Genomic DNA, 72,089 nt, shown 5'->3' with positions numbered 1-72,089 from the left:
GGTTTCCACTTACTAGCTATTTGATCTTGGATATGTCAGTTACTTTCTCTGAGCCCCAGTTTCCTAAGAAGTGGCATGTGTCTGCTTCACAGGGCAATTATAGGAAAAAACACACTAACTTCTTCAGTTACTCAACTTTTTAAGGCCTTGCTGAGGATAAAATGAAATATCTGGCCACTGTGACATTTTATACCCTCTCCCTGGAAATGGCCAGTTGCTATCTGCTATTATATGCTTCAGTCACGTCCTACTCTTTGTGACCCCACGGACTATAGCCTGCCAGAGGCTCCTCTGTCCATGGGATTCTCCAGGCAAGAATACTAGAGTGGGTTGCCATCTCCTTTTCCAGGGAATTTTCCCAACCCAGGCATTGAACCCACATCTCCTGCACTGCAGACAGATTCTTAACCCCCTGAGCCACCTGGGAAGCCCATCTGCTATTATTGTTATTATTATTTATGTTCCTATTATTAAGGTCATGAGTTCAGCCTCTGTTCTCATACAATCAACTTCACCTAGAGACAAGGAGGTTTACCCCAAAGCTATAGACACTGCCATTCCTTTGCACTGTTTGATAAATATTCACTTGCCTGTTCTACCCTCAAAATAAACTCCTCAGAGATGAAGAATCTGCCTTTCTCAACTATTTCCAGGAACTGGTACAGTACCTAGCACACTGTAAACATTTAATAATCATAGCTACTGTTAACTGTACACTGTGTTAGTCACTTTCTTACGTATCAACTCTACAAGGTAAAAATATCATCATTCCCATTTTACAGATGTAGAAACTGAGGCTCAGAGAGCAAAATAACTTGTCCAGGGTAAGAAAGCTAGGAAATATCAGAGTCAGGATTGGGTAGAGGCTGGCTAGCTTCAGAGTCTGTCTTCTTGCCATTCTTGTAATTGACTCACTGCCATCCACCTCCACTGCTGGAAACTCCTTCCTTCATAGAGCCGTTTCTCTAGCTGAGAGGCAGAGGCTGGCTCTGATTCTCTTTCCTGTAATATCTGGGGATCTTACTCCTGGTTTTCCCAATAGCTGACCACTTTTCCTTTTTCTTTCCTTATACCTGATGTCTGCAATGGTGGGGGCAAGGATTTCTTATCACAGGGGCATGAAGGCTGATGGAAAAGAAAAGCTTCATCGTGATTAAAATGATGAGGAAGTCAAGGGACACTTCAGGCTCCCGTCTGTCCTCAGGGAGGCCTTGCATCCTAATCTGGACCAAGTCACTGACTCCCTCCCCAGGGGGACTGATGTGACTGTCTGTAAAATGATGACAATCACACTGACCCTTCTGGGAAGAAGGAGAGGGGGTAGGTGGGAGGAATTAAAGCTTGGACATGAGGAGGTTAGAGATGAAAAAGCAAAGAGTTTCAGGCTGAATTTAGAGCATGATATCATTCTTTTTAGAAGTCAAGAGGCTCTTTTAACTCATGTTTATGAAACTGCTTTTTGGAGTTTCTTGAATTTCTCATTTTGTTGATTTCTATCTCTTATAACAAGAGTCAAAAGGGGGGAGACTTAAGTACAGAGGGTACTTATGATGTAAGCCTTTGCAGGAGAAACAAGAGATTCAAAAGGCTCACAAAGCCCTCCTACTGCCACCAAGGAGTGAAAGATGGTGGCCATAGAAAGAGGAAGTGGTGGCAGCTTGGAAGGCGGCTTTGGCTAGCTGCAGGTACAGGAGAGTTTTCAGTGAGAGACAAACAGGTCTTGGGTACTTAACAGAAGAGAGAAAAATGCATTGAACACTCAACCCAGTTATGATTTAGATGCAGCCGTGGGCAGAATAGCAATGAGCCCCTTATTTTAAGCAAGTGATAAAGAGATGAAAATAGATCAAGTGTGTTGAATCAACCCAGGTTTTTGCAGTCAGTGAACCGGATGGACCACACCCTTCTCAGAGAGAGAAGAGAGAAATATGAGGAGTCTTTCTTGAAAAGGAAGAGCCTCTCTTTTCAGAGTGGAGTGTTCCAATTGCTGCCGAGTGACTTTCACCTAAATCATCACTGGAGAAGGTGTAGACCCCATCCTGGTGCTGAACTCAGAAAGGGAAGGAGATTCTAGTCCCTTCCCTTGGGCCTCTGGATCCAAGTAACACAGTCCAAAAATAAGAGAATCCTGGACTGGAAGGACCCTCCAGGTCATGTAGCAAAAGCTAGGACAGTGTTTCCCTTGTATGGTTTTGATGCCAGATGCTTTATATATATTATCACATTCCAACATCCTTGTAAAGTAGGCATTTTACTTGCATTGCTGTAAATGGAGAGACTGAAGCTCAGGGTAAGGGTCTAGCCCAAGCTCACACAGCTGAAAGTACAGAGCCAAGATCTGAACTTAGGCCTGTCTGACTCCCCAAACCCCTGTTTTCTCTGCTCCACCACAGAGATCTCTATTCAACGGACACTTCTCAGTGAGACCGTCCCTGACTCCTGAGGTAAACATGCTCTGCCTTCTCCCTGGCGCTCTTTATGCCCCGCCCCCATTTTATTTCTCATCTTAGCACTTAAAAGCCTCTGGCTTGTGTTAGTCATTCAGTCGTGTCCAGCTCTTTGCGACCCCGTGAACTTTAGCCTGCCAGGGGCCTGTGTCCATGGGATTCTCCAAGCAAGAAAAGTGGAGTGGGTTGCCTTTTCCTTCTCTAGGGGATCTTCCCAAACCAGGGATGGAACCCAGGTCTTCTGCATTGCAGGCAGATTCTTTACCGTCTGAGCCATCAGCACTTAAAAGCATCTGGTTTACTATAACTTTACTTGTTTATTTGTTTGTTGTCTGTGTTCTTCCCCTTACAACCTAGGCTCTATGAAGGCAAAGACTTTTATCCATAGTCCCAGTGTGTCAAGGAACAGTGTCTGGAAAATGAATGAATGATTCAGTGAATAAGTGAATGTGGAATGACCTCTTGCCTGACTTTCTGCTGGAATGCTGGCACCAATGCCCTCCGCTTTTGATAAAGAGCAACCCCAATGGTCCTTTAGAAAACCTGAAGGTTCTAGATTCTGACAGACTAAAAGGGAGAATAAACAGACAGCAGGCCTGCATTTTAAAAGAAAGGGCATTTATATGAGGAGCTGACATCCAAGCTGTCAAAGTGGGTGAGACGCAGATACGAGGTGCTAGTTCACAAGTTAATTTGAGCGCACACAGGGATCTGTGTATGAGAAAATAAAACAGGTAATTAGAGATGCTGGGCAGACAACGGAGCTCAGTCTCTAGGAAGAATTAACAAAGCCATTCCACAGCTTTGTTTGGCTGGATCATGTGTATGCTCATTCGTTGCCAATAACTTTTTTCTTCATTTAGGAAGATAAAATGGTGGTGGTTGGGGGGGGGGGGTTGCATATAAGACTTCCCTGCAGCACAGACATTGACTGTAACAGAGAAGAGATTTACAAAGTCACTTTTTTTTTTCCGTCATGCCGCATGGCTTACAGGATCTTAGCTCCCCAGCCAGGAATCTAAGCCAGGCCACAGCAATGAAAGCTCTGAGTCCTAACTACTGGACCACCAGGGCAATTCAGTGAAGTCACTTTAAAGCAGTAGTTCTTTAACTTGCCAAAACTGATAGCTTGGGGAAAAGTTTCTTAACCTCAGGAGGGATTATATGAAATAATGTATGTAAAACCCTCAGTACAAAGCCTGGACCCTGGGGGCCACCTGATATTTACTATTGAATTAATATCATTTCTTAATAATCTAATAAACACAGCAAACTCTCCCTCCAGAAAAATGTACATTTGACCATACACTCAAAACTTTGCATATACTTTCAGAGGGGATGGACGCCTTCCAGAGGACCACTGAATCAGGAGTTAAGGACAAGTGCTTTAAAGAAACAGATGGACTCCCAGGCCAGCAACATTTGGCTGTAACTTGCTAGAATATATTCACACACATAAAGAGACAATGTAGTATATAGAACAGGGTTAGTAAACCTCAGGAGCACAGAAATGGAGAGTTACAGAGGCAAATAGAGGCTGGCCCCATTCAAGCTACTACCCCACTACTAAGTGAAGGTGCCCTGGTCCAAAAACCCATTTGTGGGACTTCCCTGGTGGTCCAGGGGTTAAGAATCTGTGCTTCCACTGTAGGGGGCATGGGTTCAATCCCTAGTTGGGAAACTAAGATCCTGCCTGTCACATGGTACAGCAAAAAAAAAAAAAAAAGTTTGTTTGTCCCCAGGCAATGGTTTAGCCCTTACTATGGAGATGTGTGCAGCAGTCCTTACGCCTGATATCTTTAACATTTGCATCATGTCACCTAATTTCCCTTGCTCTAACTGCATCCAATCACCAATCAATCTTCTGACTAGAACATGGCTTTACCTCTGGAGGGCCTACAGGGAGAAAGAGGGAGGGCCTGGTCCTTTCCGCTCACGTTTCTCACTGTAAATAAGTGAACAGGCATTCAGGATTTGTAGAGCAGTCTATGAGTATGGCTAACCCACTCCTCCTCTGCTAACATAAAGATCAATTTTCTATGCCCACAAGGCTTCTTGGGTGATAGCCAATAAACCCCAGGGTGCTGTGATTGAGAGCTCTGAATTTTCTTAAGAGTAATTTCTCTCTTAGGAATCTACCCTAAGGAAATAACTAGGAGTTGTGATGTATACATGTACATACAAAAGAGGTCCACCATAGTGGATTTACAGAAACTTTTTATTTCAAGTTAATTTTTTAATTGACATGCAGTTTTAAGAAATAATATTCAGTTCAGTTCAGTTCAGTTCAGTCACTCGGTTGTGTCCGACTCTGCGACCCCATGAATCACAGCACGCCAGGCTTCCCTGTCCATCACCATCTCCCGGCGTTCACTCAGACTCACGTCCATCGAGTCAGTGATGCCATCCAGCCATCTCATCCTCTGTCATCCCCTTTTCCTCCTGCCCCCAATCCCTCCCAGCATCAGTCTTTTTCAATGAGTCAACTCTTCGCATGAGGTGGTCAAAGTACTGGAGTTTCAGCTTTAGCATCATTCCTTCCAAAGAACACCCAGGGCTGATCTCCTTTAGAATGGACTGGTTGGATCTCCTTGCAGTCCAAGGGACTCTCATTAAGAGATTCCATATACCCCTATGTGTAACTGTGTCAGTCTGTTTGGGCTGCTAGAACAAAAATACCGTAGACTTGGGTGGTTTAAAAAATGAACACTTGAGACTTCCCTGGTGGTACAGTGGCTAAGATGCTGAACTATACACATGGATATCACCAAATGGCCAATACCAAAATCAAATTGATTACATTCTTTGTAGCTGAAGATGGAGAAACTGTGGTGGTAGTTTAGCCGCTCAGTCATGTCCAACTCTTGCGACTCCATGGACTGTACCTGCCAGGCTCCTTTGTCCATGGGATTCTCCAGGCAAGAATACTGGAGTGGATGGCCATTTCCTTCTCCAGAGGACCTTCCTGGTCCAGGGATCGAACCCAGGCCTCCTGCATTGCAGGCAGATTCTTTACTGACTGAGCTACAAGGGAAGCCTGAGGAGAAGCTGTATACAGTCAGCAAAAACAAGACCTGGAGCTGACTGTGGTTCAGATCATCAGCTTCACTAGCAAAATTCAGGCTTAAAGAAAGAGGAGAAAGCCACTAGGCCAGTCTGGTATGGCTTAAACCAAATCCCCTATGAATATGCAGTGGAGGTAACAAATAGATTCAAGGAATTCGATCTGGTAGACAGAGTGCCTGAAGAGCTATGGATGGAGCTCCATAATATTGTACCGGAGGCCACAAACAAAACCATCCCAAAGAAAAAGAAAAGCAAGAAGGCACATGGTCATCTGAGGAGGCCTTACAGATAGCTAAAGAAAGAAGAGAAGGGAAAGGCAAGGGAGAAAGGGAAAGGTATATCCAACTAAATGCAGGTTTCCGGAGAACAGCACGGAGATACAAGAAGGCCTTCTTCAATGAACAGTGTGTAAAACTAGAAGGAGTCAACAGAAGGTGAAAGACTAGAGGTCTCTTCAGGAAAACTGGAGATATCAAGGGAACATATTGCCCAAGGATGGGCACAATAAAGGACATAAACGGTAGAGACCTAGTAGATGCTGAAGAGATCAAGAAGAGATGGAAAGAATAGACAGAGAAACTGTACAAAAGAGATCCAAATAAGCCGGATTGCTATGATGGTGTGGTCAGTCATCCAGAGCCAGACCTTCTAGAGAGCAAAGTCAAATGGGCCTTAGGAAGTACTGCTGTTAATAAAGCTAGTGGGTGCAACGGAATTCCAGTAGAACTATTCAAAACCCTAAAGGATGATGCCATCAAGGTGTTGTATCCAATATGTCAGCACATCTGGAAGACCCAGCAGTGGCCACAGGACTGGAGAAGGTCAATCCTCATCCCAGTTCCCAAGAAGGGTAGTACTGAAGAATGTGCTAGCCATCAGACAATCACACTCCTCTCCCACGGTAGTAAGGTCATGCTTAAAATCTTGCATGCGTGGCTTCAGCATTATGCAACCAAGAACTTCCAGATGTCAAAGCTGGGTTTAGAAAAGGAAGAGAAACAAGAGATCAAATTGCCAACATTTGCTAGGTCACAGGGAAAGCTAGGGAATTCCAGAAAAACATCTACCTCTGTTTCATCAATTACGCTAAAGCCTTTGATGTGTGGATCATGACAAACTGTGGAAAGCTGTTAGTGATGGGAATACCAGACCATTTTACCTGTCTCCTGAGAAACCTGTACATGGGTCAAGAAACAACAGTTAGAACACTGTATGGAACACTGATTGGTTCAAGATTGAGAAAGGGGTATGACAGGGCTGTCTGCTGTCACCCTGTCTGTTTTTGTGTACCCTAGTGTATTTGCATCTATACACTGAGCACATCATGAGATATGCTGGGCTAGATGAGTTACAACCTGGAATCAAGATAGGCGGGAGAAACCTCAGATATGTTTGGATATTAGAATGGATGAATACCATTCAAATGGCAGAAAGTGAAGAGCTAAAGAGCCTCTTGATGAGGGTGAAGGAGAGTGAAAGAGCTGGCTTAAAACTAAACATTAAAAAAACTAAGATCATGGCATCCAGCCCCATGGCAAATATTTATTTACTGCATGGCAAATAGAAGGGGGAAAGGTGGAAGCAGTGACAGATTTCTTCTTCTTGGGCTCTGAGATCACTGTGGAAGGTGACTGCTGCCATGAAATCAGAAGGCGTTTGCTTCTTGGCAGGAAAGTGATGACATACCTAGACAGTGTGTTGGAAAGCAGAGACATTACTCTGCCAACAAAGGTCTGTAAAATCAAGGCTATGGTCTTCCCAGTGGTCATATATGGTTGTGAGAGCTGAATCGTAAAGAAGGTGGACAGCCAAAAAATCGGTGCCTTTAAACTGTGATGCTGGAAAAGACTTCTGAGAGTCTCTTGGACAGCAAGGAGATCAAATCAATCAATCTTAAAGGAAATCAACCCTGAATATTCATCAGAAGGACTATGCTGAAGCTGAAACTCCAGTAATTTGGTCATCGGATGTGAACAACTGACTCACTGGAAAAGTCCCTGATGCTGGGAAAGACTGAGGGCAGGAGGAGAAGAGGGTGTCAGAGGCTGACATGTCTGGATGGCATCACCGATGCAATGGACATGAACTTCAGCAAACTTCAGGAGGTGGTGAGGGACAGGGAGGCCTGGTGTGCTGCAGTGCACAGGGTCACAAAGAGTTGGACATGACTGGGTGACTGAACAACAACTGTGTCAGTCTGTTCAGGCCGCTAGAATAAAAATACCATAGACTTGGATCATTTAAAAAACAAACACTTGGGACTTCCCTTGTGGTCCAGTGGCTAAGACACTGCACTCCCAATGCAGGGGACCAGGGTTCGATCCCTGATCAGGGAACTAGATCCCACATGCTGTAACTAAAGAACCTGCATGTCACAGTGAAGATCAAAGATCCCGCATGCTGCAACTAAGACCTGGTGTAGTGAAATAAATAAATATTTTTTTAAAACCACATTTCTCACAGTTCTGGAGACTGGGAAGTCCAAGATCAAGCCCATTTTTCTTGATTCATAGACAGCTGTTTTCTCACTGTGCTCTCACACAGTGGAAGAGGGGGAAGACCTCTCTGGTATCCTTTTTATAAGGGCACTAATCCCCATCATGAGGGCCCCACCCTCCTGAATATCCTCTTAATCATCTCCCAAAAGCCCCACCTCCAAACACCATCATATTGGGGATTAGATTCAATATATGAATTTTGAGGAGACACAAACATCCTGTCTATGGCAATAATATCTTGTGTAACCACAATCAAGGAATTATTCAAACAATCCACACACTTTATTCAGATTTCACTATTTTGTGTGCACTCATTTGTGTTTATGGAATTTTATCACATGTAGATCTGCGGGATCACCACCATAGTCAGACATAAAATAGTTGCATCATAAGAAATTACATTAATTTTTACAGTAAAAAAGTAAAAACAACTTCAGCATCCAGCATTAAGAGATAGCTTACACAAATTGTGGTACAGTTATAAACTACTATTCAGTCATTTAAGGTGGTGAGTACATAAATATTATAAAATGTTTGTAAAGATTATTTAGTATGGGAAAATGCTTATAGGGCTTCCCAGGTGGCGCTAGTGGTAAAGAACCCATCTGCCAATGCAGGAGACTTAAGCGACGTGGATTGGATCCCTGGGTCAGGGAAGATCCCTTGGAGGAGGGCATGGCAACCTACTCCAGTATTCTTGCCTGCTATGGACAGAGGAGCCTGCTGGGCTACAGTCCAAAGAGTTGGACATGACTGAAGCAACTTAGCACTTAACACAAAGTTATAAGATGCAAAGTTTTATGTATGATATATATGTATATTTTCAACTAAGTGTTGAGGAATACTTGATGGAAATATATCATAAGTTTTCAACACTATTTGCCTTTTGATGGTAGACTAGGTTATGCTTTTCTTTTTTATTTTTGTGTATTTTTCAAATATTTCTATAATAAGCTCTATTGTGGGTTGAATGTGCTGTTCAGTCGTTAAGTCATGAGCGATTCTTCGTAACCCCATGGACTGCAGCACACCAGGCTCCTCTGTCCTTCACTATTTCCCAGAGCTTGCTCAAATTCATGTCCATTGAATAGGGTGGGATGTTAGGAAACCCATAGAGGAAAATGAAAAAAAGGAAAATCAAAGCAAAAAAAAAAAAAAAAACTTGATAAAATAGTGACTCAAGGTTGAGACTCTATCATGAAGGTGGACTGCTCCCAGGGGAGGCAATTGCTCTGTTTATACCAGGGGTCCAGGGATCCAGGGGGCTGCAGCCTCATTTCCCAGCCACCCAGCGCAGTTTAGAGGAAGTCTTACAGGCTTTGCAGCTAAACTGGGTCCAACATTGGTGATGCTATCTAACCATCTCATTCTCTGTCGCCCTCTTCTCCTTTTGCCTTCAATCTCTCCTAGCATTAGGGTGTTTTTTAATGAGTTGGTTCTTCGTATCACGTGGCCAAAGTATTGTAGCTTCAGCTCTAGCATCTGTCCGTCCAATGAATATTCAAGGTTGATTTCCTTTAGGATTGACTGGATTGAATGTATCCTCCCTCCAAATTCACATGGCGAAGCCTCAACTCCCAGCGTGCCAGTAGTTGGAAGTACTACCTTTGGGAGGTAATCAGGTTTACATGGGGCCCTGAGTGTGGGGTCCTCATGATGAGATTAGTGGCTTTATAGGAAGAAGAAGAAGACAGAGGGAACACAGTGAGAAACCAACTGTCTGCAAGACAGGAAGGGTCCCTCATCCAGAATCAAAACCACCTTTATCTTGGACTTCCAGCCTCCAGAACTATGAGAAACACATTTGTTGTTTAAGCCTTTCAGTCTATAATACTTTACAGCAGCCTGAGCTAAGACAGCATCATTTAATCAGGAATAGGGTATGGGGTGGAGTGGGATGTGGGAAAAAAAACATGGGGGGAAAAACAAAGGAAAATCAAAGCAAAAAAATAACCGGATAAAAATAGCAACTCAAGGTTGAGACTCTATGGTGAAGAGGGACTGCTCCCAGGGGAGGTAACTGCTCTGTTTACATCAGGGGTTCGGGGATCCAGGGGGCTGTGGCCTCTTTTCCCAGCCACCCAGTGCAGTTTAGAGGAAGTCTTACAGGCTCTGCAGGTCCCAAGCCTAAACTGGGTCCAGCATGAAAACGAGAAAGTGAGGGCATCCTCATATCTTATGAGGATATGGTTGTTTATCAAAGACAAAAGAGGCCAAGAGACTGAGTGGTAGGGCTGAGACTTGGGGCTGGGGGTGGAAGCAGCCCAGTCCACACTCACCTTCCAGATCTGGAACCCTGGAGGGAGAGGAAGGGAGTGTGGAAAGTGAGACAAAGGATGGGTAGAGCCTCTGCTCTAGCCAACTGCTTAGGCAGTGACCTGCGGGAGACAAATGAGGGCAGAGCCTGGAATCTGTCCGGCCCTGGCCCACACCCAATTGGCCAGGACACCGTGCCCTATCTGATAAGAGTATTGGCCTGGGAGTCAGCCATCTGAGTCTCAGGCCAACTGTGCTTCAAAGCAGAGCAGTTTGGCAAAGCCAATTTGATATGGGAGATATTCTGATAGAACTGAGTCAAAATATAAAATTACCATTTAGAAAGTTATCAGGTAGCTTATAAAAGACAAATCCAATCCTTTCTTTCTCTCTGATGCTCACCCTACCCCTGACTTTCATACCTTCATTAACCTTGACTCCATTCCTAATTCCTATCATGTCACTGAGCCCGTTACCATCCCGGATTTCCAGAGGCAAAGGCTGGCACTGGGTGGGGCTCAGAGTGGAATTGAGGATGTCTGCTTAGCATGTACCACTTGAAAGTAAAATACACATATAAATTTAATGGTTTAATTTTAGGGTAAATTTCCTCATATGAATATAGGGCTGCATCAAAGCATCCACAGTTGAATGGCTGCTGGAAAATCTGTGAAAGGGACTGGAAGTACTTTCTAAATAAAGTGAGAGATCTTAGGGAGGATTTCCAGGTAAAAAAGCCAGAGATCCTGGAAGAGAAAGAGATGATGCCATCTGGGAATGAAACACCCTGGAATTCTTATGAGGATATGGGTGGTCTGTCTGCCTGGAACTTTGCCCTTAGAGGGTTCCTGGCCCTTCTGCCATCCCACATGGTTCTGTAAACAGTCAGTCACAGTGCCATGCTTGCCCCAGGCATCAGAGTGGGCCATGGCTCAGGCCTGGCCAATTTCAGTACCTAACTCCTGCCCACAGTGACTGGTCCAAGAAGAGGTTACAGAATCCAAGCAGAGGCAACCTCCTCCCATGGGGTCTAACAGTAAGGTGCCTGGAGAGGACATCTCCAGGGTCTCCCTCTGGGATCATGGACTATGAAGATGAGGAGATTCTGGGCTGCTGGCAGCCACCTTGCCACCATGCAGTCGGCAACCCCACTTCAAACTTCCTAAGTCAAGAAATTCTTTTTGCTTAAACTGGATCAAGTCTGTTTTCTGTCAGTGGCAACCAACAGACCCCTAACACTTTCCCCTCTTTATTTTGGCACTTATGGAGATCCCAAGACTGCTAAAGAGAAGCCTGCTTATTGACAAGCCCAGGCCCCTTATCAGAGCCCACAATCAGGAAAAAGAGCGTTTGTGAAAGGAAAACTTAGATGCCTCAGGAGAAACCTAAACCAAGGCTTAGGTTTGATGAGGGTTGATTAACCAAGTCCTTCATTCATAAATGTCTTTCGATCAAAAAGAGATGCATATCTAGATATGTATTAGTGAAGCATCTGACTTTGGAGGATAAAGGTCAGCCTCCAAAGGTTCTAGAAATAAAGGATCAAGAGACAGATTGACATCAGATCTCTTAGCCACAAGACTAAATGCTGGAAGACAAAAAAAGGGTGAGGTCTTCAAAGTTCTGAGGGAAAAAATGAATTTGAACCTAGAATTCAAATTCATTTAGCATACATAAGACTGAGGTCCTAGAAGTTTCCCTCTCATGCTTCATTTCAAAAAAGTATTCATACTCTAGCAAAATGAAAAGGGAATTCCCAAACAAAATGGACTTGAGTGGGAGGCAGGAAACAGGGGAACTAGCCTGAGAGACCTATGAAGGTGGCATTTCATAAACAGCATGAAGAAGAGCCTCCAAATTATTAAACCCAGGTGGTGAATTTGCAGGTGTCCTTGTATTATTATTTTAACTTTTCCCTCCATTTTAATTTTTTTCATAATTTAAAAGTTGGAAAAAAGGTTAGAGAGAAAAAATGATACATATCTATTATGTCAACAGGAAAAAAGAGGCAGCTAAATGCTAAGATGAATTAAAATATTAGTTACTTAATGTTTCCTAACTTATAAGTTTCTGCCATCTAGATATTTAAACATATGCTCATCAAAAAACGTGATTTTAGGGTTGTACAACAACCTGAAAGTACTTAATAGCATAGAACTGTACACATAACAATGGTTAAAATGGTTAAATTTTATGTCACATATATTTTACCAAAAGAAAAATTTCACGGAGTGTGATTTTAAACCATTCGATATTTTCATTATTCTTAAAAACTCTAGCTGGAACTTTCTGGGAAACAATAGCTTTAGCTGTGAGCTACAGGAACCATTTTTGTGTGTGCTTCCTTTCACATGTGCATGAGTGAGCAAGGGTTTCTTTAGGCGTATGCCTAGGGGTAGACTTGTTGGTTGAAGGATATGACCATTTGGGGCTCTGTATTCCAACTCACCAGCTCACGGCTGTCCCACAGCAGGGTGTGAGTGGTCCAGTGCTCCGGCACTCATGTTTTCAGACTTGTACACTTGTACACTGAAATCTGAGTCCCATTTTTCTTCAGTCTCTCATTTATTTATTTACTTACTTACGGCTGTGCTGGGTCCTCCTTGTAGCACAAGGGCTTTCTCCAGCTGTGGGACACGGGCTTCCTGGTGGCTTCTCTTGTTGCGGAGCACAGGCTCTAGGGCACGTGGGCTTCAGTAGTTGTGGCGCAGTTGAGATTAGATGTCCCACAAAATGTGGGATCTTAGTTCCCAGACCAGGGATCGAACTCAAGTCCCCTGCATTGGCAGGTGGATTCCTAACCATTGGGTCACCAGGGAAGTCCCCTGAGTCTCATTTTTATGGAGCAGGAGTTAACTGGTGTGTGATTGGTCAGCCTGGCTTAAAGGGTCAGGATAGCACCCAGCACCTGGTCCAGGAGGGACACAAGCAGGTATGATGTTGGTTGACTTGCATTTGTCAGGGATACTTGTCCCCTGGGAAGTGTTTTGTGTTAAGGAGGAACCAGAGTGCACCCCAAGCTCCTGGATGGGAGGTACACACCAAGAAAAGTGAAACTAACAAACGAGGGAAACTGATCTAGAGCTGCCAGCAGACAGGAGAGAGAAGGTGCTGGGCTGGCTGATGTGAGGTTTGCAGGGTCGGATTCTTGGAGGAGGAGAGCCTGTAGCAATGCTAGAAAGAGAGGAGGAACAGAACGCAGCGAAGAGAAGGGGGAAAGGGTTATTTCAGAGATTAAAGCCTGTTACAAGGCTCAAAAGCAGGAGAAAATCCTTAGGCACTGAGGAAGAGAAGAGGGGTATGTTTGGCAGAAAAGAATTCAAACTAGAGAATAATCAGAAAATAAATTGATTCATGCCTCAGTATCTTCATTCATAAAATCTGGATATTGATGTTACCTTTCTCAAAAAATTGTTGGGAAAGTTACATGAAATAATATATCTAAGGCATTTGGCATATTGCCTGGAACAAGAAAATTCAGTAAGTACTAGAGCTTGTTAATTAAGATCTTGTTAGGACTTCCCGGTGGTCCAGTGGTTAAGAATTCATCTGCCAGTGCAGGGGACATGGGTTCGATCCCTAGTCTGGGAAAATCCACAACAGGAGAGGCCACTACAATGAGAAGCCAACGCACCACAAAACAGAGGTGCCTCTACTTGCGGCGATTAGAGAAAGCCTTAGCACAGCAACAAAGACCAAAAGCCAAAAGTAAATTAATTTTAAAAAGATCTCATTAAACTATGTCATCCAAGATCACACCGCTTATAAGTGTGTGTCTAGGATGTGAATCAGTTCAATTCAGTTCAGTCGCTGAGTCGTGTCCTACTCTTTGCGACCCCATGGACTGCAGCATGCCGGGCTTCCCTGTCCATCACAGAGATTCTCTGATTCCAAAGCCCAAACTCTAAACCACTCTCTACCTAATACCTACCATTTACTGAGCACAGTGCTCTATACTCGGCATTTCTTATCTCATTTAAACTTCGTAACATCCCCAAGCTGGGTGTGGCTATTTTACAGAAAAGGAAATTGAGGATCATTTAACCCACTTGCCCAAGCTCACACAGTTGGGACTCACACCCAGGCCCACCCAGCTCCAGTACCCTCTCCCCAGCACCACACTGGGAGTCAGGAGGCTCCGGTCGCAGCCCCAGATCTGCCACTGATCAACCTGGTATCACCGAGCCTGTTCCTCATTTTTTTTTTTTTTTAAATAACAGAAGCTAGGTTAGAGAACGGTCCCTCTGGTCCCTTTAAGCTCTGCTGTTCTGGGAAGCTGGATTTAATGAAGTCAGAGAGCGGTCCAGGAAGGAGGGAGGGGTGTGTCTGAGCCAGACAGGATCCCCATCCCCAGCCGACAGCACATCCACTAAGAGAGATCCAGAGGCGCCAAGGGGCAAGCCCAGGTCTCCAAAGCATCAGTCATTGTCTGCTCCCATGGCCCAGGGGGCCAGCTGGGAAGCTGCTCCAATTATACTGGGATGATGAGGGATCTCTTGGATGATGAAAGGGTAGGAGACGAGATGTCAAAATACACAATGGGAGAGCTGACTTATTCCGCATGGAGAAGGGAAGCCAAGAGGGGCCAGTTTTCAAGTCTCCAGTGATTATGGAGGCTGGGTGGAAAGGTTAAGACTTGGGGTGTCTGAGACCTGGGCCCTAGTCCTGGCTCAGCCACCAACAAGCAGTATGACTTCCGTTTGACAAGTTACTTCACCACCCAATCTTCAATTTCCATACTAATAAGTTAGGGAAATAACTTTAAAAAACACTCCACCAATTTATACCAAAAAAAAAAAAAAAAGTATAACATTACAGCCAAAAACAACTAGAAATGCTCAAATACCCTGGCAACGGAGAACACTTGTTAAGCAGGCCTGGGGGTGGGAGAGGTGTTGATGCAACAGAATGTTAAAATGCCATTTGAGACACTGAATAATAATAAACATTGATTGAACACTATTTGCTAGGTGCTAGGCAAAGGCCCTGACACACATGACCTCATCTAACATCCTCAAGCATCTTCTGAGGCAGGCGTTATCACCATCTTTCAGATGAGTTAGCTGAAGCCCTGAGAGGTTAAGTCACTCAACAAGTTAATAAATGAAGTCCGTAGGACTTCAGTCCAGAGGCCCACCTGATTCAGAGGGCCGAGACCCTAACCTTTACATTCACTGCCTCAGACTTGGGTATGAGAACCATGCAGAAATAGAGAAATGTATATATAAGGGTTAAGCGAAGGGGAAAAAAACCCTCCAGAGTGATTATGTTAATACAAGAACGTTGTCATCAATGTTAGGTTTGGAAGTTTATAAAAGTGGGCAATTTAGGATGCTGAGAACTTATTTAGGGCTGCTCAAGTTTAGCTATTTCTGCTTAATTTTTGGTCATAGAGATGATGAAACATATAATACCGGACTGAGGGGGCAAGCACTGATGATAGGGTCTTTCTAGTTTTAATATTTCATTTCCGAGGTGATCAGAGGAGGAAGGTACAGCTACATTTCCTCATCACTGAGAAGATACTGGAAATCTGAGAACATGACTCTTCACATTGCCTACCTCACTGCTTCTCGGCCTTGACTGAATATTGGAATCACATGAAAAATTTTAGGGACTGCTGGTGTCCAGGTCCATTCCCAGAGATTCTTACTGAATTGATATGGGTACAGCTTGGGCATTGGAAGTTTTAAAATTTCCTCACAATATTCCAGTATGCAGGAATATGTGAAAACCCCTGGCCCACCCAATAAAGGCCTAACTCCTTCACTTGGCATAGAAGGCCTTCTCTGATTTCTTCAGTAAGCTTCCCTATATCCCTATATCGCCTGTTTTCTCCAAGCCAATGAGAATGACCTGAGCATGCTCTGTTCTACTATTTACATTTTTGTGCCTTTACGTGTTACTTCCTCTGACCGAAATAATTTCCTCTGTTTCTTCCCCCTTGTCTATCTGGAAAAGTCCATTCATCTTCAATAGCAGGGCAGTCAGCCTCCAAGATGGCCCCCAATTATCCCCACCTTGTATTCCTGCCCTTGTGTGGCTCCCCTCCCACGATGAATAGTCCTGACCTGTGTGATAATGATATTGTGGACAATGATGGAGTATGACTTCCAAGGATGGGTCATCCAAGACATCACAACTTCCCCCTACCCTTCTCTTGGATCACTTGCTCTCAGAGAGGCCAGCTATCATGTCTTCAGCAGCGCTATGGAAAGCTCCACGGGGTAAGGAACTGAAGCCTCCTGCCAACAGCCATGTGAGTGAGCCAGCTTGGATTCTTTGATCCCAGTCAAGCCTTCAGATGATGGAAATCCCAGCTGACATCTTGACTACAGCCTCATGAAAGATCTTAAGCTCGAGCCACCCAGCTAAGCCATTCCGGAATCCCTGAGTCCTAAATTGTGAGATGTTTGTTGTTCTAAGCTGCTAAATTTGGGGATAACTTATTATACAGCAATAGATAACTTATTCAAACACCAAGCTCAGGTATATGACATTCTGTGAAGTCTTTTTAGCTTCTCTGCTGAAGTTGAATTGAATCCCGTGTGCCGCTGCTGAGTCTGACACCCTCTCCCTCCCCAGCCACATCATAGCACTCAGCACACAGGGCCTACCTGTGACTTGCCTTTTTCCCCCACTGTATTCCATCCCAGGAGGAAAGGGGCAGCCACAGTGCAGGCTCCAGTAAGCACGTACAGAATGAAAGAACATACATGAGAATTGCTACCCAAGTTTAGCCCAGGATTCTTCCCTACAGAAACTCCAAGGTATGCTGACTGGAAATCATGGATGTCATGGCGGATGGGTCCTGATGATTTTCTGAAAAATTCAACAAAACTCTGGCACCCATGGGTATATCTAAAGCGCTAGACTGGAAGTCAGAAAATCTGGATTTTAATTCTAGTCTGTCAACTACCTGCTGAACTTCTCTGAGCTTCAGTTTCCTTTTGGACCCAGGACTCTTCCAATTCTAAAATTTAACAATGCTTATTTTCAGTACTCCTGATCCACAAAAGAAGATAAAATAGGCTAATAGTGTTAAACCATAGCCAGGGTTTTCAAAACTCTTGTGTATCAGAAATAACCCTGAACTTACTTTCTCTCTCTAACACACACACACACATACACACCCCTGGTTCCCACCTTGCTGCTGCTAAGTCACTTTAGTCATGTCCGACTCTGTGTGACCCCATAGACAGCAGCCGACCAGGCTCCCCCGTCCCTGGGATTCTCCAGGCAAGAACACTGGAGTGGGTTGCCATTTCCTTCTCCAATGCATGAAAGTGAAAAGTGAAGTCACTGAGTCGTGTCCAACTCTCAGCGACCCCATGGACTGCAGCCCACCAGGCTCCTCCGTCCATGGGATTTTCCAGGCAAGAGTACTGGAGTGGGGTGCCATTGCCTTCTCCGGGTTCCCACCTTAGACCTTCTGAATCAGCTTCTCTGGGTCTCTGGACCAGGGCATCAGTATTTTTATATAGTTCCAAGTGATTCTGATACGCACCGACAGCTGAAAATCATGAATCTACAAAGTGAGGGTGAGAGACTTAAAAATTTTTTTCTGCCAGCTGGTTGGCTCCATTGTTTACAGAGCACAGTGCTAATGAATTTGTTCCCTGAGCTGTCAACTTTATATGAGGTGGGTGGATGGATGGATGGATAGAACCAGGCTACTGCTACTGCTAGAAGAGCAATTCAAGATGTGTTGTTAGGACTCAGCTAGGTCTTCAACAGAAATGACTCTTTGTACGACCCAACTGCTTAAGATATTTACTGGAGATCAAGTTATGGGGTATTTTAGCTTCCACAGGGTAAAGAACTGCTTTCTTTTTGCTAGATAGGAATGAACAGATATTAAGAGCCTGGACTTTGGAAACAAAGGGTTTAGGTTCCTAGCTCTTGCACTTAACTTACAGGCTGGGTGACTGTGCCTGGGTTAGCAAATTTTTCTGAACTTCACTTTCCTGATTTGTTGTATGGGGTGACATGCACTTCATTATAGGAATGCTGCTAGGATTAAATGATACAATGTATGTAAAACACTTAGCACAATCCGGCACAAAACAAGTGCTCATTAAATAGTGGCCCTTTTATTATTAATGGCAACATACACTTGTGCTTTATAAGTTACAAAGTGCTCTTACACCAAAACCCTCTCAGCCCCTCAAGTCCTGAGGTGGGCAAGGCAGACACTAGTGACCCCATTTTACAGAAAAAGAAAGGCTCTGAAGGGTTCCCTGGCTCTAGATCATATGGCAAAAAAACGTGTCAGTGTCTGAATTCAGACTTGGGTGTGATTCCATGAAAATGAATAATTATATATGCACACTTGGCAGGCTGAGCATCTAGGGACCATCTGGCTTAGCAGGCTGAGGAGGGCTGCATTTCTGAGCAGCTTCTTTTTTTAGATGAAAGCGAGATGGAAAAATAAGCTGTCAAACTACTTTCCCTCATTTTCCACATTGGTGAGATGTGTGCTCAGTTTTGCCCTCTTTTTTAACTCTCAAATGCTACATGTCCATGTATCTCAGTTCACTCCACCTGTCTTTGGCTACTCCGTCACTGACTCTGCCCTGGGCCCCACAGCTGGGATCTGGGAAACCCCTTTCCCCCTCAAAAAAGGAAGCAAGGGCAGCTGGAGACATCTGAGGGTGGGCGCGTGCCAGCTGTTCCCGTCTGGATGGGGAACAGGAAGCCTGCCGATGGGGGGATTCTGAGGGGGGGGACAGTGATCCCTGCTCCCCGTGTCAGTCAACAGGCAGATGCTTTTCCATCCAACAGATGGGTCCTGCTCCGGGAATAATGTAGTAAAGTGTAACACTAACTATGGCCCAGAATCTGTGTCTTCCAGGGAGCAGGAGGCCAAGAGATCAGATGTTGACCGAATCTAATCAAGAAGGCTCTTGCAGGCAAAGTGGAACTCAAAATGAGCCTCAAGGAAGAGCAGGTGTTTGGATATACAGATGGGAGACTGGGAAGGCCCTGCAAGCAAGAAAACATTGTGAGAAGGGGCACATGTTTGTTTGGGGGATGGGTAGGCATATTAAGGGAACCGAGGAAAAAGGCGGCACAGCAAGAAGCAGAGAACCGAAGAGGTGGGGCAAGAAAGTGAGGGGAGGAGACGCAATTCTACAGAGAAAAAGGAGTCCCAAAGATTCTTGGCAACTCAAGTGATGGAGACTCGACCACCAGCCCATATTCCAACTGACAGGGAAACTGAAGTCATGAAACGAAAGCACGCACATGGGTCAGAGTAAGGGAGAGAGGGGGACAGGAACCTGGGGCTCTGGGCAATCAGTTTCATCATCATCCATCAGACCACCCTTGCAGGCTGCTGTTGTTACACAGTGGTGTTTCAGGCAGATCTGGCAGCAGAATGCAAAGGAAGAGAGAGAGGTTTGAGTCCGGGAGACTGTAAAGATGATTCCAGGGTGAGTTGATGGAGGGGCTAGACTCAAGTGAAGCGGGGAAGACGTGCTGGGTGTGAGGATCATGGCAAAGGGAGAAACAAGAGGCTGTCAGGGCGAGAGCTGTGGACAGGTCATTTGCAGGACATCCTCAGGCCTGGAGTTTCTCCTGGGGAGGTCACAGGACACTTTAACTCCCTGACCTCAGTCTCAAGGGCAGCAGACAAAAATTCACCAGCTAGCCTCTACAACCAACTGCCTATCCCCAGGCCCTTTTCCCTTTCCCACCATTTACACAGACCTTCTCTCTGAGTCTCCCAGACCTTCGGCTTACATCTGCTGCTTAGGTGTCTGTGTTTGGATGATCAGGTATGAAACTAAAACTTAAACCAGAACCTAAGAGTGTAGACTCTCCTTAGTGGTGAAGAAAACCGCAAAACTGTGGTGTGAAGTTTTATTTTTGAGGTGAGGAGCAGGGAGATCAGAGTGGAGAGAATGGGAAAACTCTCTTCATCTAGTTCTACCCTCCCATGACAGTGGGGCAGGCAGCAGGGAGCTCACTGAAACTGAAGCTGGAATGAGAATTAGACCAGGACCATCTTGGGCCCTTCAGCACAAGGATAGATGCTCCCTAAACTTACAGGTACGTAAGAAGGACCAAATAAACAATAGTTATGACAGCTAACTTAAAAAAAGTATTTATTTGGCTGGGCAGGGTCTTAGCTGCGCCATGTGGGGTCTAGTTCCCTGGCCAGGGATCAAACCTTGGGCCCCTGCTTTGGGAGCGTGGAGTCTTAGCCACTGGACCATCAGGGAAGTCCTCATGGCTAATGTTATTAAGCCCTTAATATAGACACTGTGCTAAGCACTTAACATACATTATTTAACTATTACAACAACCCTAAAATACTATTGGAATTCCCATTTTACAAATGAGGAAGTTGAAGCTTGTAAAAGTTAACAAATTAGCATAAAGTCACAGGACTAATAGTGTTGGTGCTGTCAGATTTCAAATCATGCTCTTCGACCCTGAACTGCTTTCCTCATCTTGCAAATCAACAGAGCACCTGGCCCACAGTTCTTGGCAAAGCTCAGTTCTCTCCCAAATCTGCTTCTCAGTAACACTAAGGATGTTATTAAATCTCAATGCAAGTCACATAGAAATTGCTAGGGAGTTTAACCTTCTTGATTCAATCTCATTAAATTACATTCCTTATAACCTGAGAGTTTAAGGTGTGTGTGTGTGGTTAGTTATGTCTGTCTCTATGCAACCCCATGGACTGTAGCCTGCCAAGCTTCTCTGTCCATGGAATTTTCCAGGCACGAATATTGGAATGGGTTGCGATTTCCTACTCCAGAGGATCTTCCCGACCCAGGGAATCAACTCTGTGTCTCCTGCTTCTCCTGCATTGGCAGGCAGATTCTTTACCACTGCCCTGCTGGGAAGTCCTTTTAAAGAGAAGGGTTATCTATGAGGCAAAACCAAGGTTACCTATTAGGCCATGGGGCCTGGTGATTAAAAGTTTGGATTTTGATGCCTGAATTCCAGTTTTGTCAAATTCTTTCTGGGAGAGCTGGATCAAATAATTTCTCTACAACCCTGTTTCCTCATACATAAACTGAGGCTAATACCATCTGACCTCATGGGCTTACTGTGAACAGCAAATGAGATGCTCCATGTAAAGCCCTGGTCACAGCCTGGGACACACAGTAAGGGCCCAGTGAGCGCTGGCTATTATGATGATGATCGTCAGCATCGGTGCCATCAGTTTCCACACAGTTATGGCCAGCGACACTTGGCTTTTGCATCCTGCTGTGATGGGACAGAAAGCGAGCTTCCTACTGAGGCTAGGTCCCAAGTACAGAGTAGGGCCTCTCCTGTCTCTCTGTCACTTTGCAGGCCCAGGGGCAAGTGGTGACCCAGAAGGAAAAGGGAACAGACAAAGGTTCCCACAAGGCCATGACACAGAGTTGGAGTCCATCGATTGACATTACAAGAGCCCAGTGGTCTTCTTGAAGAAGGGCAAGCAGGACACACACTGGAAAAGGGCTTGGGGACCGCTGAGAGCGTAACAAGAACCTGGTCAATCTTAGTCTGACACGTCCAGGAATTGGGAGGGATGGGGAGTCCCATTCCATCCAATATTTACTTACTGTCCTTCCTGATGCACTGCTCTTCGCACAGCAATGTCACAATATACCTTACCACTAGGGTGCCTCCACAGGCATGGTCCAACGACGGGACGGGGGATAAGAATATGCAGAAGAAGCCCAGGACATCTGTGCTTTTGGAAAGGATTCACTAGAATGCAATTTATGAGCACATACCAGTTACTTAGCAGGATTTCTTTACCTTATCTAAAAGGCCATTTAACTGGTGCCCTTCAATTTGCTGGAAGCTAACAAAAAACTAGGACAAAAGACCAAAGACCTGTGGCACACACTCCGAGCAGTTAAACGAATGATTACAAAGTCCAAGCACTAAAGGCTGTGCATTCCAGTTGCAGGAGCGTCCCTAAAGCATTCTCTCAGTGACTACTTAGTTATACTTTGTTGTTATTGCTGTCCAGTCGCTAAGTCACGTCCGACTGACTCTTTGGGACCCCAGGGACCGCAGCACGCCAGGCTCCTCTGTCCCCCACTCTCTCAGGGAGCTTGCTCAAACTCATGTCCATTGAATCATGCCACTCAACAACCTCATCTTCTGTCACCCCCTTCTCCTCCTGCCTTCAATCTTTCCCAGCATCAGGGTCTTTTCAAATGAGTCGGCTCTTCACATCAGGTGGCCAAAGTATTGGAGCTTCAGCAACAGTCGTTCCAGTGAATAGTCAGGGTTGATTTCCTTGGACTGACTGGTTTGACCTTCCTGCACTCCAAGGGACTCTCAAGTCTTCCCCACCATCACAGTTCAAAAGCATCAATTCTTCAGCACTCAGCCTTCTTTATGCACCGACTCTCACGTTTACTTTAGGTGGAAATGTGCAAACAGCTCTCCACATCTTCGCAGACCAGAGGGCGCCACTGCGCTGATAATACATCTGGACACAAGTGGCTTTGTTCTCTGGGGGCTGAACGTTAGCTACAGCTGAATGTTCTCTAGCTACAGCCAGATGACTGCTGCTGCTGCTGCTACGTCGCTTCAGTCCTGTCCGACTCTGTGCGACCCCACGATGGCGAGCTTTGACCAATGAGCTGTGAGTGGAAATGATGATGGCCACTTGTGGGCAGGAGCTTTAAGGACTTAGGGAGTGCTTCTCCACTCTCTTCCTGCTCCACCACAGCCAGTGGGGACACCTCCAGAGAGTGGCAGCTCGGCTGGCCTGGGTCCCCAGGTGAGGATAAAAATGACACCAAGGAGAGCCTTGAGCCAACACACAGGACAAGTAGTGTGGGCAAGAAGTAAGCTTCTATCCCTTTGGGGTCTGTTGGTTACTACCATGCCATCTAGTCTATCCTGATGGAAACATCCTAAGAAGAGGTCAGATCACAGTAAGAAGTATGTGCGTTATCTTTTTGGCAAATTACTGTTCAAAATGGTCAATACGACATTTTATGAATTAAAGGATCATTTTCAGTGGGGAAGATTCCTCTTCTCCAGTGACACCGGACCAATGAGTCATTGCCAGAACACAAACTGAATGGAGGAGATGGGTCCAGTTTCTAAACAACTTCCTTCTTTAGGAAGTTTCAGGTCTTCACGTGATATACCCATTATTATTACGGGTCTAAGGTAGACGCTGGGTCTCAGGTGCTCGTGCTGTTGGCACTGACTTCTCAGCATCTGCACCACCATGCCCAGGCACAAGGGATGACTTCTGCTGGTTCTGTGAGTGCACATGGGCTCTGATCCCTGTCTGGGGCTTGGAAGGCACTTGTATGCGCTCTCACAGAAGGAAATCCATAATGTATGCTTGAGTAAAACAGCAAGCCGAAAAACCTCAGAATGTACAGTGTTACTAAGCAGACATGGAACATTTACAAAATTGACCTCACGCTGGGTCAACAAGCAAGACTCAGGATAAAAAAGCCATGTGGGTCATTTTCTCTGACCAAAGGCAGTTGAGGTAGAAAACAGCTATAGGGTAACGATATAAATCTCCCAAGTTTGGAAAGTAGGAAACATACTTAAAATAACACATGGGTTACACATCCTTTCACTAATCCTAAGTATGCGTAATGCAGATCCTCATTTTAGAAATGCAGGAACCGAGACTAAAAAGACACTGTAATTTGCTCAAATGTACGCAGTGAGCAGTGGTGGAGCCTGGCTATAGGAAACCAGGTTATAGAACTCTAGAGCCTGGGGCTTTCGTGACATCCTCCTCGCGCTACGTCTCACTGGAATCCACAGCTGCTTCCCAGGTAGGTCCACAGCCTCACTGGATGTGGTGCTTCACCTCTGAGAAAGAACAGCTACTGACAGACGGGACACAGTCCCAGCTTGCTCCGGTGACCCTGACCTCCGACCTGTCGTATAGAGTCGCATTTCCCTCTTTCTCTTGCCTCCTCTGGGGTCTCCCGCTTGGACTGAAATGAGAAGTCTAGAGTAGTAGAGAGGGGTGTCTGAGGTTGATATTCCCAGACAGCTTTGAACTAGATCCCTAGGAAGACTTCCTTTCCTTTTAAAGATCGTTTTCCACACTGGCATACGCGGTAAGCAATCAAAGAAAGACAGAAGGAAAAGTTACTTCCAGATGGCTCCCCATCTTGCTGTAATGAAGATTAAATATAGAAAATACTCCAACATATCATTAGGCAAACATGAGTATTAATATCATTCACATTACAAATGGGACAAAACGGAAATCCAGTCTATAGCTTGACTTAACTCTGAGGCTAGGCCCTCAGAGCCAGGAGACAGGCCACTAGAGCACCCTGATCCTGAACAAGTTGGAGGCTCACGACACCTGAGGTAAGAGGCGAAACTGAAGTGTTTCTAGACTTCTCTCTAGAGATGGCTTCCTGCATTCGAACTGACCAAACTCTCTCCCTTTTGTGGTGAGGGCCTGTTCAAATGGCTACTTACCAGTGTATTCTACTTTCTCCATCAACCTACTTGTGTTGTTTCCTGTCAAGTGAGATTTTCAGCAAAACTCTTAAGACATGCAGAGCTTTGGGGTACCCCTTGTCCCTCAGCCTCTTTCCCTGCGCTATCATGACAAGGCTATCTGCCCCTTCTATAGGCTAACAAGTATACCTTCTCCTGAAGACCAGGACTATGCTTCATGAGATGAGAAGGCTTGAAAATAAACAGAAAAATCTGATGGTGGTCCAGATCCTAGAAAGCCACCTAAGGTGCTCAGAACTCACCAAGCAGCCCTGGGGAGGAGGGAAAGGCAGAGAAGGAGGAAGAGACAGTGCCAAGTTGGGCTGGAGGTCCGGATGGTGGGAATTTTCCCTCCGTCTTTTGGCTTCATTTCTTCCACTGCAGAAGCCACATTGGCCCAAGGTGAGGGGGTTGGCTGGCTAGGTTAATAGGGCTCATAGTGCTCAGCTTAGGGCTTAGGTCTTCCCCAGCCCGATCCCACTGCTTGTACCCCATACCATTAAGGCTCAGTCCTCAGAATGTCCGTTCGCCCATCAGTAAGTGACCCAAGTCCCAACATGAGTTTAAGATCGACAAGTCTGAGATTCAAGTACCCCGTTACCAATCAGCAGTGTGATTATATCCTCTCAATCACCACAGAAGGGTCATGGCAATCACTTCCTGATAGGAGGCCAAGGGTATCCCTGGGCAGGCCCCACACGGGAACTCAGCTCAGGGACCTTCCACAAATGACCAGTTGTGCCTACAGGCTGGACAGATGGCGTGGGGCCCCTGGGGTTAGTGATGGTCCAATGCCTTCAATGAAGTTGTTCCATTGGTCATAGTCCTCTTTCAGGCCTGAATGGAGGAGAAAAAAACACAGAAGGGCTAGGTAAACTTGTAAAGGTAGATCAAAGAGTAGCTTCCATGGATTTAGTGGCTCATCAAAGAGACAGGAGCATCTGGGATACTACAACGACTGGTTATAGTGGTTGCGATGGTGGAAGCAACAATGGTAACTCCTGTTCTTTCAGTGCGTTTTTACATGCTCTTCTTAAACAACTTGCTTAACCCATAACAACTCAGTAACGACAATAATAACAGAAGGGAGCATTGACTGAAGGGCAATTCATTCCAGGAACTTTGCTAAACATGCATTGTTTCATTTAATTTTCATAATATCGCTATGTGTCAAGTACTGCGTGCATGCTAAGTTGCTTCAGTTGTGTCCAACTCTTTGTGACCCCATCGACTGTAGCCTACCAGACTCCTCTGTCCATGGGATTCTCCAGGCAAGAGTAATGGAATGGGTTGCCATGCCCTTCTCCAGGGGATCTTCCCGACCCAGGGATGGAACTTGTGTCTCTTAAGTCTCCCACATTGTAGGCAGGTCCTTTACCACTAGCGCCACCTGGGGAGCCCTGTATCGGCCCAATTTTACAGCTGAGGAAACAGGCTCAGCGAAGCTACCAGATTCATCCTATGTCAATACAACTGGTTAAGTGGCAGAGACAGAATTCAAACCCCGGTGAGATAGGGTGAGAAAGTGGAAAACCCACTTCCAGCCTCATGGATGTTGCTGAGCAAGAAGAGATCCTCCACAAGCCAGCCAGTAAATATGAATCCATGGCCGCCTCAGTGAAGGGCAGAAGGAACGGGACAGTAACAGCACGAAGCAGCATAAAGTAGGTATGATTCCAGAGAGGTCCCTGGGACCACAGGCAGATGGAGCTAATGACATGGTGAGAACAGTCAGGCAGGGCCCAAGGCCCAGGCTGAGGGAGCAGGACACAGCTAAGCAGGCAAATGGTGTTTCTGTACAAAACAAAAACCTGGGACGTGGGCAGCAACCACTCTCCTTCATCTTCAGATCCCCAAGGCCCTGCCAAGGCCCTGGCAGGGAATAGGTCCTCGACAAACAGTGCGCCATATTCATCACTTAAAAAAATGCGGAGCACACTGCTGTGTGCCACAGTGTGTTCCTGATGCCAGAAATACAGCCACGGACAAATAGAAACCCTCATCCTCATAGAGCTCACAATCTAGAGATAACAATAAACAAAACAACCTACATAGGCTATGAAAAGGTGAGCAGCGCTGTGGCTAAAAACCGAGCCAGACAGAGGCAGTGCTGGTGGCCGGGACCAGGGGTGAGCGGAGGAAGGGATGGTACGATGCTTTTTAAAGAGGGCTGTCAACGTAAGCCTCCCTGGGAAGGTGACATGTGAGTGAAAAAGTGAAGGAGGTGAGAGTGAGCCACGAGATTACACAGGAAGAATGTTCGAGGCAGCAGGAACAGCAGCGCAAAGGCCTGAAGCAGGACTGCGCCTGGGACGTGGAGGCTTGTGGAGCGAGAGGGGAAGCAGGCCTGGGGAAGAGCCACAGGAGGGACACTAGGCATTGACTTTGCCTCTCAGAGAAATAGGAGCCACGTTAGGATCCTGAGCAGCGGAGTGACAAGATATGGCTTCCTTTCTAAAAGGGGGCTTCCCTGGTGGCTCAGCTGGTCAAGAATCCGCCTGTAACGTGGGAGACCTGGGTTCGATCCCTGGGTGGGGAAGATCCCCTGGAAAAGGAAACGGCTACCCACTCCAGTGTTCTGGCCTGGAGAATTCCATGGCCTATATAGTTCAGGGATTGCAAAGTGTCGGACACTACCAAGTGACTTTCACTTTCTTTCTAAAAGGATCACTCTGAAGGCTTGATAAAGAAAGGAGTGTGGAGACTTCCCTGGTGGTCTAGTGGCTAGGAATCTCCCTTCCAGGCTTCCTTGGTGGCTCAGCGGTAAAGAATCCACCTGCCAAGGTAGGAGGCACGGGTTTGATCCCTGATCTAGGAAAACCCCACATGCCGTGGAGCAACTAAGCCTGTGCACCACAACTACTGAGCCTGTGCTCTCAGAGCCCACGTACCACAGCTATGAAGCCCGCGAGCCCTAGACTCCAGGCTCTGCAGCAAGAGAAGCCACCGCAAGGAGAAGCCCATACATGCAACTCGAGAGTAGCCTGCAGAGCAAAGAAGACCCGGCACAGTCAAAAATAAATTTTAAACATTTTTTAAATGTGCAGGACTTCCCTGGTGGTACAGTGAACAAGAATCCACCTGGCAAGGCAGGGGCATGGGTTCGATCCCTGGTCCAGGAAGATTCTACATGCCTCAGGGTCACTAAGCCCGTGCACCACAGCTACTGAGTCCATGCTCTAGAGCCTGCAACCACTGAGCCTGCAGGCCACAGCTCCCGAAGCCCACGCACCTAGAGCCCAAGCTCTGCAACAAGCGAAGCCACCATGAGAAGCCCCAGCAACCAAGGAGCCCCGCTCACTGAACTAGAGAAAGCCTGCACGCGGCAATGAGGACCAAGGGCAGCCCGGAATAAAATCAATGATCTTTTTAAGGTGCAAAATTTCAAGGCACAAAATACAAAATATTATTAGAGGAAAAAAAAAAATGAACCCACATTCCAATGCAGAGGACATGGGTTCGATTCCTGGTTAGGAACTAGGGTCCCACATACCATGGGGCAACTAAGCCAGAGTAGCACAGCTCAGAAGCCCATGCACTGCAGTGAAGACCCCACATACCACAGCTAAGACCCGACACAGCCAGATAAATTAAAAAAAAGAGTTTAAAAAAGAAAGAAAGGACTGTGTGGGGACGCAGGGGTGGCAATAGGGAGTGGGTAGCCTATCCCTTCTCCAGCAGATCTTCCAGACCCAGGAATCAAACTGAGGTCTCTTGCATTGCAGGCAGATTCTTTACCAGCTGAGCTAACAGGGAAGCCCTTAAAAAAGAAAGGACTGTGTGGGGAGGCAGGGGTGGCAATAGGGAGACCGGTTAGGAAACTCTTAAGTGAGAGACGAGTTGGACAGGATGGTAGCTGTGGGGGTGGTGACAAATGACTTTCTATTTGTATTCTGAAGGTAGGGCCAATAGGATTTTCTGAGGGACTAGATGGGAGGTGTAAGAGAGGAGACAAGAATGGGACTTTGGCTTGAGTAACTCGAAGGATGGAGTTACTATTAACTGAGAAAGGAAAGACTGCAGTTGAAAGCTGTTATTATGTGTGATTCCCCTTCGAAGGCCAAGTAGAGATGTTGAGTTAATAAATCTGATGCTCATGGGCAAGACGGAACTGGAGACAAACTGGAGAGTTTTCAGCATGGAGATGGCACTTAAAGCCAGAAGACCAGATGGCATTGGGGGATACAGGTAGAGAAGAGGTCCAAGCACTGAGCCCTGGAGGCAGCAAGGCAGACGGAGGGGAGCAGACACTGAGAAGGAGAAAATTTGCAAGGAGGCATCCTGGAAGCAAAGACTGGGCTGCACAGAAGACGGCCTCACCAACTCTCCCAGAAGCTGCCGAGAGTTCCACTGACATGAGGCACGAGAGGTGACTGCTGGATTTAGTACTGTGAAGGTTTCACGGAGGAGTGGGATGCAAAAGCCTGGTAGGCGTAGGTTCAAGAGAGAAAGTGCAGGGAACGATCAGAGAAAGTGAAGCCACTCGTGTGAGGAGTTCTGCTATTATGAGGGAGAGGGAAACAGGGTGGTAACTGGGGACCAAAGTGTGGGGTCAAGACAGAATTTTTAAAAAAGAAATTTCAGCATGAAATGAGCCACAGACAGGGAAAAATTGATGATCTAATGTAAAGAGAAAGAACACTGTTGACACAGTCCTCTTGAGCAGACCAGAGGGTGAAATCCAGTGCGCAAGTGGAGGGGTTGGCCTAGTAAGACGACTGAGTAGGAACCTCTGGGAACCAGATGGAAGGCTGAGTCTCTGCAAGAAGGTAGGGAGATGCAGTGGTGGGATTCGAAGACGGACTGATGGCTTCCATTTTCTGAGTGAAGTGGAAGACAGAGTTAATCAGCTGAGAGACCACATAGGGGAGGAAGGTAACCGAGGTTTCAAGAGAAAGAAGAAGGTGTGAAATTGTCTTCCAGGAGCGAGGCAGGGAGGATAAGCAGGTGGAAACAGGAGCTGCATGACGCACCAAACCTTCCTAACAGAAGGTAACACAAGCCCTGTGTCAGCAGAACGCTGCTCTCAGAGGTAATTTTTAGGATCAAAGGTAATTTTAAGTTTTCTATTTTATTTTTTTAATTTAAGCATAATTGCTTCACAATTTTGTGTTGGTTTCTGCTGTACAACAATGTAAATCAGCTCTAAGTATATATATACTCCCTCCTTCTTGAGACTCCCTCCCACCCACCACCCCTCTGGTTTATCACAGAGCACCAAGCTGAGCTCCCAGGATCAGAGAGATTTTTTAGGAATGGTGAGAGGTTCAGCTGAGCCACTTACAACCTATTTTAGTTTCCCACATCACACATACTGTATGGCCACCATACAGTGGTGGCCTTTCAGAGCAGGCTTTTCTCTCTTTGAAAAACTAAGTACCCCAAGCTCAGAGTCTTCACCTTTTTTCACTGTCTTATCTCTTCTCAAGTGGATACTGCAAGAGCTTCCTACCTGGGCTCTTTCCCTCTCAACCCATCCCATCTCACCCATCCTCCATGACATAGTCAGACTACAAACATAAGTCTAATGATGACAATCCCCTGCTTATCCACGAAAGGCACTCACAGTCCATGGAATAAAATTCAAACTTATTTCAGGCATACATGGGTTTCTATATCTGGCTTCTGCCCACTTCTCTACCTTTATTTTCCAACAGTTCCACTATCCTGAATGCCAGATACACTAAACACAGCTTCGCAAAACTGACCAGCCCACACCAGCCTTTGTGCCTTCTGTCTAGAAGACTCTTGCCTGCTGAGCCTTACTCTTCTCTGACATTAAAGACAAGTATCACAGTGCAACCATGGAGCACCGGGGCTTTCCAATCAGACAGTCTAGTGGGCATTCTGGCTTTGTTGTTTAGTTGCTCAGTCGTGTCCAACTCTTTTGCAACCCCATGGCCCAGCCTCCTCTGTCCATGGGATTTTCCAGGCAAGAATCCTTAAGTGGGTTGCCATTTCTTTCTCCAGGGGAATCTTCCTGGCCCAGGGATCAACACCCCCTGAATTGGCAAGCAGATTCTTTACCGCTGAGCCACCTGGAAAGTCCCAATTCTTGCTTTGCCACTTACTAACCAGATAACTGGGACAAAATTACTTAAATTCTCTAAGCTTTAGTATCCTCATCTGTAAAACGGAGTTAATAACACAAATACTCATTGGGAAGGGCCATCTTCAGGATTATACATGCTGAAGTAACTATAGTAGTTTAGCAGAAGGACTGGCATCAAGCCTGTCCTCAACGATCTTCCTCAGTCTAAGACTCTCCTAATCATCTGATGATCTCCAGTAATGAGTATCTTAGTTCAGAGGACACGGCTACTCAGCGGAATCCAATCATGCCGTGGAGAGGGCCCCTGTCACCTTTAATTTTTTTTTTTTTAATTTTTATTGGTCTCAGCATGAGTCATGCAGGATCTTAGTTTCCAGACCAGAGATTGAAAGCAGGCCGCCTGCACTGGAAGCACAGCGTCGTAAGCTCTGGACCACCAGGGAAATCCCTCCTCTGTCATCTTTAGCTCTTCCCGAATGATACGATTTTCAGTCTGTCTGCCCTCTGATGGACAAGGATCATTTCCAGTAGTCATATATGGATGTGACAGTTGGACTATAAAGAAAGCTGAGTGCCAAAGAATTGATGCTTTTGAATGATGGTGTTGGAGAAGACTCCTGAGAGTCCCTTGGACTGCAAGGAGATCCAACCAGTCCATCCTAAAGGAGATCAGTCCTGAGTGTTCATTGGAAGGACTGATGTTCAAGCTGAAACTCCAATACTTTGGCCACCTGATAAGAAGAGCTGACTCATCTGAAAAGACCCTGATGCTGGGAAAAATTGAAGGTGGGAGGAGAAGGGGATGACAGAGGATAAGATGGTTGGATGGCATCACCGACTCAATGGATGTGAGTTTGGGTAAACTCCGGGAGTTGGTGATGGACAGGGAGGCCTAGCGTGCTGTAGTCCATGGCGTTGCAAACAGTCAGACACGACTGAGCGACTGCACTGAACTGAATGATATGGTGCCTAAGAGGAAACAGGGAAAGTGAGTAGCAGACCACGTCGTCAGGGCCCATTAAAGTCTTGAGACAGATCCATTCTTCTCTTCCCAGGTGATAAGAATGATGCTCTAAGGTCTCTACTAACCCTAAAGGCTCACGATGAGCAAGATGAAACAAACAGGCATAAACACTGAAACACAAGTCTAGATTTAAAAAGTCAATACATTCAAAACAGGACAGATTCAGAGACTTCTCTGGTGGTCCAGTGGCTCAGACTCTACACTCCCAATGCAGGGGGCCTGGGTTCGACCCTTGGTCAGAGAACTAGATACCACATGCTGCAACTAAGGTTCAGCACAGCCAAACAAAGAAATAACAAAATAAGATAGATGCATTTTTAAAGGAAACTCAATCCAAATCAAACTTTTTCAGCATTTGGTGGAAAGGTTAATACACTCAGGCCATCCAGCTGGAAGTCTAGTGTCCAGAACACAGAGGCAACAGTCCCACTGTGCCAGGCACTGGCCAGACCATATCTGGCATGTTGTATTCAAGTCAGGGCAGCACACATTCAAAGGCACACCAACGAACAGCCCATTCAAAGGGGGAAATTTCACAGGCAACGGGGGGAGGTACCAGGAACATTTAGCTTAATGAACAGAGAAGTCAGAGAGGACACCAGCGGTGACTTCAAATATCTTAAGAGCGGTCATGTGCAAGGGGGCTGCAGCGTCTCAGGGTGGGTCTTGAGGGGATACCCAGGGCAAGTGGGGCGGATTTACAAAGACTTGGCCGTAGATTAGAGTTAGGTCAAGCCTTAGAACCCCAGGCCAGCATGGCTCCCTTCTGAAGGACGCTGCCCTCTGCATAGCACCTGCTGAGGGGTCAGCCTGGCATAGTAGGGTAGCCTCCTCCATTCTGACTGGATCAAAAAGAGACATCTGATCGAGAGAGCTCCGGGCCCAGGCTGGGCAGGAACCTACAATATGTTTTGGCAGGTAAAGATGGGCTGGTACCACCAAGCTGTCTCTCTTGGGAATCTGGTCTAAGAAATTCCCGAAAATGTGGCGGTGACCAGTAGGAGCTGAAGATGAAAGGGATGCCATGAGGGAGAGAACAAGATGCAACTGGTTCAAGCCGACCAAAGTGATGAGGAAGTAGAAACTACGAATAAGCAGATGTTCTCAGCAGGAGAAAAAAGCACAGCGGAGAAGGTACAGAGGAAACTGGAGTAAAGAGAAACAGAAATATCATGGGAGGAAGAGACAGAGAGACTGAGCCTGAGAGACAGAAGTCAGTCCCACAAGCTACCTCCGCTCCTGTAAACCTTCCCTTCCCACCTGGCCAGGGGTACTCTCATAACAAACTCCCCTTTTTCCTCAAGGAAAATTAGTGAATCTCCAGTCCTTGTAATCAAAAAGCACCTAACTAGAATATCAGTTCTTCAAACTATTAAAAGTCTCTAGGGATGGAGCAGGCTGACCCTTGAAGCAGTGTACTCCCCACGCTGCGCGACCACGTGGCAGAGAAGATATGAGACGATGCCTCCCTTGGGTAGGAGGCTGGACCAAAGACCCCTAGAGGCCTGGCCATTTGCTGGCCAGTGATTTATGACATCAGTCATCATCCTAACCCACAAATGTAGCCCATCTATCATCATAACCTCCTCCACAACACAGATAAGGTGAGTGATAATGAGTTAGAACAGAGAGGGTGGAGTACAGTGAGGTGAATGTTCCACTGACAATGAGGAAACCGAGGCTCAGAGGAGTTAAATGACTAGGCTAAGGTTACTTAGGTGGTAAGAGACACAATCAGGATCTCCAAAATTTCAGCTAAGTGTTCTTTCTAGAATCCTATGCCATTCCTTCACTCAGGTTTTGCCATAAATCTCCCTGATCCGAGACATGTCAGAATAGACCACCGTGCAGGGATATCTAAGAGATCCCTCCCCGCCAGCTGCCCCATAAGCTCCAGTTCTCTGCTTACCAAGATGCTTCTGCAGGAAGGCCAACATGGCCCGCACCACGGTCTCCTGACCTTCATAGGGGTCCAAGCTTCCACGGGTGTGACTGGAGAAGAATTTACTAATCCAGTTACCAGCCGCAAAAACAAAGTCGGTTAGACCCCGATGAACAGAACCCCTAGAGGAAAAGAAAAACAAGTGTCTGGTAGGGGTCTGGAAGCCAAGGCACACAAATATTCAAGCACCCACAATGTGCAAGGTGCTTTCCATGCATTATCTCCCTTAATTTTCACAACAATCTAGTAAGGCAAGTATTTTCCTCTTTGAAAGAACCAAAGGAGAGAAATGATCTACCCAAGTTCACACAGTTAGTAAGAGACAGAGCTGAGGTTTGAAAGCAGGTGAGCCTGGCTTCAAAGCTGCCTCAACTCTGAGACCACAAGGCCTGACTGTGCAGGGAAAAGGCAGAGTCGGCTGGAGAGGGGTCAGGGCAAGGAGGTAAGGTCTGGAACCCCTGCCCTCCCACGTTGTTGTGAACTATCACCCCATGGCTTTTACCCCATGACTTCTGAACATTCACAAAACATATCAGCTCTTTCTTTAGCTCAGAACTGCACCACAAAGTAAGCCAGAAAAACAATAAGAACTTGCCTTTAAATAATCAGGAAAGTTAGGGCAAGTGCTTATACAGGAGGGTTTCTGGATTACAATTTGTCATTTGACGTCAAATGCACTTAATTTGAAGGTGAAATTCTCACGAGGTTCATTTCGAGCTAAATTACTCAGAACTAATTTACTAGTCAATTCAATGAGGGAAGGAAGATCTAAATGTCAAACTCTGTTTGATATGGTGAAGAAAAGCTGACTTTAAAATGTATTATTTAAGGCACATGGGAGAGTATAAAGAAAAATATAATGGATACTTTAAGTATCCAGCACTCAGTTTAAGAAATAATACATTGTCAAGAGTTAAATCCACAGTCTCTGCGTACCTTTTTCCAACTGCTCTCACCCCCGCTTCCCTCTAGAGATCACAATTATCCTGAATCTCATTGACTTGGGGAGACTCTCCAGCAGTTCTCTGCTGCCATGAAATCAAAATCAAAGGGGAGAGGCTGGCCCCATGGAAGACGGCACGGGCCAACATGGGCAAGGGAAGAAGCCATGGCCTACTGGGCAGACCCCTAGCAGTCCAGCCCTCGGATCTGGCATTTCAACCACCTGAATGAGTACAGAGGTCCATGACACGTAGTTACTTGTTTTGCTAGTTTGGGCTCCTTGAAGCACGTGTGTTATTTGGCTCAAGACAGGGCAGGATAACATCGGAGACTTATCAGTGAGACTTTAGCCCTTCAACTGTAGCTGTAAACCACTTCCTAGGTAAAGTTCATTTCTCAAAGTCACTCAAAATCTTCTGTCTGTGAAAAATGGCTCCTAAAATCAATCCATCTGATGGTGCTAATGATGGACATGAAAAGAATGTGGTTTTTCTAAGGCAGAAAATAGACGGTTTATGGAAGATACCTGAATTCAGGTACGCATGAAGGTCTCTAAAAATCTGTCCTGTGAATGTCATAGGTCTGCTACTCCACACTCTCCAAAAGACTCAACAAAATTCCCAAAGGAGATTAGAGATTCCTGGAGTCCACCCAGACCCACACCTCTTCCTCTGCAATGCACAATCCCATGATTTCCTTTTCCAGAAAGCAAAAGGTAAATCCTGCCATAAAGTCATACCAACGAGCGAAGAAATCACTGCAGGTAGAGCTAAGTGGAGAAGGGCAGATATGAAATTTGAAAGGCATTAAGATTTTGAGATTCAGGAGGTATTTAGACATTCTACCCATGGGTACGACTTCCAGATAATTTAGAGGGAGCCACACAACTGAGAAGAAAATGGAGCAGACCCTGGAGATCAGGCATGACCGTGGGGCTTACTCACAGGACAGTTATGATCCTGGATTGGTCGTGCTGGTCACAAATCTTCTTCATCAAGTTGATAGTCTCCACTGTCTGGAACTTCTCAGCGTTGATAAAGAAGATAGGGCCTCGGGCCGTGGGGTAAAAGTCATGCTCCAGAGGAAACATCCAAGCATCCAAAGCCACAGCACACCTGGAACAAGACCAGACGTGGGACTGCCATGGAGAAACCCAGCCAAGGGCAGTTAGGATAGTGAGGGGAGAACAGAGCTCCCCCTTTAGTGAGGCAAAGGCTCAGAAAGCCTGGAAGGGGAACCAGGGCCCACATCCTTCGGTTAGGATCTTTTTTAGAGATCACTTTTCAGTTCAGTCACTCGGTCGTGTCTGACTCTTTGCGACCCCATGGACTGCAGCATGCCAGGCTTCCCTGTCCATCACCAACCCCTGGAGCTTACTCAACCTCATGTCCAGCGAGTTGGCGATGCCATCCAACCATCTCATCCTCTGTCGTCCCCTTCTCCTCCCGCCTTCAATCTTTCCCAGCATCAGGGTCTTTTCAAATGAGTCAGTTCTTTGCATCAAGTGGCCAAATTATTGGAGTACTTCAGCATCAGTCCTTCCAAAGAATATTCAAGACTGATTTCCTTAAGGATGGATTGGTTGGATCTCCTTGCTTTCAAGGGATTCTCAAGAGTCTTCTCCAACACTACAGTTCAAAAGCATCAATTCTTCTTTAGCGCTCAGCTTTCTTTATAGGCCACCAAAAATCCTTCTAGATTTTTAAACTCTCTGAAAGCAAGGATCTGATCTCCTTCTTCTCTTGGCTCTACTTTCAGGCAGCAGACTTGCATCACACAGAATGACACATTATTCATTATTCATTCATTCCACTCATCCGGTACCTACTCTGTGCTTAAGCCTTGTGTTGTGGATCCAGAGATAAATGACACAGTTCTGGGAGGTCTGGGAGCAGTGGAGACAGAACACACAAGGCAACAAAATATAGCTTAGCGCCCTGAAAATACAAGCAGCCCAGAGCATACACGGCAGGGTGGTCAGGGAAAGCCGCCCTGGGGCCACAGCTCGAAGTCACAGCCAGTTTATCAAGCATCAATCTCTGTCACCAAGGGCAAAACTAAGGTCCTAAGATTAGCATCCTACCCCCCCAGCCCTGAAGCTCCTCCAGTCTCTTCCATCTCAATAAAGGACGATCATCTTCCCTTCAAATGATGGGCGCACAAATGAAAAACCTCGATTCCTCTCTCTTTCTCTCATACATCACTAAGTCTGGAAAATTCTAAAACCGATCCTGACTCCATCACTTCTCTCCAGCCCACCTCCTCCATCCCAATGCAAATCCCTCAGCTTTCACCTTGACTCTGAAATCAGCTCACTCTAACCAGACTGCTTGTTTCCAGTCTTGTCCTACAGCCGACTCTTCACATGTATGCGTGCGTGCTAAGTTGATTCAGTTGTGTCAGACTCTTTGAGGCCCCATGGACTGCAGCCTGCCAGTCTCCTCTGTCCATGGTATTTTCCAGGCAAGAATACTGGAGTGGATTGCCATGCCCTCCTCCATAGGATCTTCCCAACCCAGGAATCGAACCTGCATCTCCTGCATAACAGGCTCTTTCTTTACTGCTGAACCACTAGAGAAACCCCCATTCACAGAGTGGTTTTTACATGTAAATAAGATTTTTCTATACTTAAAATTTTTCAGTGGTTTCCCATCACACTTAGAACAAAATCTAACTTCCTTACTCTGGCCAAAAGGCCCTGTGATCTGGCCAGTTTATCTCCCTAATCACATAGTTCCCCATCCTGCTCGGCTCCCCCCATACTCCCCGCCCCTGCCCCCACTATGCTCTTCCTACACTAACACAGCAGGCTTCTTTCTACCTCAGGGCCTTTAGCTGTTCCTTCTGCCTAGATTGATATTCTAGACCTTTATGTAGGTTGACTTCTTTTCCTTAAAGTCTCAGCTTTTGTCACTTTCTCAAGGAAGCCTCCAGAAAAGGCAATGGCAACCCACTCCAGTACTCTTGCCTGGAAAATCCCATGGAGGAGGAGCCTGGTAGGCTACAGTCCATGGAGTCACTAAGAGTCGGACACGACTGAGCGACTTCACTTTCACTTTTCACTTTCATGCATTGGAGAAGGAAATGGCAACCCACTCCAGTGTTCTTGCCTGGAGAATCCCAGGGACTGGGGAGCCTGGCGGGCTGCTATCTCTGGGGTCGCAGAGTCGGACACAACTGAAGCGACTTAGCAGCAGCAGCAAGGAAGCCTACAGATACTTTAGCTTATCAGCCTGTTTCCTTCTCTTCCTTGCACTTGCCTGCTGGGGATCTGATTACTTGTTACTTTGTTTACCTTGCTTTCTTCTTCACCACTGAACCCCCACCTCCCAAAACAGTGCCGGATACATAATACTTGCTGAATGAACGTGTGGCATGTGGAGCTAACAGCAGCATCACTGGGAAACTCACCTAAATTGCGTCTCCTTGGCCAAGGCCAGAATAGCTGTGGCCCCTCCAAACGAATGTCCCATTACAGCCACGCGGCTCACGTCAATGCTGCCCTGAAGGAAGCCAAGTCGGAAAGGCAGGGGTGCTTTTTTAGGGACTCTTTGGGGCAAGAGGAAGAAACAGGGAGACGATGATATGGAAGCACAATACAGAGGCGAGCCCTCCAAAATCATGTTATTAAGCACCTCTCGCCCACTGGAGAGCAGCCACTCAGGCCAGCCCTGGACTGAACAGCCTTCTCTAGGCAGGAATTCTGAAAACCACGTCTTTCACCTTTATTTTTATAATCTTACCACCTGTAATATCTGGACCAGGAAGATACTCAAATATCTATAAATAAATGAATAAACTGAAATTATGTGACCAATCAGTGGAAGAACACATTAAGGATGAGAACTCTCAGGAATTCCCTGACAGTCGAGTGGTTAGGACTCAGCGCTTGCACTGCAGGGGCCTGGGTTCAAACCCTGGTCAGGGACCTAAGATCTTGGAAGCCACAGAGCGCAGCCAAGAAAAAAAGAATAAGAATTCTCTTCATCTAGATCCTTGCCTTACAACAGGAGGGATGATATGCACCAAATCAAGGGCAGAATGGGGGCGCTCCTGCTGCCCTTCCACATCACTCTGAAGCAAGGACTGCTTGTACTGAAACCATCTCAGGTCCTACTTCCTCTGATATCTGTCCTGACTTTTATCCAGCAGAGTGAGTCTGCTCGCTCTAACAAGCTCTGCACGCATCAATTTCTGGTTGTCCCCAGAAGCCTTCAGGACATGGTTATATAAACAGCCACTGCAGCTGCCTGCTAAAGGGCTCAGGAAATCTCTCTAGGATTCACTGTGCAGCCTCTGCCCAGAACCTGTGCCTTCCTTTGCTCTCAGTAAAATCTAGCTCAAGATTTTGTATCTAAATTCTCCCCTTCATGGGACTTCCTTGGCGATCCAGTGGTTAAGACTGCCTTCCAAGGCCTGGGGTGCAGAATCCTGGTGGGGGAGCTAAGATTCCTACATGCTTCCAGGTCAAAAAACCAAAACATAAAACAGAAACAATGCTGTAACAAATTCAACAGAGACTCTGAAAGTGGTCCACATTAAAAAAAATTTTTTTTTCCTCCCCACTTTGCTAAGTTCCTTCAGATTGGTTCAGGCCTCTTCAGCTTTTTTAATGGTAATATATTCACATAACTCTAAAATCAGGAGCATAAAGAAGTCTTCCCTTTCCACACAGTTGCCCACTCCCTACCCAGACAGGTGAGTTTCTTGTGTCTTTGGAGAGCTTACTTATCCTATACAGGTAAACATGAATATATACGTTCTCGTTTTTACATAAGGAATATTGTACCTTACTTTTTAATACACGAATATTACTCCATTAAGAGCTTCCTTATCCTGTTTTACAGCCACATTTGATTTCACCATGCTACAGACCACTAGTGATCACCAAAACTATTCTTCTTCCTGGACACACAGCTAGACTGTATTTCCAGCAGTCAGATGTGGCCTTGTGATTGGATGCGAGTGGTAGTGGTTTTGTGATAGACTGTGAAAGTGATTATCTCCATTTCCAGTCCTGGATACTATAAACACTCTTCCATAACAACCTCCACACTCTTTCCCATTCCTGGGTTAATGTATATGGTGAAGGTGGGTTTCACAAGTGGAAGAGAGTAGAGCAATTAGAGGAAGGTAGCCTAGTTCCCTGAGTTAGCCCTTGCATAGAAGCACCCATTTTGGACTTCATGTGGGAGAGAAATAAATCTCTCCTCACTAACCACTGAGATTTGGGGCTTACATGTTATAGCAATTGCTTCCAAGTGGCTCAGTGGTAGAGAACCCGCCTGCCAATGCAGGAGCTGTAGGAAACTCGGGTTTGATCTCTGGGACAGGAAAATCCCCTGGAGGTGGAAATGTCAACCCACTCCAGTATTCTTGCCTGAAAAAAATCTCATGGGTAGAGGAGCCTGGCAGGATACAGTCCATGGGGTCACAAAGACTTGGACACAACTGAGCAACTGGGCACGGATGTTATAGCAATTAGCATTATCCAAAATAATATATCCATTGTTCCATAATCTATTAAACCAGTTGTGCTCACTTACGGGTGAACATTTAGGATACTATCAATCTTCTGTTACAACAAACAACACTGGGATGAGTAACCTTGCACATACATCATGTTGCAAGTATGCAGGGATATGTAAAATAAATTCCCAGCGTTGGAAATGGCAGGGTCCAACACAATGTGTATCTGTCCTGTTGACTGCTATTGCCAGACTGCCCTGCAAGGGACAAGCTGCACTCACACCAGTCACAGAGCAGCGCTTATTTCCCCACAGCTTTGCCAACAGGGTAAGTAATCAATTTTTGGGTCTTGCCCAATCTGAAAGATGAAAATGTACTTAGCTTTTTTTTAAAATATTTATTTTATTTACTTGGCTGCACCGGGTCTCAGCTGCAACATGCAGGACGTTCCAGTTGGGGCATGTGACTCTCAGCTGCGACACATGGGCTTTAGTTTCTGGACCAGGGATCGAACCTGGGTCCCTTGCATTGGGAGTATGCAGTCACAGTCACTGAACTATTAGGGAATCCCCTTCTTTACTTTTTTTTTTTAAATTCTCTATTTCTCCAAAAGGCTGCCTCTGGAACTAATCGAGCTATATGTAGCCTGCCATCCCCTGATGCCTGTTTCAGGCCCAGAGGCCTGCACTGCAGTGCCTGGGCCCTGCTTCTCCAGTGGGAATTGACAACACAAGCTAGTAAAGTTCTCTGGATTTCAGGTCCTGCCTGATGCTGATGCTTCTTCCTGGAAAACTTTACCAGAGCCTTTAAAAGATATCGTCTAAAGAGACTCTGGGGCACAGAGCACAGGTTTTGGAGTCAAAAAGCCCCAGCATAAAGTTTGACTCTACCACTTACTTAGCTGTGTAACCTGGGGCAGTTACTTGGACTATTGGATCGTTGGTTTCTATGTAAAGAGATAACAATGCGTATGTATGTATCAAAAGAGCTCTTACCATAGAAAGTACTCATAAAGGACTCACTGTTATTTTATATATATATACATACCATCTTATAAATTTAACATTCTCATTCATACAATGGAATGTTACGTGGCTATTAAAAAAAAATCACACCACAGGAAAATATTAACTCATTCATACTGTTTTGCTAAATGAAAAAAAGGCCACAAAATAGCTTCTATTAAATAATAACATTATTGTTTTTTTAAATGCATTTTTAAAAGACCTAGAAGGACAAACATCAAAAAATTTTGTTTCGTTTTCTTTCATGCTTTTATGTGCTTTCTTAGTTCTCTAAATAAAGGTTGAGCTACTTTTCAGATTATGGGGAAAAGGATAGGATAGGGGAGGAAAATATGCTTTTATAGGCACCAAATTTCATAGTGGGGACAGTTTCTCTCCTCCCAGGGGTTCTTAGGATTCCCTTAAAAGAAGGAACAAGCCTGCTGTAGACAACAGAGCTTGTTTGCAGCTCCACAGCCCTTCCTTTGTGAATGAACTATCTCTCCCTCATCCATGTGGCCCTGAGGGGCTGTCAGTCCTGGTGCTCAGGTTCCCCTAATGCAGAAGTGGGTGTATATCCTAGGCAGGCCAACCAGAATACTCTAGCCCTCTGACACAGTGACTGGCTCAGAATGTGAATATGACCCAAGTAGAGCCAAGGCCTTTCCAGACATTGGAAGCTAAAAAGTCTCTTTTCCTTTTAAATCTACAGCTGAGTTGAAATGCAGGCTTGGAATGCCAGCAACCACCTTTCTTGCCTGATGGTGAGAATACAGCCCATATACACAGAATAGAGCTGAGCCAGGAGAATGGAGACAGAGCCAAGAGTTTTGATGACAATGCTGGAGACCCAGCTTTGTCTGGCTCTAGCTACACTGGCCTAAAGCCAGTCTGCCTCTGGTCTTGCTACTTATTTGAGCCAATAAATTATCTTTTGGTTGAAGCTAATGAGTTAGGTTTCTGTTATTTGTAACCAAGAAAGTCTTGATGAATAAAATATGTTCCCGGTCATACCAAGTGCTGCCATACCTTCAAGGTCATCAGATCCAACCCGCCAGGCAAGATGTTGATAACAGTCTGCCCAGCAGTGACCTCCTGTAGGATCTTCAACACCCTCACACACTCGCTCACCCTCTGGTGCACCTGCAACAGAGATAGTCCCGGGGGGAGTGGAATACCGTACAACCATCCAGTGGGAATCTCAGTCCCCCTCAGAGCCAAGGAAGAATGTGCCCACCACATCTCAGCAAGCACTGTGGGCCCCACATCCTGAGAAAGCCTCAGCTCCCTCACAGCCACTCACATCAGCCCCACCTAACAGCACAATGGAGTCAACCCAGCTGTTCAGACTCTACCTACCTACCCATGGCAAAGAGAGGTATAATATGGCTATACTGTGTGGCATATGAAAGCATCTCGCAAACAAAAGGACATAAAAGTGTTCCTATTATCAACCCTGTACTGGATTCTGCTTGCCCATTTATAGCGTATGTCTACTGCTTTTGTCTGCTAGCACTCATCCATCCCTACTTCTATTAACCTTGACTTCTGAGGATTGTCCTTCAACAAAATATCTAGCAATGCATTTCTGATGGGAACTTCATATTTTGGTACTTCTTCCCAGCCTAAGAGTCTCTATCCAGGATTTTTTATATTATTACATCTTGGGGAAGAAATTGGCGACAACCCCCAAACAGCCCTATTGTCTTAGATGGTGAGGGCGGACATGCGCAACCTCGTAAGGTAAGCCAGTTAGTAGATGAGACCAGCTAGCAAGGAGACAGAAATGACAGTGATCCCAGTGGTCCTGTCCTTCCTACAGTCTGCTATGTAAACCAACCAATTCTCCTTTTTTGCGAAACAAGCTTGAGTTGGGTTTCTGTCACTTGCAATCGTTAAAGAGTTTTGATCAAGATCTCATTTCTTGGCTGTGACAAGCTCAGGACCACTTTGAATGAGACTTCAAAAGAAGTTAGTGCAAAGTCTTCTCAGTGAGTGTCTTACACAAAAGACAAGCTTAGTAACTCTCCTTCCCTACTGGCATAAGCCTACCTGGCAGTTCCGAACATAGAATTCCTTCTCCCCTTCCTCAATTTGACGGTGGGGGATCCATTCCTCCTCCAGGGCCTCATCAGGCTGATTCTCCTCTGGGGTCTGCTTGCAGAAACAGGTGGCCGCAGCTGACCCATCCCTGCAATACATGTGCCCCCAGGGACTTACTTCTCCCCTTTATCAAATCCCCTTTTCAGCCAAGCCATTCTAGCTTATCCTCTAGCTAAATGGGAAAAATATAGAGGGCATACATAGAAGAGTAGAAAAAATGGGGATTTGGGGGACGGACCTCAGTTTGAACCCCAATTCAGCTGTGTCACTTTCAGCAATGTTAGTCAATATCTTTAAACCCTGGTGTCCTCACGTTTTAAAACAAATACAATCCCTACCTTGCCTAACACTAGGACTGGAAATAATACATCCACAGGAAACTAGCCTATACCCAAGCCCAGGACGGCAGGCACCTGACCCATGATGGTTTGTTGTGACTGTCATCCTCACCTGTGCTCTGGTACAGCAACCACAAAGCCACGAGAAGCCAGCTCCATGCAGAAGGCTGAATAGAGTGTCCTAGAGATCCAGGAAGGAACCGAGAGAAGTGATCAAAGAGTGGCCTGCCCTTAGCCTCCCGTCCAACCATGCTCTGCTAGTAGCCATCACAAAAGATGGAATGGAGGAAGCTTCATTTGCAGCAGCTCTTCTTCAAGAGCTTTCCCCAGCCAGCATACCCCAACTCTCACCAAAGCTCCGAGTGTTCTCCTCCAGGGAGCATGTGCGGATTGATCCACCATGTTTTGCAACCCCATACACTGATCCATAGTCCCCATCCCAACCTCAATACAGTTTGGCTACTTGACACAATTGCTTTTTTATTGTCTCCATATTGTGTGTGCTGTGTGCCAAGTCGCTTCAGTTGCCTCTGACTCTTTGCAACCCTATGGACCACACCCCGCCAGGCTCCTCTGTCCACGGGGTTCTCCAGGCAAGAGTACAGGAGTGGGCTGCCGTGCCCTCTGTATATTGTACATCTCCCAAATTAGCTGGTGAGCTCCCTGAGGACAGGGACTCTGGCTACTTTTTAACATGCAAATATGCATCTGTGATTTAGCATGTGGGTTCCTTTGGTCTGTCCTCCAACATTCAAAAAAAATATGGCAGACATTGCTAATTGCCTACTTCAAACACCTATTTTTCCCTTCCTCCTTAATAACAGAATCTAATTTTCAGCTGAAGACACTCTCATGGATCAAAATGACATTTCCCAGCCTCTTTGTAGCCAGGTTTGTCTACGTGACTAAGTTCTAGTCCAGCAATAGGAATATAATGCTACTCTAAGTGATTTAAAATTTTCTAGTAGATATATTTTAAATAGTGAAAAGAAACAGAATTTTTTGGATATTTTGATGTTTGTCCTTCCAGTTCTTTTAAAAATGCATTAAAAAAAAACAATAATGTTATTATTTAATATAAGCTATTTTGTGGCCTTTTTTTCATTTAGCAAAACAGTATGACTGTCTTCTTATGCCAGTTCATATTTTCCTGTGGTGTGATTTTTTTAAAAGCCGTGTAACCGCCAGTCTATGTCTGACGCAGGATACAGCATGCTTGGGGCTGGTGCATGGGGATGACCCAGAGAGATGTTATGGGGAGGGAGGTGGGGGGGGGGGGTTCATGTTTGGGAATGCATGTAAGAATTAAAGATTTTAAAATTAAAAAAAAATAAAATAAAATAAAATAAAATGCAAAAAAAAATAAATAAAAGCCATGTAACATTCCATTGTATGAATGAGAATGGTAAATTTATAAAATGGTATGTATATATATGTATACACACTAACAGTGACTTCTTTATGAGTACTTTCTGTGATAAGAGCTCTTTTTACAATAGGCCAAGTATCTGCCCCAGGTTACACAGCTAAGTAAGTGTTAGAGTTAAACTTTCCGCTGGGGCTTTTTGATTCCAAAACCTGCGCTCTGTGCCCCAGAGTCTCTTTAGACAATATCTTTTAAAGGTTCTGGTAAAGTCTTCCAGGAAGAAGCATCAGCCTGGATGGTTAATAACCCAATATAGCTAAAACATTATCATTTCAACATATAATCAAGATTTTTAAATTAAAATATTTTATTGCACTATCTTTTATTTTTCATATGAAGTATTTGAAACCCAGTGTGTGTTTTATGCTTACAGCATATCTCAGTTTGGACCAGTCATACTTCAAATATTCAATAGACACATGTGGCTAGAAGTTAGCATAATGGACAGGGCAGCTGTAGTCAATGGTATGTAAGCAGCTGTGTTATACAGAACTTTCAGGAGAGTTCTCCCTTCCTATAGCATGGACTGTGTATGTAATAGCTAGAGCTAAGCAACCTCCCTGGGTCATGAGATATTCTTAGAAGCAGAAGCTACACACGCAGAGCAAGATTATAAAAGAAGTCTGGTTTTTTACTTTATAGAACTACCATATTAGGTCTGTCTAGTACTTTATCTGAGCAAAAAATAAACTTTATATTATTTAGGTCACTATTGTTAGAAGTTTTTCTATTAAATACAACTTGCCTGTACCCTAACTGATTCAGGAAGGTCAGTTACTTAAATTTCTTTTCACCTTCTCTCACTCCCTTCTCTTGGGGAGGCAATGAACAGGATTTAAGAGCTAGAGATTTCTGATCCCTCCCCAGTTCAGACTGTAACCTTGAGCAAGTCTGCCTTTCAGAGTTGGTTTGCTCATCTGTAAAATATTCTTCCACCCACCAACCTCACAAGACTATGTGGGAACCAAAGGAGACAGAGGCACATTCAGTTCAGTTCAGCTCAGTTCAGTTGAGTCGCTCCATCGTGTCCGACTCTTTGCGACCCCATGAATCGCAGCACGCCAGGCCTCCCTGTCCATCACCAACTCCCGGAGTTCACTCAGACTCACGTCCATCAAGTCGGTGATGCCATCCAGCCATCTCATCCTCGGTCGTCCCCTTCTCCTCCTGTCCCCAATCCCTCCCAGCATCAGAGTCTTTTCCAATGAGTCAACTCTTCACATGAGGTAGCCAAAGTACTGGAGCTTCAGCTTTAGCATCATTCCCTCCAAAGAAATCCCAGGGCTGATCTCCTTCAGAATGGACTAGTTGGATCTCCTTGCAGTCCAAGGGACTCTCAAGAGTCTTCTCCAACACCACAGTTCAAAAGCATCAATTCTTCGGTGCTCAGCCTTCTTCACAGTCCAACTCTCACATCCATACATGACCGCAGGAAAAACCATAGCCTTGACTAGACGGACCTTAGTCGGCAAAGTAATGTCTCTGCTTTTGAATATACTATCTAGATTGGTCATAACTTTTCTTCCAAGAAGTAAGCGTCTTTTAATTTCATGGCTGCAGTCACCATCTGCAGTGATTTTGGAGCCCAAAAAAATAAAGTCTGACACTGTTTCCACTGTTTCCCCATCTACTTCCCATGAAGTGATGGTTACAAATGGTTAGGTAATATTTAAAAATACACACACCTCCCTGGGATGGAAAGTCACAAGTCTGTGACCCATGAGAAGGATTTCAGATCCTGCATTAACCATAGATACAATGAGAGGAAACCATGTCCCTTTACCTCCCTGCCTTTTTTTCTTGGAATTTCACTATAGTTAATGAAGAACATTTATAACTGATTCACCCAAGTGTATTTAGATGTGAAGCCTCAAGACAGAGTCTTAGACCAAAAGGACCACGCTAAAGCCATGCACTCACCTGTTCTCTCAAGAAAATACCTGTGGGCTGAGGAAAGAGTATTTCTTAGCTTCTTTTCTCCACCAGACTACAGTCTGAAAGCAGGGGCTCTATCTTATTCACTACTGAACACCCAGCCACAGCATAGGCCCTCGCACATGGCAGGTACTAAATTTACTGAATAAGAAAGCAACATTGAAAACCATCTTGCTGTCCTTCTAGCCTCGTCTCTACATATGCTCTCCACCTCCTGCCATGGACTATAATTATGTGCATCTAGATGCAGTCTCCTCTAGTGGATGAAAATTCCTTGATTTGTTCTATTTCTATATGTCCCACCTTTTTTTCATGCCAAGAAACTAGCACAGAGCAGGTGCTCAACAGAAATCTGCTGAATGTATGGAACCTAGCAAAACGTAAATATTTATTGGGAAACTACTGTTTTCCAGGTACTGCCCTAGACATCGGGAAAGATAGAAGACAGACATCGTCTCTGCCTTCATGGAGCTTACAATCTAGTGATAAACACATACGTTAAAGAATAATCACATAAATAATTAATTCATTACAATTATGTATATTGTCTCCCTGCTTATTTAACTTATATGCAGAATACATCATGAGAAATGCTGGACTGGAAGAAGCACAAGCTGGAATCAAGATTGCCAGGAGAAATATCAATCACCTCAGATATGCAGATGACACCACCCTTATAGCAGAAAGTGAAGAGGAACTAAAAAGCCTCTTGATGAAAGTGAAAGAGGAGAGTGAAAAAGTTGGCTTAAAGCTCAACATTCAGAAAACGAAGATCATGGCATCCGGTCCCATCACTTCATGGGAAATAAATGGGGAAACAGTGGAAACAGTGTCAGACTTCATTTTTTTGGGCTCCAAAATCACTGCACATGGTGATTGCAGCCATGAAATTAAAAGATGCTTACTCCTTGGAAGAAAAGTTATGACCAACCTAGATAGCATATTCAAAAGCATAGACATTACTTTACCAACTAAGGTCCCTCTAGTCAAGGCTATGGTTTGTCCAGTGGTCATGTATGGATGTGAGAGTTGGACTGTGAAGAAAGCTGAGTGCCAAATAATTGATGCTTTTGAACTGTGGTGTTGGAGAAGACTCTTGAGAATCCCTTGGACTGCAAGGAGATCCAACTAGTCCATTCTGAAGGAGATCAGCCCTGGGATTTCTTTGGAGGGAATGATGCTGAAGCTGAAACTCCAGTACTTTGGCCACCTCATGTGAAGAGTTGACTCACTGGAAAAGACTCTGATGTTGGGAGGGATTGGGGGCAGGAGGAGAAGGGGACGACCGAGGATGAGATGGCTGGATGGCATCACTGACTCGATGGATGTGAGTTTGAGTGAACTCCGGGAGTTGGTGATGGACAGGGAGGCCTGGCGTGCTGCGATTCATGGGGTCGCAAAGAGTCGGACACAACTGAGCAACTGAACTGAACTGAACTGATGTTACGTACTGAGAAGTACAGATTGTCTTATGAAAGCATGTCAGGATGGGTGTCCCTAGGAAGGTGACACCCAAACTAACACCCTGAAGGTAATTTGGAACTAGCCAGGCAAAAGACTAAAAGTGGGGAGAAGAAGAGAGGAACCGAACAGGAAACATTCCAAGCAAAGGGAACAGCCACAGAGCACAGCACAGATGAAAACCCTAGGGCAGACATTTGCAGCATTATGGATGGACTGAGTGAAATAATGAAAGGTTGTTGCTGAGCTGTGAAAGACGCCAGGATTCTCGGCCTCTGGAGAACAGTTCAATCCAGGGCCAGTGATGAGGCTTGATCGCTCAAAGCTTTTGTGTGATAAAGTTTTATTAAAGTATAAAAGAAATAGAGAAAGCTTCAGACATAGACATCAGAACGGGGCAGAAAGAGTGCCCCCCTGCTAGTCTTTATCCGGAAGTTTTATAGCTACTAGCAGTCTGCTAATTAGAGAAAGGAAATGTCTCAAAACTCAGAGAATAGCATCAGGCCCCTCACCCACAACATGCATTTTGAGATAACATCCGCACAGGGCCATAACATTATTGACAGGAATCTTGAAGAAAGGCAGGTTTCCAAGCAAATACAGCCTCATTAACATAAGAGAATATTTGCATGAGTAAAACAACCTGGTTCTGAGTCTTCAGAGGTACCAACTAGAAGACAGAGTCTAGAGTAAATACATAGTTCATTAACATAGCTTAAGACAAACATTTCCATAAGAAAAATGCATGGGTTAGCTCAAGGTTTGCGAAAAGTTAAGTTCTGTGAGAGTTGGACTATAAAGAAAGCTGAGCTGTAGACCTGATGCTTTTGAACTGTGGTGTTGGAGAAGACTCTTGAGAGTCCCTTGGACTGCAAGGAGATCCAACCAATCCATCCTAAAGGAGATCAGTCCTGAATAGTCATTGGAAGGACTGATGCTGAAGCTGAAACTCCAATACTTTGGCCACTTGATGCGAAGAACTGACTCATTAGAAAAGACCCTGATGCTAGGAAAGATTGAAGGCAGGAGGAGAAGGGGATGACAGAGGTTGGATGGCATCGCTGACTCCATGGACAGGAGTTTGAGTAAACTCCAGGAGTCGGTGATGAACAGGGAGGCCTGGTATGCTGCAGTCCATGGGGTTACAAAGAGTTGGACATGACTGAGTGACTGAACTAAACTGAAGTTCTGGTGGAACCAGGTGTCCTCATGGCAACACAGAATTTTAAATGATACTGAAGGAGGAAACACACAGAGCTGGACTCCATCTTAGGCCAGGCTGTGAACATTAGGCTACACACATGGTCGCCCTCCCAACGGACTCTGAACTTTGTGCCTGGTGTCTATAGAAATGGCACACCAATGGAAAACCAGACCCCCGGATAAAAGAGCCTCAGGACTTGTACTTGGACTCTCCATTGCCTAAAAAATATGTTAATTATTTCTAACAGAACAAAGTGGTAAATTCCATTATGTTTATAGGGATATGACCACAGGCCTACTGATAAATATCCATTGTTTATCTAGTCTTGTGACACATGAATCATGAGTTAACTTTGACCTTACCTCTCTTTTACCTTGTCCAGACTAGTTTCAGGGAATGCGGGGAGGTGAGTTTGAGCAAGTGCACTTAGGGTATATAAGGTTTTCACAAAAACTGATCGGGGTCCTTGGCTAAGAGGAGACTCTGCCTTGGGCCCGCCGGTGTGACAAACTGCACTCCACTACACTGTCCTTCTGAGTGAGTTTGTTTCCTAGAATGCGAGGCTACAACAGTACCTCTTGTTAAATTTCTATAGAGAAGGGGAAAACATCTAACGCTTGTAGCTTGTTTCCTCCTGCCGCTTAAGAGAGAGAGAAAAAATGTCTGACACTTGCTGCCTATTTCCTCCATTTGGAGGCCCCTGGCCTTCCTGCCTGTTACCTTCTCAGTAAGACAAAGAAATACTGTTAATTATATGTGGAATCTTAAAGCAAAAAAAAAAGAAAAAAAATACAAATGAACTTATTTACAAAACAGACTCACAGACTTCAAAAACAAAGTTATGGTTACCAGGGGGAAAGGGGCAGTTAGGGAGTTTGGGATTGACGTGTACACACTGCTATATCTAAAATGGGTAAGCAACAAGGACCTACTGTGGAGCACAGGGAAATCTGCTCAATGTTAAATAACCACCTAGATGAGAAAAGAATTTGAAAAAGAATAGACACATGTCTATGTACAACTGAACGAACTGCTTTGTTGTATAATTGAATTGCTTTGCTATACACCTCAAACAAAAGCTATATTGTTTTCAACTGTACTCTAATATAAAAAATAGAATTTTTATAATTAATTAAACATTCATGATTTATTTTATTTTATAGTATCTATTCCTTATTGCCAAATTCAGACTCAAATTGAAGAAAGTAAGGAAAACCGCTAGACCATTCAGGTATGACCTAAATCAAATCCCTTATGATTATAGAGTGGAAGTGAGAAATAGATTTACGGGCCTAGATCTGATAGATAGAGTGCCTGATGAACTATGGAATGAGGTTGGTGACATTGTACAGGAGACAGGGATCAAGACCATTCCCATGGAAAAGAAATGCAAAAAAGCAAAATGGCTGTCTGGGAAGGCCTTACAAATAGCTCTGAAAAGAAGAGAGGTGAAAAGCAAAGGAGAAAAGGAAGGATATAAGCATCTGAATGCAGAGTTCCAGAGAATAGCAAGAAGAGATAAGAAAGCCTTCTTCAATGATCAATGCAAAGAAATAGAGGAAAAGAACAGAATGGGAAAGACTAGAGATCTCTTCAAGAAAATTAGAGATACCAAGGGAACATTTCGTGCAAAGATGGGCTCGATAAAGGACAGAAATGGTCTGGACCTAACAGAAGCAGAAGATATTAAGAAGAGGTGGCAAGAACACACAGAAGAACTGTACAAAAAAGATCTTCACGACTCAGATAATCATGATGGTGTGATCACTCATCTAGAGCCAGACATCTTGGAATGTGAAGTCAAGTGGGCCTTAGAAAGCATCACTATGAACAAAGCTAGTGGAAGTGATGGAATTCCAGTTGAGCTATTTCAAATCCTCAAAGATGATGCTGTGAAAGTGCTGTACTCAATATGCCAGCAAATTTGGAAAACTCAGCAGTGGCCACAAGACTGGAAAAGGTCAGTTTTCATTCCAATCCCAAAGAAAGGCAATGCCAAAGAATGCTCAAACTACTGCACAATTGCATTCATCTCACATGCTAGTAAAGTAGCTCAAAATTCTCCAAGCCAGGCTTCAGCAATACGTGAACTGTGAACTCCCTCATGTTCAAGCTGGTTTTAGAAAAGGCAGAGGAACCAGAGATCAAACGGCCAACATCCACTGGATCATGGAAAAAGCAAGAGAGTTCCAGAAAAACATCTATTTCTGCTTTATTGACTATGCCAAAGCCTTTGACTGTGTGGATCACAATAAACTGTGGAAAATTCTGAAAGAGATGGGCATACCAGACCACCTGACCTGCCTCTTGAGAAATCTGTATGCAGGTCAGGAAGCAACAGTTAGAACTGGACATGGAACAACAGACTGGTTCCAAATAGGAAAAGGAGTCTGTCAAGGCTGTATATTGTCACCCTGCTTATTGAACTTCTATGCAGAGTACATCATGAGAAACGCTGGGCTGGAAGAAGCACAAGCTGGAATCAAGATTGCCGGGAAAAATATCAATAACCTCAGATATGCAGATGACACCACCCTTATGGCAGAAAGTGAAGAGGAGCTAAAAAGCCTCTTGATGAAAGTGAAAGAGGAAAGTGAAAAAGTTGGCTTAAAGCTCAACATTCAGAAAATGAAGACCATGGCATCTGGTCCCATCACTTCACGGGAAATAGATGGGGAAACAGTGGAAACAGTGTCAGACTTTATTTTGGGGGGCTCCAAAATCACTGCAGATGGTGACTGCAGCCATGAAATTAAAAGATGCTTACTCCTTGGAAGAAAAGTTATGACCAACCTCGATAGCATATTCAAAAGCAGAGACATTACTTTGCCGACTAAGGTCCGTCTAGTCAAGGCTATGGTTTTTCCTGTGGTCATGTATGGATGTGAGAGTTGGACTGTGAAGAAGGCTGAGCACCGAAGAATTGATGCTTTTGAACTGTGGTGTTGGAGAAGACTCTTGAGAGTCCCTTGGACTGCAAGGAGATCCAACTAGTCCATTCTGAAGGAGATCAGCCCTGGGATTTCTTTGGAAGGAATGATGCTAAAGCTGAAACTCCAGTACTTTGGCCACCTCATGCGAAGAGCTGACTCATTGGAAAAGACTGATGCTGGGAGGGATTGGGGGCAGGAGGAGAAGGGGACGACCGAGGATGAGATGGCTAGATGGCATCACTGATTCGATGGACCTGAGTCTGGGTGAATTCCAGGAGTTGGTGATGGACCGGGAGGCCTGGCGTGCTGCAATTCATGGGGTCGCAAAGAGTCGGACACAACTGAGCGACTGAACTGAACTGATTTTATTAAATATTTTATAATATTTATTTTATTAAATAAAATTTTATAATCTAATTTAAAAACTAGAGCATGTCTCAAGGACAAAAAAATTTAAAAAAACTCCAGTATCTTCAAACAAAGAAAAAAACTCAAAAATTCTGAGGCAGAAACTAACATAGTACCTTTAGGGCTGTTTGTCTGGAAAGCTGGAGATGGACAAGTTGCAAGGAACTAGGCTGGAAACTTTGCCCTGTACCTGCCTTCAGATAAGATCATGACAAGAGCTGAATTAAGTTCAAAGGGCTTCTAAATATAAAAAGGAATGCATCTGAGTTGGTTCTAACGAGACAGATGAACCTAGAGCCTATTATACGAAGTGAAATAAGTCAGAAAGAGAAGGACAAATATTGTACAGTAATACATATATGTGGAATCTAGAAGGATGGTACTGATGAACCTATCTACAGGGCAGCTGTGGAGATGCAGACACAGAGAACAGACTTTTGGACACAGCTGGGGAAGGAGGTGGGATGATTTGAGAAAGTAGCACTGAAACATATACATGACCATAAGCAAAAGAGACAGCCAGTGGGAATCTGCTGAATGACACAGGAACCCAAAGCTCACGTGCTGCGACAGCCTAGAGGGGTGGGATAGGGAGGGAGGTGGGAGGGAGGCTTAAGAGGGAGAGGACATTTGTATACCTAGCTGACTCATGTTGATGTATGGCAAAAGCCAACAAAAGCAACTATCCTTCAATTAAAAATAAATAATTTTTTAAATGAATAAAAGAACTTACTGATGTTCCTCAGAGCAGGAAGATGCCAAAGCAAAAAATAATAATAAAAAAATAAAATAGACCTATGGCAACCCACTCCAATGTTCATGCCTGGAGAATCCCAGGGACGGGGGAGCCTGGTGGGCTGCCATCTATGGGGTCACACAGAGTCGGACACGACTGAAGTGACTTAGCAGCAGCAGACCTCCCTGGCTACACTGTAGACAAACGTTTCAGTGGAAGTGGGACGTGTAAAGGCAAAAATAGATGACTTTGTGTAACGCTCTTGGACATAAACCAAACTTACATGTTGATGAATGAACATACAGTGAGAATATTACCAAGCTTAAACAGGAACCACGTACACAGTAGTTAATATGTAATTACATAACTACATAACACACCAAGGTGCAGAAATAAGAATTCATGGGGAGAATTCTGAATGGATATTGACTCGTAAGGGCTTCCCTGAGATCTCAGTTGGGAAAGAATCCGCCTGCAATTCTGCCTGCAATGCAGGAGACCCTGGTTCAATTCCTGAATCGGAAAGATCCACTGGAGAAGGGATAGGCTACCCACACCAGTATTCTTGGGCTTCCCTCGTAGCTCAGCTGGTAAAGAATCCACCCACAATGTGGGAGACTTGGGTTCGAACCCTGGGTTGGGAAGATCCCCTGGAGAAGGGAAAGGCTATCCACTCCGGTATTCTGGCCTGGAGAATTCCATGGACTGTATAGTCCATATGGTTGCAAAGAGTCGGACACGATGCAGTGACTTTCACTTTCACAATTTCACTGACTTGGAAAACTTAGGCCAGCATTCCCTGAAGTTGATGACGAAGGGGATCTTACAGTTCATCACCCCACAGTGCTCCATGTAGAGAGATGGAGAGGAGTATGAGCATAAGTGCGCACCTACTCGGTGCCTCATCCGAGTCCGTTTGACAGATGAGGAAATACAGGCTCAGAGATGCCTACTATGGTCCTGAGTTCACACAGCACAGTGGTATGGCTGAGATTCACAGCTGAGGCTGCAAGCTCCACGGGAGCAGAGAGCGAGTCTGTCTTCATCACTGTTGTCCCTGATGCATGTTGAATAATCGACTCTCTGAACATAACGCTCAAGCTCCTTCTAGTACTTCTGGGCTGTTATAGAGGAAGAAGGCTAAAACAAGTATTTATATAAATGCTAGAACATGAGAAGGGAATGATATGAAGGCTGCCGAAAGGCTCCACCAGGTGAAAGGGGCTTGGGGAAGGCCTTCTAAAGAAGGTGGACCCAGCACTTTGGGATGAAGCGGATGACAGATAAGAGCTGACAGATGGAAATATGGGTTTCCTTGTCTTTTGAGAACATGCTGAGAGTCAGCAGCTGCAACCAGGCAAGGAATGTGACAAGATCTGGGGGAGAGCAGCTCTTACCTGAAGGCTCCCATGCCATGAGAGAAGATGATCAAGGGGTATCCAGAGTCCTTTGTTTTAAAGGGGCCATTCCAGCTAACAGGCAGGCGACAAGATCCTAGCAGAGACATGGGGTAAGAATCTCCGGCTGCCCCCACACTAATCCCAAGGGCAGCCTGAGCGCAAGCATGGTGGGGACCCGGTGGCCCTCCTCTCAAGAGACCCACCTTTCACCTGAGCAACCCAGGACAGTCAGTCATTTATTCTTTCCCTTTTTCTCCCCTCAGGAGCACGAACACAACAGAAAGTGGGAAAAGAAAGCCAAAGGGGGAGTACTGAACAACTTACGGGCAAATCCCTGAGACGCTAAGGCAGTCGGTAGAGTTCCTAACGGTGAGGTCTTTGGGGGAAGTGGATGACTCAGTGTGATCTGACCCAGAAGAGGGAGGAGCTAGAGGGGCAACTGCAGGAGACGGTATGCTCCTTGGCAGTCAAGAGTGCTTCTTTAATCTAAGCTGTAGCTGACACAGAGCAGAAATAATGCATGCTGGACACAGGAGTAATAGCTGCCACCTATGGAACACATTCCACATCCCAAGCACAGCACCCGAGTGCGTCTTCTATATACATTACAATGTATATACACGTCTGACTTTACAATCCTGCAAAGGTAGATGTTCAGACACATTCAGTAACTGGCCCCAGCCCCACAGCTAGTAAATGATAAGGACTGGATTCGAATCCAGGGCAGTCTAACTCTATAACTAACGCTCTTCAAAAAAATAAATAAATAAACTCTCCTGTTTGTAATTCTCTCCACTCTCCATACCACACTGACTAACGGATGCCCCACTACAAAAGGGCTGAACAACACAAACTATAAGGTACTGTGTCTGCCTGGAGATCTCCAAGGGACATAATTAAGCAGCTGGGAGAACCCCCAGGGGTGAGGCCAGCTCTTACCCACAGCCAGGTTGAACAGTAACCCCCCCCAGCGCTTATTAAACTTCAGGTATTCGGCCAGGCCAGCGAAGTACTCATAGCGGGGAATCCACAGCGGCTGCTCCGAGGTCTCCTCTGCCTCTTGGCACGGGTAGAACAGTCGAAAGAAGCTGCCCTGTAAGGAAAAAAAGACGGCAGCTGCTCGGAGCAAGAAGCCCAAGCATGGCTTCATTTCCCAACAGACACGTTCAGCAGTTGTTTGAGGGTACCAGCCAAGTACTAAAACAGGGAAATTTTACCTTCAATTCACATACCTGAATTTTACACTCAGAAAACCCAGAAAGAAGCAATTTTATGTTCAGCATTCACATAAGGCTTATGTTATTTCAAACAGCCAACTGTATTTTGAATTACATTGGAGGGGTACTAAAATATTTCCAGAGCTTGGGCTATCAAAAAAAGATTTCAATGTGGCTGGAAGCCCAGGCCTGGAGGAGCCCCAGAAGCGAAGGAGTAGCTCTCTTGTTGAATGGGGTGACATTGGTGGCACCCTGGGCAACCCTGGAGCCTGGCCCCTGGGAGGTAGCAGCAGCACATTCACTCTACATGGGGGTATGTGCCTCTCACAAGGGAGAGGGAGAGTTCCAGGGCCAGCAGAGAATGACCTAGGAACTGAAGGAGGGAAAGTCCCGGACTAAAGTAGGAGGGCGGAACAGACGAGAGCAGAAGAGGAGAAAAAGGAGACTGTCTTCCTACGTGGGGCGGGGGAGTCAAAGGTCAATGGCACGTAGTCCACTGCTCCTCCTCTCATACACTCAGATTAGGGTGAGATCCAAAACCTTTCCAGGATCAGGCACCTGCTCTCAAGACATCAGAGAGCTACCTTTGAAGTTAGAGGCCCCAGTTCCTCCAAGTTGGGAAAATGAACCCACCATCTCTTGTCTATTGAGATGTTTCTAATTGAAAAGAGGAGAAAAGTTCAGGGGAAAGAGACCTGGGTGCTCAACAATCAAATCCAGACCAGCTCTGACTCAGGTTTCCCCTAGCTGGAATTACATCATCAGACTTGTGACAGAAGCAGTGGAGACACGCTGGAGACACTTACCTGGAGGCTCTGACCCTCCATCACATCCCCACAGCCTACGAGGTGGGGTCCCGTGACAGGCGGAAAGCTCATGGACTGGTTGACCCCCATCTCATCACCAGCTTAACAACGACTTGGGCAGTGGCTGAACTTGACAGCTGGAGGGCGGAACACAGAACAGCCTCTTGCTGGTTTCCTCTCAGCTTCCTGTTGCTTATTCTTATCAGCCACCCCTCTCTACGCCTGCTATCACCCCTCCTCCCTGCCAGTGACGCAGCCAGTCTTCCAATCATCCACCTTGCTACACTGCCTTTACTAAGGTTTGCTGTGCTGTGCTTAGTCGCCCAGTCGTGTCCGACTCTTTGCAGTCCCGTGGACTGTGCCAGGCTCCTCTGTCCATGGGGATTCTCCAGGCAAGAATACTGGAGTGGGATCCTCCTGGGGATCTTCCCAACCCAGGGATCAAACCCAGGTCTAGGGGGCTGCTTTTTCTGTTGCTATTGGTAGAGAGGTGAGGAGAAGATCATGGAAAGGAAACAGAGCCTCCATACTCCTCAAAACCCACTAAAAAGTGTTCATTTAGCACTGACTATGTGCCCAGCACAGCAGCAACTGCTGCAGAGAACATGCCACAGACCTTGTCCTCAGGAGGCTAAGAATAACAAACACAACCACTAACATCTATTATTTACTATGTGTCAGCACTGACCTGAGATTTTTACATACTCTGCGTCATTTCATCCTCTCAACAACCACCTGAGGAAGGTACTATTAAGACCCTGTTTTACAACCGAGGAGACTAGGGCATGAAGAGGTTGAATAACTTCCCCAAGTCACACTGCTTCTAGGTGGCAAACTCAGGTCTGTCTAATCCAGACCTGAGCTCTTAACCCCTCACTGATCCTGCTAGTGGGGAGACACAATGACGTACATACAAAATCACTGACCTAAACTATAAACTATAAAAGGCACTTATTTGGGTCTTAAATATGAGGAAGATTTTTGAGGCAGGGGAGAGGGGAGCATTTTTATACAGGACATAATGTAAGAGCAGAAAGGGCCAGAAATAGGTTAGAGTATAATGTGGGCAGGAGATCAAACAGGAGCCTTCCACGTGGCAGGCGTGCATGCTCTGACTAGAAAGCATCCCTATAACTTGGTTGCTTCTTGTTTGCCTTTTTTTAAAACAAGGATGTCTTTTTTTTTTTTTTTTTTTGACCGTGCCGGGTCTTAGCTGTAGCATGTGAGATGTAGCTCCCCTGACCAGGCCCCTGCATTGGAAGCATGGAGTCTTAACCTCCGCACCACCAGGGAAGTCGAGGTTACTTTTTAAATCAGGACTAATGCCACTGCTCTTCCTCCCTCTTCAATTACATCACCGCCAGCAGCAGTAGCAGCACGCTTACTCTGTGCCAGGAACTACACCAAGGGCTTCACATACATGTATTATTTAATGAAATCCTTACAATAATTCCCTGGGATATGAACTGCTAGCTCATCTTACAGATGAGGAAGCTGATACTTAATAAAGTGAGGCAATTTACCCAAGAACAGTGAACAGAGCCAGAATCTGATCATGGGCAACATGGCTGTGACAGTAGAGAATGTGGTCCAACTTCCTAACATTCATCCGATCCTTCCCTCCTACGGAGATCCCTTGTGATCTGGGTGGGGTTGACACCTCTCTAACCTCTAGAGTTGGACCTGTCAGCCCTACATATCCCCATCAGTGTCTGGATGAAGAGTGGGCTCATGACACATATTGGGCCAACCAGGGCAAAGCCTAGGACTTTGGTCTGATGGTAGAGTGTGGACAAGTTCTTTCTTGTTTTGAACTAGCATGAGGTGTGGATGTGAAGCCTTGAAGTGTCGCAGCCACTTTGTTACCTTGTGAATGAAGGTACCCGTGGAGGATGCAGAGCTGAGAGAATCATAGAGAAATGCCGTTATTTGTGAAGACATTAAGAATCTCTGAATTAGACTATACCTGAAACTTGGCCCACTCCTAGACCTCTAGTTACAAGACCCAATAAATCCCTTTTTATTGTTTAAACCAACTGGTTTAGATTTCTACTGCTTGAACCAAAAGCATCTAAACTGATCCACCGAGTCCTGGGCCACAATTTCAGTCATTGCATTATTCTGCTTTCTTTAAGATGCTCTGGGATGGATTCGGTAGTTCGACTCAAAACATGGAAGAGACAAGGTCTCTGGACAAGAGGAGACCTTAGGGATCACTTCTCCCCACAGTTGTCCCCTGCACCACCACCCCGACTCAGCTCACTACAGAAATGTGCTTTACTGATGAAGCGATCAAGGTCCTAAGGGGTTAAGGGAAATGCTCAAGGTTACCAGAATTATTATTACACACAGATCTCCTCACTGCCAACTTCCAATTGTCTGGCCTAATGGAAAACTCCAGACAAGCAATAATCTTAATGCCATTCTACTTAACTTTGGAAGACAATAAGTGATATTCTTTCTACTACAGAATTGCTTCATCTTGTTTCTCTGAAGCAAATTTAAAAACCAAATTCTTTTTAAAAAGACGCTAAGCTCCTGATGCAGTCAGTGGGCTATTTAGCCAAAGGGAAGTTGGATGAGTGGTGCTTAGTCTCAGACCCTGACCTTTTCTGCTTGGGGGCAGATGCGCAGAGGACCCACAGCGGGATGGGGAGGAGGCACAGGACAGGTCGCCCGTGAGACAATGAAGCAGCTTAAGTTTTATTAATATTTGCTGATTGAGTGAAAAGGAGAAGCAATAGGATTTGGGCAACTAAGTGGATTTGGGGAGTTATGCAAGAAGGGAGAGCCAAAGGTGAGTCAGGTTTCAGGACTGGGTGACCAGAATGATATTAGCTTATAGGAAGAGATGCTAGTCTTAATCCAAAAACCGAACACTGCATGAGACAGGAATCAGGACAAGGGCACTTGAAAATGCCTATAACAGAAGGGCAGCAGAACTCTCTGGTAATCCTGGAAAGCTTCTGGGAAGGCCATCAACTAAACTGAGTGAGGCTAACATGAAAACGGATCTGCATTCTCTGGGCTCATATTGACTGATGCCCAAGTAGAACAGAGAGACAGAAAAATCCAGTCTAACTCACAATTTTTTGCCTAAGAAACATCCACAGAGCATCCAGTGTCATATCTAATAAATGCCAATTCTCCAAGGAACTCAGTCCAGGTGTCTCTATCTACTTTGGTTCACCTTATCTAAACAATTTGAGGTGATGTCTACCTAAAAGCCTCTCTACCCACCCAAACCTGCCCCACCCATCAAAGCCTAGTGAAATCTCTGGTACTCTGTGAAGCTTCTCAAGTCCTTCCAATCTTCCCTCTTCTCCACTCGAGTATGTATGCATCACTCACCTGATAACCAATCACAGGCTGCCTCAGGACAGCTCTTGAATTAGTACCTACTCTAGCAGTGGAAACCAGTGACCAATTTTATTTTCTTGGGCTCCAAAATCACTTCAGATGGTGACTGTAGTCATGGAATTAAAAGATACTTGCTCATCAGAAGAAAGCTATGACAAACCTAGATAGTGTATTAAAAAGCAAAGGCATCACTTTGCCAACAAAGGTCCATATAGTCAAAGCTATGGTTTTCCTGGTAGTCATGTACGGATGTGCGAGTTGGATCATAAAAAAGGCTAAGCACCAAAGAATTGATGCTTTCAAATTGTGGAGCTGGAGAAGACTCTTGAGAGTCCCTTGGACTGCAAGGAGATCAAACTAGTCAATCCTAAAGGAAATCCACCATGAATATCCATTGGAAGGACTGATGCTGAAGCTCCAATACTTTGGCCACCTGATGTAAAAAGCTGATTCATTGGAAAAGACTCTGATGCTGGGAAAGATTTGAGGGCAGGAGGAGAAGGGGGTGACAGAGGATGAGATGGTTGGATGGCATCACCAACTCAATGGACACGAGTTTGTGCAAACTCCAGGAAATAGTGAAGGACAGGGAAGCCCAGCATGTTTCAGTCCATGGGGTTGCACAGAGTCAGACACGACTCAGTGACTCAACAACAACTAGCAGTTTTCAATCAGTGACTTGCCTCCAAGAAGTGGTCCAAGTAGAATCTAGATCAGAGGTTCCTGAATCTATTATTTCACAATCACCTGGAAAACTTTTCAAAAACAAAGCTTTTAGAGCCCCATTGCCAGAGATCAATTAGTTTATAAAGCTTCCCAAGCTTTCTGATCCCCAAGGTTCGAGAACCTCTGGTCCAGATGGTACCCAGGATTTTTCTTTTTTTCCGACATGTGCATACAATAAACATTTACTGAGTGGATATGGTATTCTAGCCCACCATTTTCATATTAATGAAAAGATAATGATTATGATATCACGTGGTTTAATCCCCATGGCCACCTAGAAGCATGTTCCTGCCAGTTCCTGGCTTAATGTAGTGGTTTGCATAGAACTGGTCTCAGTAATCAATTGATCCAATGAATGCTATTTAATTTTTCACACACTTACGCCTTATCTCTTCAGATATGCTACAGAGGTAGAATGTGTTTTACATTTCTTTGGAGGATAAACCATCTATCCTCATGCTTTCCCCACACAGAGGGACCCCATAAATGCTTCCTTTATTTGGCTTTGATTTAAACCCTCTCAATTCTTTAATCGATGTCTTTTTGATCTAAAAATTAGACTACATGGTATAGTGGGAAAAAAAAGGCTTTGGTGACAGTCTGAATTCCACCTCCACCATTTAACTGGCTGTTTAACCTTGAGCAAGTTCCTTCAATTCTAAGCCTCTGATAATTTTTCCACATGATAGAAATAACAGTCACTCATGAAATTGCTGATGAGGATTAAATGAAAGTATATGAAACACCTAACATATAGAAGGCACAATAACCATAACTAGCTACATGATCTCTTAGCCTAAGTTCCTTGTGAGTAATACGAGGACACTTCATAAGTGAAATTTAGTAACAAAAGCGATATTGCCTAGGGTCTGGGACATTTTAAGTGCTCATAAAAATGTTAGGAATTAATTAACAATTTTATGTCTCTTTTTCTTTATACCCAGCCAAGCTTTTCGGAGAAGGCAATGGCACCCCACTCCAGTACTCTTACTTGGAAAATCCCATGGGCAGAGGAGCCTGGTAGGCTGCAGTCCATGGGGTCGCTAAGAGTCGGGCACGACTGAGCGACTTCACTTTCACTTTTCACTTTCATGCATTGGAGAAGGAAATGGCAACCCACTCCAGTATTCTTGCCTGGAGAATCCCATGGGTGGGGAAGTCTGGTGGGCTGCCGTCTATGGGGTCACACAGAGTCGGATACGACTGAAGCGACTTAGCAGCAGCAGCCAAGCTTTTTTCTTTTGCGGGGGTGGGGGGGGCGGGATTTGTGGTTTTCTGGATTAAATCCTTTGACAAAATGGTTTCTTTCCTTTCAGTCTTATCAGGTCTGAGACACCTATTCCAAAATCAGTTCCAGGTCTCCTGCATTGCAGGCAGATTCTTTATCGTCTAAGCCACCAGGGAAGCCCTTATATAGGCCCAGAAGAGCCCAAAGGGAACAGAGGGCTTACACTGCAGCTGTCCATCTCCTGCTCGGGCCCTGATTCCAGTGAGCAGGGACCACCCTTCTGCCAGCTGTGTGGACTTTTCATCCCTGGCTATTTCAGGACATAGTCCAAGATAAGCACTTCTGGGGCTTCCTTTCAGACAAAGCTCTCATTAGTCTGTGATCTCTAGGGAAGTGAGGAAATATCCTGTTCTTAGAGGATGGAGACACCAAGAACTCAAGGGGCAGGTTTGAGCAACAAAGGGGCAGCGCTATAAAAGGAGCCAAGATGAGAGTATTTCAGAGCATTAATAATTACAGTAAAAATAATCTCTCTCGCTTGTGGAGGCTTTACAGTTTACAAAGTACTTTCACACATATTACTGGCTCCAGAACATAGCCTCAAGCTAAGACTGAGAGCAACTGTCATCTCCACTTCGTAGATGAAGAGAGTGAGTCCCAGAGAGGGGGTATGATCTGCCCAAGGTCACACAGCAAAGGAGTTGCAGAGCTGCAATAATAAAACCCAGCTCTGCTGAACTCCAGTTCTGAGCAACTCCGTGGATTGGGAAGAAGGAATGGTGACCCTTGTTCCATTAGCATGAAAACCAGGAAAGTGAGGCTAAGAGTGAAGCACATAGAAGGTGCGGAACATAAAGAAGCCCAGGTTTCAGAGGGGGTGTGCCGAGAGCTCACGGTGGGGCTCCAGGGGCGCCAGGAGTGACAATGCAAGATGACAGCGGGAGAGTAAAGGGTGCGGGTGGATACTGGAGGTGTCTCAACAGGAAACAGAAAAGGTGAAAGACAATGGGGAGCTCCTGGGATTGAGACGAGGCGCCCCCAAACAGGGCTGGAATGTGACAAAATCCGCAGACACCTCAGTTCAGAACAGAGGCTTTCTCCAGACTTACCGAGTCACGTTGATCCCTCAGAAGCAGCCCAGACGGTCAACTCGACGGAAACAAGAAATTGTCCAGGAGCTGGTGGCCCCTTGGTAATTGTAGTTTCCAGAACGCGACATTAGCACTTAAAAGCATGTCCCTCCTCTGTCCAGAACTATAATTCCCGAGGTGCATCGCGAAGAGTGCCCATAAGATCCCAAGACTACAATTCCCAGAGTTCTACACGGCCCCTCTTCGTTGTGGGAAACCTTCCGAAGTTCGGGATGAAGTACGATTCCTCCCCCTGGTGGTCGAAGAGCCGCCACCAGGATGACAAAGCCCGAGCGGAGGGTTACTGTTTATAGTCCCGGCTAGTAACCCTCCGCCGCACCGTTCCTCAAATAATTCCTGGGTGTGCCTGGAGATAGACAGGGATTAGCTTTATTCACAGGGGAGCTGAGGAGATCTGAGCTTATTTTGTGTCCTTTACGAACCTGTACCTGTTGACACGTGTGATATTCAGTTGTCCTTCCGAAACTCCTATCCAAGAACTGAGAGAAAACTGAGAGATTCCTCCCTGTCCCTCTGTCCCTAGCCCCTCCTCCCTCCACCCTCACTTCGCTGGCTCTGTGCTGGTTCTCAGAGACACCCTGGTGAACGAGTTAGTGTTGCTAACCTCGGAAGAATTCACAGCCCAGCGGAGGATCCCGACAAAGGAAGAATTACACAGCGATAGTTGCTCTAATGGGGAAAGCCCAAAGGGTTATGGGAGCCTTCTTGAAAGGGCTTATCTGCCCAGGCTTGGGGGAAATAAGACGGTGTCTTCAAGGCTTCGTAGAGATCTTAGAGAAATGTTAAAATTGAGAGCTGAAGGAATAGGACTTGGCCAGGAATACAGAGTACGAAGAATATTTAACACTCTGGCTGGAGCAGAGTGTGAGGAACGGAATCTCGAGGCAGGCCTGAGGGGGGAGGCGGGGCCACGTCCTCAGGAGTCTGGTAAACTTCATAAGAAAATTGGATCAACCAAGCAACTTAGAAACTTTTAAAGACTTCCTACTCCTTGCTGAATGAGGTCCCAGCTTCTTAGCTTGACATTCTAGGTCCTCCCTAACTTGCCCCAAACCACCAATTACTCTGAAGTGTTGCTCATGGTTTTTATTTTTGTTTTTCTGACAGAAATTGCCCTTCTGCCTTGCCCCCAGCTACGTTCACCCAGTCTCAAGATGTTGTAGGTTCTCATTGTTCCCCCCACACTTTTATTCACGCTCTTCTCTCCACCAAACACTCTGCCCTGCTTTGTGTCTGTCTAATCCCGTTCTTCCTTGACAATTCCTCTCGATCCTCCCTCTCCAAGAAGCCTCCCTGATTCCCCTCCAGTCCAAACAACTTCTGCCCCCTCTCAGTTGCTGGGATATTTGTGTGCACCTCTCATTTGGGGGCTTACCTCACACTGCCCTGTGCCATCTCAGTGGGAGGTCTTACTCTCCATTAAACTGTGAGTTCTTTGAGGTCAGGCGATGAGTCTACAGCTGATCCCTCCTCCCTCCCAACCACATACCCTCAAATTGCCAGTGTCCAGATTCCATGCTTCAGGCTTCTTTAGACCCTCCTCTCCTCCTGACACACCGTCACCACCACCATCCTTCCAGGAACCAAAATAAAGTCATCAGGGGAGAGTGATTGTAGCACCACACTGTGGTAATCAAGCCCAGATTTAATTAAAGCTGTGGTTGGTGGCGGTGATGGCAGAACATAAAAACCTTAGTGCACATCAGAGATGGTTCTCTTTGGCTAATTAATTAGTGCTCTGCAGCTGGCACAGAACACATGACTAATCAGAGTCCCTAGTTAGGAGAGGGGCCATTGCAGTTGGTTTCTCTGTCTCCGACTCCCAGACTAGGCCATGCTGGGGACATCTGCTGGCCAACTAAGTTTTAAACTTCCCAGGAAGAGGAATCTCACAGCCTCCTTTGTCAATGTTAGGAAGATCTACTTTGGGCCCAAACTCCTGTTGCAAAATAAAATACTTGAGTTCAAATGCATTTCCTTCCAGTCTAGTCTTGTTGGAGATAAACAACCCAAATGCAACAGTTTTTAACAAGTGGTTAATTTCCCAGGCTTTCACTATAGATCCCATCTTCCAGTTGTCCAAGGATCTCTTCTGGTTGACTACCATCCCACTCCAGCCTTTACCTTGTTGCTGAATTACTTTATTCATTTTTAAACATTTGTTTGTTTATTTGGCTGTTCCAGGTCTTAATTGCAGCACTCGGGATCTTTGATCTTTATTGCAACATGCTGATTCTTTGGTTGTGACATATTTAGTTCCAGCGTGCAAACTCTTAGTTGAGGCATGTGGGATCTAGTTCCCTGACCAGGGATTGAACCCAGGCCCCCTGCATTGGGAGCTCGTACTCTTATCCACTGGACCACCAGGGAAGTCCCTAAATTACTTTAAGTTGGCATCTGAGTGACCAGTTTTGGATTTCCTCTTCTCCTCCCTACCTGCTGAAGTTGATGGACAACGCTTTTGGAAATCAAACTATAACATGCATACAATAAAGTGTGTGAAGTGCACTAACTGTACAGCTCAACCTTTAAAAAAATTTTGATATAACCGTCACCCAGTTTGATATGTAGAACATTTCCAATACCCCCAAAATGTTGTCTCTGTCCCTTCCCAGCTTATAATCACTCATCCCCTCAAGGGAGCCATCACTTTTTGTCTCTATCATCTCTGGACCCATTTGGAGTGTGGATGAATCCTCTTTTAACGTCTTGTTAACAGGCAGAGTGTATACGTTTAATAAAGATCAACATGACTTAGTGACTGAACGACAACAAACAGGTAGAGTGTACATGCTTAATAAAGATCAAGAACAGTAACTGTCCTTCTCTATTATTGTTGCCATAATAATAGGATCTATTACTGTTACTGTAGTAACAAAATTAAGTGCTGGAAATAGGGCAGCAGTAAATAGAGAGATTAATTCCCTACCCACATGGTACTCTCATTCTATTGAGAGGAGCCAGATAATAAACAGATAACCAAGGTAATTGCATACTCTAAATTTTATTTATTTTTGGCCGTGCTGCATCTTGACTGCTGTGTGTGGGCTTTCTCTAGTTGCGGTGAGCAGGAGCTACTCCCCAGTTATGGGGTGCAGGTTTTTCATTGTGGTGGCTTCTCCTGCTGAGAAACACTAGCTCCAGGCTCTCAGTCTTCAGTGTTTTCTGTCTGAGGGCTCAGTAGTTGTGGTGCATAGGCTTAGAGGCCCTGCAGCATATGGGATCTTCCTGGACCAGGGATTGAACTGGTGCTCCCTTCATTGCAAGGTGGATTCTTAACCACTGGATGACCAGGGAAGCCCGATTGCACACTCTTAAATGTTCTAAAGGAAATAAGATGCTTTGATGGGAAATAAAAGGAGTGAGCTATTCTCAATAGGATGATCAGGGAAGGATTCTCCTCTGAAGGCCTGGCATCAGAGCTGAGCCTAACCATACCTACCATTTCTTTTACCTACTACGTGTCAGATATGTCATTAGGAACTTTCAAATCCTTTAGGTCATTTAGTCTTCCTGGGAAGTATGTCATAGTTTATTTTTCAGACAAGAAAACAAAGGCTCAAAGAGGTAGTCACAGACAGCATTGATCCCTCTCTCCTATCCTCTCATCCCTTCTGAGCCCCCATGCCAATGTGGTGGTCTCCAGCAACGGGGAGCTCCTCCACTCCAAGTCCCTTTTCTCCCTGCTTCCTTGACTGGGGGCTTTCTTAGGTATCTAAGAACGAGGAAGGGAGAGGCACATGGCCCCCACATCAAGGGCAACCTTCAGCCATCACAGAAGCCAGTGACTCCCCATCCTTATATAGGATGATTCTGAGATGCCGTTCACACTGTCTCAGAATTTCCAGGGAGCTGAATCCAGCTGCTCACAGCAATGAGCTGCATATGTATGCTCCCCATCTTATTTTCTCCCCTCCTTGCCTCACTTTCCCCATGATATCTCTTCTGCTTCTTGAAATCACCTTCCAAATAGATCACGAGCACCCAAGTCTCAGGGTTTGCTTTTGGGGGAACTCAAGCCACCTCTTGCTCCAAGCACAGCAAAGTAATTGGGTACATAACATTCTCTAATTGTGCCATGTCCTTTCACCCTCCATGCCTTTGCAAGTGCTATCTCCTCTGCCAAAACATGTGTTGAATCCATTGTGATCCATCCAACACCCACTTCACTCTATCCCTGCCATCCTCCACCTGATCATCTCCAGCTTCCAGTGATCAGAACTGGTAAGAATTGTGTTTGTGCCAACTGCTTGGCACACCCTGTTTCATTCAGTTGGCACAGAGATTCTGAGGCATCAGTAGTACCATTCCTGGTTTGCAAGTCAGGAAACTGAGATTCACAGAGGCCAGGAGACTTGCCCAAGCTTTGCAGTTAATAACTGGCAAAGCCAGGGACCTAAATGCAGATCTATTTATTAACTCTGGGCTAGAGGGAAAGGGTAGGAATCGGGGTCTCTGAAGATGTTTCAGCATTCCCTGCCCATCAGATTCACTCCTCCTTCTCATCCAGTGACAAGCTGGTCCGTGGACAGGCATGCCCTCAGCCACCCACATGTGTTTTTTTGTGCTCTTTCCATTTGCTGGTGCTATATCTTTCCCATCTGCTCTCTGTCTAGTCTTTCAAACTGAGCAGAGATGTCAATTTCTCTGGGAAATCCTTCCTGGCTGAATCCCCCTGGGTTTCCCTGACACTCATTGGCATCCCCATGACAGCACACATCACAAGGCAGCGAGGTCCCCTGTGTGCCCATCTCCTCTGAACACAGCTTTGGGCTCTGGAGGGCATGGATGCCATCTTATTCATCTCTGTGGGCCTGGCACTGTACCTAGCACAGTGGGTGTTGGTTAAAAGATTGAGTGAAAAACTTCCCTGGCAGTCCAGTGGGTAAGACTCCAGTCTTCCAATGCAAGGGGAACAGGTTCTATCACCGGTCAGGGGACTAAGATCTCACATGCCCTGAGGCATGGCCAATATACATATATATAGAGAGAGAGTAAATGAGTAAGAGGCACCCAGTAGAGATTGCAGACATGAATGCCTTCAGAGTCCAAGCAAGTCAGGTAAATTGGTGCAAGACAATAAGAAGCAGGAGGGACTATAGCAAACTGGACAGCCAGCGGCTCACCTGAAGTATTCATATTCAATTAAAAAACATGGGTGGGTGCAATTCAGCCTTTGTTCAAAACAATAGTAATAATAATAGTTATAGTAACATACTCTGCACCAGGAGACAAGGTGCATGGATCAGAGTGTGGGTTCTGAAAACTGGCTGCTGGATTTGAATCCCAGCTCTCCTACCTGTTAGCTGTGAGACTTTGGTCAAGTCACTTAACCTCTCTGAGCTACAGTTTCCTCTCTTGCAAATGGAAATAATTATACCTACCTTACAGAGTTGTTGTGAGGATTCAAAGAGTAAGTACATGGAAAGTATAGAAAATGGTGCCCGGCACATGGAAAACACTTGGGACGACAGGCTATTGCCGTTCCTTGACAGTGAGTGCTCAGGGAGGGCCTCCCTGCGGAGGTGACATGTAAGCTGAGCAGCCACCCGTGATGAGCTCTGGGAGAAGAATATTCCAGGCAGGGGGAACAGACGGGGGAAAGGTCCTAAGGCAGAAATGGCTGTGCTGGGTCTGGAGCACAGTGGCCAGAGAGGGGGGCTGGAGACAAGGTCTTGAGAGCTGACAGAGCCCAGATCACGGAGGGTCTTCTAAGCCGTGAAAAGAATATTCTTGTGTGATGGAAGCCACTGGGGCAAGTTTGTTTCAAAACATGGGTTTTATTATTATTTAGGTGCTGTGAGGCTGACAGACCAGGAAACAACTACCACTGTAAAAACAGTTTGGGACTTTCTTGGCAGTCCAGTGGTTAAGACTCCATGCTTCTACCACAGAGGCCACGGATTCCATCTCTGATCTGGGAACTAAGATCCCACATGCCGTGCAATGCAGCCAAAAAACACAGAAAAAAGAGCTTGTTGCACACACAGATGGCAAGAGGAGCGGGCACACCACGCCACAGAGGGCCCACATGGGAAAGCACCAGGGTCAGTCAGGAGGAAGAGGGAGGCAGGGAGGGGAAAACACAGGCAAGGGCCTTTTTTGTGGTTTCCATGGGAGGAGCTGGTGAGAGAGGAGGCAGGCTTAGAATTGGCTCGTATGCATAATTTCAGTGGACTCTGAGGCATGGGGACTGTCTCCAGTTGTTTCTGGTTCCTGACCCTGGAGTGCATAGGGCAGTGGAATCGTGGTCCTGAGTGTGAATGCCCAGCAGGGGATGTGATGGATTTAGTTCAGTTCAGTCGCTCAGTCGTGTCTGACTCTTTGCGACCCATGGACTGCAGCACGCCAGGCTTCCCTGTCCATCAACTCCCAGACTTTGCTCAAACTCATGTCCATCAAGTCGGTGATGCCATCCAACCATCTCATCCTCTGTCATCCCCTTCTCCTCCCACCTTTAATCTTTCCCAGCATCAGGGTCTTTTCAAAATGTCAGTTCTTTGCATCAGGTGGCCAAAGTATTGGAGCTCCAGCTTCAGCATCAGTCCTTCCAATGAATATTCAGGACTGATTTCCTTTAGGATTGACTGGTTTGATCTCCTTGCAGTCCAAGGGACTCTCAAGAGTCTTCTCCAAAACCACAGTTCAAAAGCATCAATTCTTCGGTGCTCAGCATTCTTTATGGTCCAACTCTCACATCCATACATGACTACTGGAAAAACCATAGCTTTGACTAGACGGACCTTTGTCGGCAGTGGTTGGTTTTGTCTGGATTGGTTGGGGTTTTTTTTTTTGGATTGACATTGTCTGGATTGGTTGGTTTGCATTTGAAAAGCAGGCTCACGGATGAGCTATTTACTGTAGGAAATGGCTACCCTAGGAGACGCAGTCCCTGCCGGGTCAGCAAGGCCCTGGTGTCAAACATCAAAACACAGAAACTAAAAACACAGGGTTAATATGGAATTGCAGCCAAGGCGGCATGGGGTTTACATTTTATCAAATCCCCCTGGGTGCTGTGAGGACACAGCAAGAGAAAAGCAGAGCCCAGAGCCCAGTGCAATGATCCAGGTGTGAAATGATGGTGGCTTGGACTATGGAGGACGCAGGGGATGTGGGAGCTGGCTAGCAGCAGGGTCTATATGAGGCGGGGCCACAAGACCTGATGGACATCCAGTGAGGACACCTTTGGATTACAAGAGGAGAACTGAAGCCCATCTTGTTCTTATTTCTGGGGTTCACATCTGTGTTTCCTTCCCCAGGTATGAACTGTACCATCTCACTTTTTTGATGTTGAAGGTGTAGCAAAGGGATTCTAGGAAATAGAGATTCAAATAAAATGTTCAACATAGTGCCTGACCCACAGTAGCTACTCAACAAATCAGTAGCCTTTTGTCCCATGAGGGAAAGCAGAAAGCCCAGCAGATCTGATGTTAAAGAGATTGTGGTTTGGCCCCAGTTCTACCGCCCACTGGCTGAGTGGCCCTGGACAGGTGATTTCACCTCTGCATTTCCTGTCCCTAATCCGGAAGCAGAAGTAAGAGTCCCTCACCCTTCTCGTGCTTGTAAAAATTAAATGAAGTGATGTACAATATGTCAGGGTCTCCATCAATTACAGCAATAATGATCGCATCTTTAGGAATGTCAATCTAAGCCAGACTCCTGAGGTAGGGCCCAGACTTTAGAAGAAGGGCACTGAACCCCTTTCAACTCCACCTCAGAGCACCTTTAGGCTTGATCCCTGCCCCCAGCTCCCACCCCTCTGCTGAGCATCTCCTCAAAGAGCCAACAGAAAGCTGTGTTTACTCTGCCAAGCAGCATCCCTAGGGAGGGAGGTGAGGACAAATAAATTTTCCTGCCTCAGCTCTGGAAAGCAGGCTGTTAGTTACCTGTGGTTCCAGGCAGCCTGCCTGCTAGGTAAACACTTGCTAAGCTGGCCTTAGTGCTTAACCCCTTGGCACCCGGGGCTGAGGTGGAGATGTCCAGGCGTGGACAGCTCTGGGAGACTCCAGGAACTAGAGGAGGCTGGGCGTGGCTTCTGGAGCCTACAGAGAAGGTCTAATTCAGGTGAAATATTCAGGAGAATGGCACAGAATGACTTCAGAACTAGGGTTTAAATTGGCTTTACTTGGCCTGTCCAGATCGGCTGTCCCTCGGTCCCCACCCTCAACCTCTGCCCCAGGAATGCAGGCTCCAAAGGAGCAGCAGGAGCTGAAAGCTCAGCCTATGGTTTTCAGCAGGTGTTCTGGTTTGTGATGGGCTGGACCAGAGATGCCAGCTCACCTCAATCTCCTCTGGCTTTCTCCAGATAACAGAAAACCGCTGTGCGGGAAGCAGAGGCCTGCCTCCCTGGGGAGAGGAGCCAGACCCTGGGCCACAGCTGGGTGGGCCAGTTAGAAGGGAGTCTTGGGCTGACTATCATTATTCATATATGTGCATTCCTGTAAAGTTTGCCAAGCACTTTCCCACATGTTGTCTCATTTAAGGAGCCCCATAATGAACC

At 45.6% G+C, this 72,089-nt stretch overlaps 1 protein-coding gene across 1 annotated transcript; it reads right to left on the bottom strand.

The window, feature by feature from the left end:
• Positions 1-24,375: 24,375 nt before the first annotated feature.
• Positions 24,376-63,593, bottom strand: PAFAH2 (platelet activating factor acetylhydrolase 2). The gene is made up of 11 exons (XM_052664320.1): positions 63,548-63,593; positions 57,125-57,261; positions 56,041-56,194; positions 55,099-55,195; positions 43,711-43,779; positions 43,210-43,348; positions 42,187-42,300; positions 38,096-38,187; positions 35,629-35,799; positions 33,710-33,864; positions 24,376-25,561 (listed from the first exon to the last, which is right to left on the bottom strand). The coding sequence occupies exons 2-11, from the start codon at positions 57,212-57,214 to the stop codon at positions 25,467-25,469; spliced, it is 1,176 nt and encodes a 391-aa protein (XP_052520280.1). The 5' UTR covers positions 57,215-57,261; positions 63,548-63,593; the 3' UTR covers positions 24,376-25,466.
• Between the last annotated feature and the right edge of the window lie 8,496 nt (positions 63,594-72,089).

Source organism: Budorcas taxicolor, chromosome 2, assembly GCF_023091745.1.
Source record: "Budorcas taxicolor isolate Tak-1 chromosome 2, Takin1.1, whole genome shotgun sequence".
Lineage (NCBI taxonomy): Eukaryota > Metazoa > Chordata > Mammalia > Artiodactyla > Bovidae > Budorcas > Budorcas taxicolor.
The sequence above is the reverse complement of the archived record's forward strand: the minus strand, read 5'-3'. Positions and strand labels throughout refer to the sequence as shown.

Bases quoted from the DNA above. Each gene is read 5' to 3' on its own strand.
- PAFAH2 (XM_052664320.1), bottom strand. From the start codon at position 57,214: ATGGGGGTCAACCAGTCCATGAGCTTTCCGCCTGTCACGGGACCCCAC. The intron at 43,349-43,710 runs GTGAGGATGACA...CATGTATTGCAG, and splicing joins GTTGCTGTACCAGAGCACAG to GGATGGGTCAGCTGCGGCCA. The intron at 33,865-35,628 runs GTGAGTAAGCCC...CTTTTCCTCTAG, and splicing joins TCCAGGATCATAACTGTCCT to GGGTTCTGTTCATCGGGGTC.